Source organism: Macaca fascicularis, chromosome 10, assembly GCF_037993035.2.
Source record: "Macaca fascicularis isolate 582-1 chromosome 10, T2T-MFA8v1.1".
Classification (NCBI taxonomy): Eukaryota; Metazoa; Chordata; class Mammalia; order Primates; family Cercopithecidae; genus Macaca; species Macaca fascicularis.
This window is the reverse complement of record NC_088384.1, coordinates 94,004,718-94,075,560: the sequence shown is the minus strand read 5'-3', so window position 1 is coordinate 94,075,560 and position 70,843 is coordinate 94,004,718. Positions and strand designations below refer to the sequence as shown.

General features: G+C 52.4%; 1 protein-coding gene across 2 annotated transcripts; it reads right to left on the bottom strand.

Moving 5' to 3' along the window:
• Positions 1-13,465: 13,465 nt before the first annotated feature.
• On the bottom strand, positions 13,466-55,394 carry VSTM2L (V-set and transmembrane domain containing 2 like). Of its 2 annotated transcripts, XM_005568972.3 has the most exons (4): positions 55,051-55,394; positions 26,253-26,422; positions 24,452-24,502; positions 13,466-13,923 (listed from the first exon to the last, which is right to left on the bottom strand). In XM_005568972.3, exons 1-4 carry the CDS (start codon positions 55,169-55,171, stop codon positions 13,651-13,653), a joined length of 615 nt encoding a protein of 204 aa, XP_005569029.1. In that variant the 5' UTR covers positions 55,172-55,394; the 3' UTR covers positions 13,466-13,650. The 2 variants fall into 2 exon arrangements, with proteins under 2 accessions (XP_005569029.1, XP_073861400.1); XM_074005299.1 differs by lacking the exons at positions 24,452-24,502; positions 26,253-26,422.
• Positions 55,395-70,843: the final 15,449 nt, after the last annotated feature.

Here is a 70,843-nt window from a genome sequence, read left to right as displayed (position 1 = left end):
CTAGCAGCTGGTCTAACAACTATCATTTGAAGCAGCAACGAGTGTAAACAGTGTGGTGAGATACCTGCAACAAATGTTTTGTGATATGAAAAAATATTTCACTTCTTTTGGTGACAAAGTCACAAGTACTGCTATTGCAGCTATGATTTGTTCCTTACATTCATAAGAGAAGCAAATGCTAAATTTCAGTTAAATGTTAGTGAAAATAAAGGTGTAGCTTCTTTTCCTTTTCCCCCATCCAAGTTTGTAAATCTCGTGCATTCCATCCACAGACTCCTTGGTTGAGGTAGTCTGTGGACTGCATGTTAAGAGCCCCTGGCTTAGACCAATCAAGATACACACGCTGAGACTAGGCAAGTCTTTTCTGAGACAAGTGGTCTGAAAAGAGTGGGGAAAAAAACCTAAACTAATGGGACTAAATCAAGCAAGCAAAAAGGAAGAGGAGAAGGAAAAAAGGAAGTAGGACTGGGGAGAGGGTGGGAGAGGCTGGAGGCAAAGTAGGACATAGCTCCAGGGTCTGCCCTAGGTAGGGTCAGTAAGGGCTTTTTTCAGAAGGAAAATGCATCTCGTCCCTGGGGGGAGAGACATTGTCAAAGGGACTCAGACACCAGATGGTGCACATACTAGGATTCCTGCCAACCTTGGCATTCTTTCATTTCCCCCATTTTATTTACTTTTGTTTCCCGATTGGTTCTCTTTAAATATTTATAGATGTTTCAAGTTACAGATGTAATCCTTGCCCTTTACAAATAGTCAGCCTCCTAGGATGTATGTATCTCTTCTATCCCACTTCTCAGAAATGACCACAGCGCTCAGCATGGAGTCTGTCTTTTCCAATGACTTGTTATGCACAGGTGATTTCCAATACCTCACAAACTTTAGCATGAAGGAAACTTACCATTAATGGCCAGGCACGGTGGCTCACGCCTGTAATCCCAGAACTTTGGGAGGCTGAGGCGGGAGGATCACATGAGGTCAGGAGTTTGAGACCAGCCTGACCAACATGGTGAAACCCTATCTCTACTAAAAAATACAAAAATTAGCCAGGTGTGGTGGTGCGCACCTATAATCCCAGCTACTTGGGAGGCTGAGGCAGGAGAATTGCTTGAAACTGGGAAGCAGAGGTTGCAGTGAGCTGAGATTGCGCCATTGCACTCCAGCCTGGGCAACAAGAGTGGGACTCCATCTCAAAATAAATTAATTAATTAAAAAAATGAAACTTATCATTAATGCAGATCCCCCAGGCCCTGCTCATCCGACTCCCCATGCTGGTAAATGAGAGCAGCCTCACTGTGCTAGATGCTGACCTCAGTGTCCCCCTCAAATTCTCCAAGGAAACCAAGATTCAAATGGGAGGAAGTGGACCAAATGCCGTATACCTCAAAGGTGGCAGAGCTGGGATTCAAACCCATGTCTATCAGACCCCAAAGCCCCTGTTCTAAATGTTATACCTGATGGCTTCCAGGGCTGCACCTGAAGGTAACTAAGGCAAAGTACTGAGTGTCATTCCAAAAATGTTTTCCTTTTGTCTAGGAGGTGGTGGTGGGGTGAGGTTGAGGTGGGGAGTACGGACATATTCCTAGAACCTGGCTGAAATGGTGCCAACTTGAAATGAACATTCATACTGAAGTGTTTGTGTGCCTCATCAATCAGGTTTCAGTCTCCTAAAACATTCACAAGAGACTCCAGAAGTATATTCAATGTCAGCATTAGAAACAAAAGAAGCATTCTCATTAACGTTAAAAGCAAGACAAAGATGTTCTAAAGCAGTTCTATCATTTAACATTGTCTTGGAGATACTGGCCAGTTCAATTAGACCAAATAAAGATATAAAAAGTATATAGATTTGGAAAGAAATGAGGGAGATCATCTCGCTTGCAGTTATCAGGTATCCGGTGGGGGAGGGAAGAATCAAGTGAAAACCAGTGCAAGCAATACAGATTCAATAAAGTGGCCAATACATACGCAAAAATACAGAAGCCAATAGCCTTCACAGTTATACAAAGAACAACTAGTTAGACCACAGACTGGTACCAGTTTGTGACCTGTTAGGAACCGGGCCCTATAGCAGGAGGGTGAGCGGCAGCAAGCGAGCATTATCGCCTGAGCTCCACCTCCTGTCAGATCAGCAGGGGCATTAGATTCTCATAGGAGGTGAACCCTATTGTGAACTGCGCATGTAAGGGATCTGGGTTTGCATGCTCCTTATGAGAATTGAATGCCTGATGATCTCAGCTGGAAGAGTTTTATCTCCAAACCAAATCCCACTCCGTGCCCCACCACCGGGTCCATGGAAAAATTATTTTCCATGAAACCGGTCGCTGGTGCCAAAAAGGTTGGGAACTGCTGAGTTAGAAGACATAATAAGGCCAGGCGCGGTGGCTCAAGCCTGTAATCCCAGCACTTTGGGAGGCCGAGATGGGCGGATCACGAGGTCAGGAGATCGAGACCATCCTGGCTAACACAGTGAAACCCCATCTCCACTAAAAAAAATACAAAAAACTAGCCGGGCGTGGTGGCGGGCACCTGTAGTCCCAGCTACTCGGGAGGCCGAGGCGGGAGAATGGCATAAACCAGCGAGGTGGAGCTTGCAGTGAGCTGAGATCCAGCCACTGCACTCCAGCCTGGGCGACACAGCGAGACTCTGTCTCAAAAAAAAAAAAAAGAAGACATAATAGAAGAAAACAATTATAATTGTAACAACAAAAAGTATTTGGGAATTAATTCAACAAAAATATGCAAGGTGTCACCCACAAGACCACCAGGATGGCTAAATAGGAAGGAAAGCTTTATTGGTGATACCAGTTTGCATACCAGGAAGAGAAAGTCTCTAGCACAGGCAAAAGGTGCCCTGTCTTTAAAGAGGAGAAGTACAGGTTGGGTTTTACAACTCACAGTACTGGTATCATACATATATTCAGCAGGTCTAGGGGAGAAGCTGTATGTATTTATGAGGGGAGCCGAGTGCATGCATAATGGGTAAGCATACATAAAACATACATCCCATGTTCACTTTAGGGTGGGTTGGTTGGTTGGTTGTTTGAGATGGAATCTCACTCTGTTGCCCAGGATGGAATGTAGTGGCATGATCTTAGCTCACTGCAACCTCTGCCTCCCAGGTTCAGGCAATTCTCCTGCATCAGCCTCCCGAGTAGCTGGGATTACAGGCACCTGCCACCACACTGGCTAATTTTTGTATTTTTAGTAGGACAGGGTTTCACCATGCTGGCCAGGCTGGTCTTGAACTCCTGACCTCAAGTGATCTGACCACCTTAGCCTCTCAAAGTGCTGGGATTACAGGTGTGAGCCATCACACCCGGCTAGGGTGGGTTTTAGCATGAAAAGGAAGTGGAATATGGCTCTCTTTATCAAAAGATAAAGTATAGGACACAAAGATAGTATGTTTCTGTGTGGTTCTGTTTTGTTTTGTTTTGTTTTGTTTTTGAGACAGAGTCTTTCTCTGTCGCCAGGCTGTAGTACAGTGGTGCGATCTCGGCTCACTGCTACCTCTGCCTCCCGGGTTCAAACAATTCTCCTGCCTCAGCCTCCCGAGAAGCTGGGACTACAGGTGCCTGCCACCATGCCCGGCTAATTTTTGTATTTTTAGTAAACGGGGTTTCACCATGTTGGCCAGGATGGTCTCGATCTCCTGACCTCGTGATCCACCCGCCTCGGCCTCCCAAAGTGCTGGGATTACAGGCGTGAGCCACTGTGCCCTGCCTTTTTCTGTATTTTAACGTATGTGTCCAGCCACTGCATTGAATTTGTATTGCTTGTACTGGTTTTTCACCTGATTCCTCCCTCCCCCACCAGGTGCATGGTATCTGCAGCCTCTATAAACTGCTGAAAGTGGTTTAAGGTCTGCAGTTGCTTATCAGAAGATAATGATTGTAGGCTGGGTGCTATGGCTCACGCCTGTAATCCCAGCACTTTGGGAGGCCAAGACGGGCAGATCACTTGAGCTCAGGAGTTTGAGACCAGCCTGGCCAACATGGTGAAACCCCATCTCTACTAAAAATACAAAACTTAACCAGGCTTGGTGGCATGGGCCTGTAATCCCAGCTAACTCGGGAGGCTGAGGCAGGAGAATCACTTGAACCCGGGAGGTGGAAGTTGCAGTAAGCTGAGATTGTGCCACTGCACTCCAGCCTGGGTGACAGAGTGAGACCCTGTCTCAAAAAAAATAAAATAAAATAAAATAAAAGAATGATTGTAAAGCAGATCCTCTGCAGTCAGAGTTGCAGTGGTCTGGGTTGTAAATCAGAACCGATAGCTCCATCAGTTAGGGAGTTTAGCCATAGGAATTTAAAAATTTGCCAGGCCAGCCAGACCCTGAACCCTCAACCCATAAGTAACTGTTTCCTTAACCTTTGGGGAGATCTTAGTTGAAGAAGGGGCGCGTCGCAAAGGGCGATAGGAAGAAAACTTCTAAATGCGCTCTCCTCTGCATCATCTTATAAAAAATTTTAAACATACATAAAAGTTGAAATAATTTGGTAGAATATTCTTATACTCATCATTTTGATTCTAAAATTAACATTTTCTGTATTCTGCACATACTATTATCAATGCATAGCTCTATCACATATCTATGCATATCTACTGCCCTCAAGTCATGTAAACATTTATCTTATTTTTAAAATACGCTTTGGAGAAGCACAAAAATTAAGTCTTTTTTTTTTTTTTTTTTTTTTTTGAGAGGGGGTCTTGCTCTGTCGCACAGAGTGCAATGGCATAATCTCGGCTCGCTGCAACCTCTGCCTCCCAGGTTCAAGCCATTCTTCCATCTCAGCCTCCCGAGTAGCTGGGATTACAGGCACCTGCCATCATGCCCAGCTAATTTTTGTATTTTTATAGAGACTGGATTTCACTATGTTGGCCAGGCTGGTCTTGAACTCCTGACCTCAGGTGATCCACCTGCCTTGGCCTCCCAAAGTGCTGGGATTATAGGCATGAGCCACTATGCCCAGTCAAGAAGTCTTAAAATAAGAGGGAGTACCAAGGAGGAGAATGTTGAGACAACATAGAAAGACATTGCTATAGGCCAGGCATGGTGGCTAACACTTATAATCCCAGCACTTTGGGAGGCTGAGGCAGGCAGATCACTTGAGCTCAGGAGTTTGAGACCAGCCTGGCCAACATGGTGAAACGCCAGGTGTGGTGGCAGGCACCTGTAATCCCAGCCACTCAGGAGGCTGAGGCAGGAGAATGGCTTGAATCTGGGAGGTGGAAGTTGCAGTGAGCCAAGATCATGCCACTGCACTCCAGTCTAGGTGACAGGGTGACACTCTGTCTCAAAAAAAAAAAAAAAAAAAAAAAAGGACACTGTCATAAATATGTAAGTTTTTCCTGTGTTAATTTATGAATTTAACATGATCCCAACTAAAATGACAATTTTTTTAAAGTGGATAAGATTGGGCCGGGCGCGGTGGCTCATGCCTGTAATCCCAGCTCTTCTGGAGGCCAGGGCGGGCAGATCATGAGGTCAGGAGATCGAGACCATCCTGGCTAACATGGTGAAACCCCGTCTCTACGAAAAATACAAAAAATTAGCCGGGCGTGGTGGTGAGTGCCTGTAGTCCCAGCTACTCCAGAGGCTGAGGCAGGAGAATGGCGTGAACCCGGGAGGCGGAGCTTGCAGTGAGCCGAGATTGCGCCACTGCACTCCAGCCTGGGTGACAGAGCGAGACTCAGTCTCAAAAAAAAAAAAAAAAAAAAGTGGATAAGATTATTCTAGTTCACATGGAAAAGCAAAGATGAATCCAGGCAAGTTGTGGAAATAAAATTAAACAGAAAGTGAAGTCAAAAACAGCCTTAAAATGTATTAAAATAAGTTATAGGGCCGGGCGCGGTGGCTCAAGCCTATAATCCCAGCACTTTGGGAGGCCGAGACTGGCGGATCACGAGGTCAGGAAATCGAGACCATCCTGGCTAACACGGTGAAACCCCGTCTCTACTAAAAGATACAAAAATATAGCCGGGTGAGGTGGCAGGCGCCTGTAGTCCCAGCTACTCGGGAGGCTGAGGCAGGAGAATGGCGTGAACCCAGGAGGCGGAGCTTGCAGTGAGCTGAGATCGGGCCACTGCACTCCAGCCTGGGTGACAGAGCGAGGCTCAAAAATAAATAAAATAAAATAAAAAAATAAAATAAAATAAAATAAGTTATAAAACTATAATAATTTAAACAGTGTGGTACTGAACTATGAATGAGATCAAAGGAGTAGGAAAGAAAGTTAAGAAGTAGTCCATATATATGTGGGAGCTTGGAATATAATAATGGTAGCATTTCAAATCAGTGGGGGAAAAAATAAATCGTGCCAAGATGAGATAGAAAAAGTTTAAAATCTAGAAAACAAAATTGGGTCCCCCCTCATACCTTAAAGCAATTTCAATTCCTGAAGGATCAAATTTACATTTATATAAATGAAAGGACACACAGAAATGATAAAATGAAAGATTAATATGTACAAACTACTTAATGATTAAAAATATTTACTTGACAAATACAAAAAGACCCTGTAAACAAAGCCAAAAGATTTAAAAAAAAGAAAAAAGTTTGCAATTCATCTCAGAAGGAACTCCTACAAATCAATAAGATGGCAATCAACAAGCCAGTGAAAAAGATTATGAGGTATCAGTTCACAGAAAATGGAGCACATGTGGTTTGGTTTTTAAACAAGCAAAAAAAATGGCCAATCTCACTCATAGGAGAAATGTAAATTGAAACCACTGTAAGATTCCATTTTAGGCTGGGCGCAGTGGCTCACGCCTGCAATCCCAGCACTTTGGGAGGCTGAGGTGGGCGGACCAACATGGAGAAACCCCATTTCTACTAAAAATACAAAATCAGCCAGGCGTGGTGGCGCATGCCTGTAATCCTAGCTACTTGAAAGGCTGAGGCAGGAGAATCGCTTCAACCAGGGAGGCACAGGTTGAGGGGAACTGAGATTGTGCCATTGCACTCCAGCCTAGGCAACAAGAGCGAAACTCCGTCTCAAAAAAAAAAGATTCCATTTTAACCAATAGAGAACTGCACCAACATGTTTGATTCTAGGGTTGAAGAGACTGGGGGAGTCAGGGATTAGGTGCACATTCTCACATATATCTTGTAGGAGTGTAAATTGGCCCTACATCTGTAGAGAGTAATTTGGCAATATTGACCAAGATTTAAAATGCACAAGTCAGCCGGGTGCAGTGGTTCAAGCTCATAACAAGTTATTCTCATAACAAGAGTAATATTGTCCAGTTATTCTTGGTCGATATTGCCAAATTGCCAAAGACCAGCCTGGGCAACATAGTAAAACCGCTTCTCTACAAAAAATCAAAAAATTAGCTGGGATGGTGACACATGCCTATGGTCCCAGCTACTCAGGAGGCTGGGGTGGGAGGACTGCTTGAGCCCAGGAAGTTGAGGTTGCAGTGAGCTGAGATTACACTGCTGCACTGTAGCCTGGGTGACAGAGCAAGACCCTGTCTCCCCAAAAAATTAAACATTAAAAATGAAATGCACGACTCTTTGACCCAGCAATATAACTTCTAGATATTTATACCACAAACATATTTGCATATGTATGAACAGATTTATCATCTAGGAAATTCACTGCAACATTGTTTATAATAGGGCAAGATTGGAAACAAGCTGAATGTTCCTTATTTGGGGACTGGCTAAATGGATCATCATTCATCTATATAATGGGTGATATTAGTTTGGATGTTTGGCCCCTCCAAATCTCATGTCGAAATATCATCCCCAATGTGGGAGGTGGGGCCTGGTGGGAGGTGTTTGGGTCATGGGGGCAGATCTCTTATGAATGGTTTGGTGCTGTCCTTGCAATGGTGAGTTCCTGTGAAATCTGGGTGTTTAGAAATGTGTGGCACCTCCCCACTCGCTCTCTCGATCCTGCTCTTGCCACGTGACGTGCCAGCTTCTGCTTCACCTTTCACGGTGATTGGAAGCTTCCTGAGCCCCTCACGAGAAACCAAGATGATGTTGGTGCTATGCTTATAAACCCTGCAAAACCGTGAGCCAATTAAACCTCTTGTTTTTTTTTATAAATCATCCAGTCTCGAGTATTTCTTTATGGCAATGCAAGATCAGCCTAATAAAATGGAATATTCTATAGCAATTAAAAAGTCCACGTGGAACCATCACCAAGACGTATTGTCATCTTGGGGGTCACTAGTTGACTACAGGTGCTGGCAGGTGAGAGTCTGAAGGCCAAGACAGGGTCTGGACATCTGAACTTAAAACAAGCACCCCAGGCCCCGTGCTATTCTTATGCTGGGCACAAAAGGGAAAGTAGCCCACAGCTCCTCTGGAGGTGCACTGAGATTTTCCTAAGCCTTCTGAGTAGGGCCTGGGGACTCCCTTTAAGAAATTCTCTCCCCGCAGCCGGGCACATTGGCTCACACCTGTAATCCCAGCACATTGGGAAGCCAAGGTGGGTGGATCACTTGAGGTCAGGAGTTCGAGACCACCCTGGCCAATATAGTGAAACCCTGGCTCTACTAAAAATACAAAAATTAGCTGGTTGTGGTGGTGCATGCCGGTAATCCCAGCTACTCGGGAGGCTGAGGCAGGAGAATCGCTTGAAACCGGGAAGTGGAAGTTGCTGTGAGCCAAGATTACACCATTCCACTGTAGCCTGGGTGTCACAGCAAGACTCCGTCTCAAAAACAAAAAAACAAAAAAAAAGAAATTCCCTCCCCCAGCCTCATGTTTCTCTACTGCTCCCATCTCCACCCCTGACCAGACTAGAGGACAAGCAAACTTTGCTCTGGCATCACATAAAAATCACAGCAATATTAATAGGAGCCAGAATTTCCTAAGCGTCTCCCCACACCTGATGTGGGCACTGTGGTCAAGAGCGTCTTGTTTCATTTAACAACTTTATTTGGATATCATTCACATCCCACACAGTTCACCCATTTAGAGTGTGCATTCAATGGCTTTTTGTATATTCACACAGTTGTGCAACCATCACCACAATCAATTTTAGAACGTTTCCATCACCCCCAAAAGAAACTCATACCCATTAGCAGTCACTTCCCACTTTCCTGTCCCCTACTCCCAGGCAATTACCAATCTGATTTCTGTCTCTGTGGATTTGCCTATTCTGGGCATTTCATATAAATGGAATCACACAATATGCGGCCTTTTGTGTCTGGCTGCTTTCGCTTAGCACAGTGTTTTCAAGGCTCAGCCACAGTGTAGCATGTAGTGTCAGAATGTCACTCCTTTTTATTGCCGGATAATATTTCATTGTCTGGATATACCACTTTTTTTTTTTTTTTTTTTTTTTTTTTTTTTTTTTTTTTTTTTGAGACAGAGTCTCGCTCTGTCGCTAGGCTGGAGTGCAGTGGGGCAATCTCAGCTCACCGCAACCTCCAACTCCCTGGTTCATGCGATTCTCCTGCCTCAGCCTTCCTCTCCTTCCTCAGCCTCAGCAATTCTTCTCCTTCTGAGTAGCTGGGATTACAAGCATGCACCACCACATCAGGCTAATTTTTGTATTTTTAGTAGAGATGGGGTTTCACCATGTTGGCCAGGATAGTCTCGATCTCCTAACCTCATGATCCGCCCACCTCGGCCTCCCAAAGTGCTGGCATTACAGGCCTGAGCCACCACACCCAGGCTGATATACCACATTTTATTTAGCCATCCATTATTTGATAGACATGGGGGTTGTTTCCACTTCTTGGCGATTATGGATATTGCTGCTGTAAACATTCAGGCATGAGTTTTTATGTGGTCGTGTGTTTTCAGTCCTCCTGGGCTGATACCTAGGAGCGGAATTGCTCAGCCATTTGGTAACTCTCTGACTAACCTTGGGAGGAGCACCAGACTGTTTTCCAAAGCAGCTACATCCTTTTACATTCCCACCCACAGTGCATGAGGGTTCTAATGTCTCCACATCCTCGCCAGTACGTGTTAGTGTCTGTCTTTTTTATTCCAGCTGTCCTCGTGTGTGTGAAGTGGTAACACATTGTGGTTTTGATTTGCACTTCCCCAGGAGCATCCCCGTGGTACAGAACAGGGAACTGAGGCTCAGAGAGGTGAAAAGCCCTGCCTGCGGCCATGGGGCAAAGATGGGCAGAAGCAGGATTCTAACCCAGACACCTCCCTCTTCCTTTGCTGTCTTCCCAGTGGAACAAGAAAAATCCCTCTAAGGAGGTTGGGGGGACCCCGCTATGGGAGTAAAATGGCCAGGGATGGGACATAGACCCTTGGGAGGGTTGGATGAAACCCTGTGGAATATCAGAACTTCCTGTGGAAAGCCCTTGACTAGTGCCTGGTGCGTAGGAGGTGCTCAGAGCTGGTGAGTATTGTTATCACTCTAGCATGACATAGATCCTCCCATACCCTCCTAGAGGGACCTGGGCCTTCCAGAGCCAGCCTTGTATTCTGGAAGAGACCATATTCATTGAGTACAGGCTAGCCAGTGGCCTGAGAGGACCACAGGTCATGGACCATCTATCCCTGGCATACCTGGATTCTGCTGCAGGTGCAGAGTCCCGCCTGCTTCATAGCCTGGTTATTATTCATGTCCTCATCCATCCATCATCCATCTATCCATCCATCCTCCAGCCCACCCTTCTCTGAACCTCATTGTCCTCATCTGAAGACAGAAGATGCAAGGCCTGCTTCAGGGCTACTGTGGTGATCAGCACAGGGCTGGGATACGGGGCCCAGGGCCAATGTCAGTCATCATTTCCACAGTTCCCAGTCCCCAAGGGGTGCCTGTGGTTTCTGCAGTTGCAGAGCAAGGACCAGATGGCCACTCTGGCTATGAGGGCTTGACCTGAGAGCCCCAGGTGGACACATCCTCAGGCAGATTCTCAGCAGGACCATGGTGAGTGGGACCCTCAGCTGGAATAAGCCAAGGGGAATCAAGAGTCCAGGGTGTAGTATGGGATGGCAGGGACCGGGGAGCTGGTCCAGACCTGGCAGAAACAAGACAAACAGACTAAGGCTAAGGGAGGTCTGAGTTCAACAACTCTGTGACTTTGGGCAAGCTACTTAACCTCTCTGAGCCTGTTTCCTCAACTGTAATAAGGGGTTGTTGATACCTTATAAGAGAAAATGAGATCCCAAAGTAAAGTGCCTAAGCCTCTGACTCGATAAATCCACTAGGAGAATCTCAGGCTCGTGTGCACCAGGAGATCCGGACCAGTGTGCTCGTAGCAGTGTTGTTGGTAAGTCATAGTACCCAGTCAGGAACACACTCCAATTCTTGTCAGCAATACAATGGATAAATAAGTTGATAGATGGTGAGATAGTCATACAGTGAAATATTGTACAGCAATAAAAGTGAACAAATTACAGACACATGCAGCAACATAGATGAATCTCACAAATTGAGATGCGAGAAATACAGTATGATTCTGTGCATATGCAGGTCAGACAATGGAGGAAACTCACATACATTGTTTAAAATGACATAGGCAGGGGAGAGCGGGGGAGGGGGAGAACAGCGGGAAAATAGCTAATGCATGCCAAGCTTAATACCCAGCTGATGGGTTGATAGGCGCAGCAAGCCACCATGGCACACATTCACCTGTGAAACACACCTGCACATCCTACACATGCACCCCGGAACTTCAAAAATAAAATGACATACACCTAGGTAGTAAGACTACAAAAAGAACATTAAGAATGGGATTACCGGCTGGGCACAGTGGCTCACACCTGTAATCCCAGCACTTTGGGAGGCTGAGGCGGGTGAATCATTTGAGGTCAGGAGTTTGAGACGAGCCTGACCAACATGGCGAAACCCCAGTTCTACTAAAAATACAAAAAAAACAAAAACAAAAACAAAAAAAAACTGCCAGGCACAGTGGCTCACGCTTGTAATCCCAGCACTTTGGGAGGCTGAGGCGGGCAGATCACGAGGTCAGGAGCTCGAGATCATCCTGGCTAACATGGCGAAACCCCAGCTCTAATAAAAATACAAAAAAATTAGCCAGGTGTGGTGGCACATGCCTATAGTCCCAGCTACTCGGGAGGCTGAGGCAGGAGAATCACTGGAACCTGGGAGATGGAGGTTGCAGTGAACCGAGATTGCACCACTGCACTCCAGCTTGGGTGGCAGAGTGAAACTCCGTCTCAAAAAAAAAAAAAACCTTAAACGTCGGGACAGTGGCTGCCTCTAACAGGGAGAAGGGATGGATGGAGGTGACACATGAGGCTTGGGGAGGTTCTCTTTTGGGGTGCTGTGTTTGGTAGGTATGACTACACAAGTATTTGCTTTACATTATTTACAAAACTGTGTAAACATGTTTTATGCAGTCTTCTCTGTGGGTGATTATCTCAGAGGCAAAGAGTAATTCGAGTGCCTGGTAACAGGATTGGAGCCGAACAAAAGCTGGTTGTCTCCCACCCTCTCCCTCTGCCCCCACCGGTCCTGTGCTCTGCACTGCAAAGCCAGGCGCTGCTTGGGGTGCAAAGCAGGAGAAAGATGCTGAGTGAGGCGTCGGTGTGAGCTAGCCACCTGCTTTCCCGCCTCCACCCCACACACCGCCCCCAGGCACAAATGCCCCAGAAAGACACTGCCCAGAGGTTTTTTTAAAACCGCTTTATTCAGGTTGGCTGGTAATCACAGACTGGATCATGTATACAGGGCACTCCACCCCTAGGCAAAGCCCTCGGCCTCTCCCACCTCCCCCACATCATCACTGAGCGGCAGCCAGAAGTGCGAGCCAATTCCAAGGGGAATTGGATCCAATAGAAATATTTACAAATAACCAGGGGGCAGGTGTCCCCCTGATAGGGAATCGTAAGGGAATTGAGTACCAGGGGGCCCTTGGCTCCCAACAGCCCCAGGCCCTGGGGTGGACTTGGCACAGAGGGGGCTGGGGCATTGGGGGCCGGCAGAGGGGGACTCCTGGGAGAGCCTTGAAGACCCTCAAAGGGGTCCTGCTGGTGTAAAACTCTGCCTGGGGCCGTGGGTCCGAGGGGAAGACCCCTCCCTTCTGACTTGCCTTGTGACAGGGCAGAGAATCCTGGATCCCCTGCATCCCTGGAGGGTCGCACAGGGAGCTGAACAGGAAGGAGCCGCCAGGAGGTGGTGGGGCGTCTCGCTGTTCCCGCAGGCCTCCGTGAGTGACCCTGCAGAGCCACTGCCCCAGAAGGGCCCTCCTGGGAACTCTGTTCCCTGGGTCTTCACCAGGGGAGAGGCCCTAGTTCTGCTCAGAAGACTCAAGTTCATATTCAGGGAGGGGTCACTGTCCACACCCCCAGGTCCAAGTGAGGGATGGTAGGAGGAGGGAGGTGAGGCTGGGGGCCCCGGCTCAGGACAGGATGGGAACAAGCAAGCAAAGCAAAACACTGGACTCCACAGAAGCTGGTGACAGGAAGGGGGTGGCCCCGGGCCCCAGCATGGTCCCCGCCCCAGTGTTCAGGGCGGACGGCCCCTTGGTGCCCAGGGCCACCTTCTCCGAGCCAGGTCACCACAGGGGTCTGAAAGGGCAGGGGTGGGTGGGGCTTACATGCTGAGCAAGGGGTGGTGGAAAGAGGGCCGACATGGTGGCCACAGGCGGCCTCAGGGATAGGGCGCGGCTGGACGCAGGCAGTCCGTCCCCAGTGGTCCGGCGGCTCCTCATGCACTCTGTACAGCGTGGGGGCGGGTGGGCAGGGGCAGGGGCATCAGTCTAGAGGCTGCAGGCCTCCTGGTCCACTGAGCGCTTCCTCAGCTCCTTGCCTGGCTTGGGGGGCGGCGGGGCGGGCGCGGCGGGAGGGGCTTCGGGCAGGTGCAGGACGGAGTTCTCCCCGGGCTGCACCCGCAGGTAGGCCTTGACCTTGTGGTGCCGGGCCTTGCCGTCGCTGAAGTCGATGACGCGGCACTCGTAGGTGCCTTCGTCCGTGGGCTTCACCCGAGACAGGCGCAGCTTGTGGGAGATGTTGCTGCCCACCACCTTGACCACCTGGGGGTGACAGAGAGACCGTGACCTGTCTATCCCGTGACAGTGGGGGAGAAGAAGAGTACGGGGGTCCCAGGATCCTAGGACTAGAGCCCCCAGAAACACTCCCACAAGGGCCCACCGAGGTTTGCACAAGAGTGAGTTAAACAGCAAAAAAGTAAAAGCAACTGCCATGTCCATCCACAGACTGCATAACTAAGCAGTGGTCTGTTCCCTGCATGAAGCACTGCAGAGTGGTCTGAAAGACGGAGCTAGAACTAGGCACATGAGCTCAGTGGCAAACAGCAGAGGGAAAGCTCTCACTGCTGCCTGCCCCCAGGGGATGCCATTTATGTAAATTAACACAGAAACCTACTCTATACTGGTTTTGGGGTCTTCCGGGTGTGGAAGTTTAAAATAGGAGGGAACACCAGGACCTCCTCACAGTGGTGGACTCTGGGGCAGAACACAGGGGAGGAAGTGGACCTGGTATAGACTACAAAGCAAAGTCTTCATTTAGTCTGAAAGTGTACATTTCCTAAAAAAAAAAATAATAGAGGTGCCTGCAGTCCCAGCTACTACTCAGGAGGCTGAGGTGCGAGGACTGTTTGAGCCCAGGAGTTTGAGGCTTGCAGTGAGCCATGATCACACCACTGCACTCCAGCTTAGGTGACAGAGTGAGACCGATCTTTTTTTTTTTTTTTTTTTTTTTTGAGACGGAGTCTCACGCTGTTGCCCAGGCTGGAGTGCAGTGGCGCGATCTCGGCTCACTGCAAGCTCCGCCTCCCGGGTTCCCGCCATTCTCCTGCCTCAGCCTCCTGAGTAGCTGGGACTACAGACGCCCGCCACCGCGCCCGGCTAATTTTTTGTATTTTTAGTAGAGACGGGGTTTCACTGTGGTCTCGATCTCCTGACCTTGTGATCCGCCCGCCTCGGCCTCCCAAAGTGCTGGGATTACAGGCTTGAGCCACCGCGCCCGGCCTGAGACCGATCTTTTAAAAACCAAACCAGGCCAAGTATGGTGGCTCATGCCTGGAATCCCAGCACTTTGGGAGGCCAAGGCAGGCGGATCACTTGAAGTCAGGAGTTTGAGACCTGGGCATGTTGCCTGGGCAACATGGGGAAACCCTGTCTCTCCTAAAAATACAAATACTAGCCGGGGTGTGGTGGTGCGTGCCTGTAATCCCAGCTACTCGTGAGGCTGAGGCATGAAAATCACTTGAACAACCTGGGAGGCGGAGGTTGCAGTGAGCCGAGACTGCACCACTGCACTCCAGCCTGGGTGACAGTGCGAGACTCTGTCTCAAAAAAATAAATAAATAAAATAAAATAACACAATAAAAAACAAAACAAAACAATATAAAGGCTGATGACAAATATATCGGAATGCTGAAAACTATTTACTCTACTTGGGGGGAGCAAGGATGTTTGTTATATTCGCCTTTGTACTTTGACTTTTTATTTGTTTGGGTTTTTACATTTCTGTTTTAAAATGGGAGTGTCACTTATACAGAGTAAAGTGCACACAGCCCGAGGAAATGTTTCCTGTGTAACCACCATCCAGAGCAAAGCATGGGACATTCGTGACCCCCTAGAGCACACCCTTCACTCAGCAATACTTCCCCCGCTGGGGTCCCCCGCTTTCTGACTGACTTCTGTCACCATAGATAGTTTTTTTCTGCTTTGGAACTCTTGTATGTGTGGCTTCTTTCCTGTGCCTGGCTTTTTCAACACACTCTGTTATCGGTGAGATGTCTCCATGTTGCTGCCTGCATCTATTTGTTGGTTTGTTTGAGACAGAGTCTCCGTTGCCAAGCCTGGAGTGCAGTGGCGTGATCTCAGCTCACTGCAACCTCTACCTCCCAGTTCAAGCAGGTGTCATGCCTCAGCCTACCCAGTAGCTGGAATTACAGGCACCCGCCACCATGTCCAGCTAATTTTTGTATTTTTAGTAGAGATGGGGTTTCACCATGTTGGCCAGGCTGGTCCCGAACTCCTGGCCTCAATTGAGCAACCCACCTCAGCTTCCCGAAGTGCCAGGATTATAGGTGTGAGCCACCATGCCGGCCATCCATTTGTTCTTTTTCATTGCCGTGTAGTATTCCATCACATGCATACTGCACAATTGGTTTATGTGATCACCCATCAATGGACATTTGTGTGATTTCCAGATTAAAGCTCTTATGAATAAATCTGCCCTAAATATAAAGTAGCCGTGGGTGTTTTTTCAATTAAAAAAGAAAAAGCAGACGGACAGTTATATAAGATACACCACTGGGGAAGCTGGCTGACAGGTACAGGGGACTTAATGACCTATTTTTGAAACTTTTCCTGAGCCTATGACTCAAAATAAAAAGATTTTTAATTTTTTTTTTAAAAAGAAGAAGAAGAAGAAGGGGTTGGGCCTATGGAGAGGGGTAATGGTGGTGAGAGGGGGCTTCTCTCCTTCCCTGGCCCCTTCTTCTTAGAGAAAAAAACAAAACAAAACAAAACAAAAAAACCCACCTGCAGTCCCTCTCCTGCCTGGACAGAACAGTGGAGGTCAGTTCTCAGCTGCCAGTCGCTGATCCCCTGCCCAGACAGCTTTGTAGGCTCAGGTGAGCGGGCCTCAGATCTGTGGCCTACTGGTCTCTCTCTTCTGGAAGGACAACGAACTGGCTTGTTGCCGCCAAGCCCCAGCTCCTAGAGAGGGAAGCCCAGCTTCTGGCTCCAGGTGGGATGCCCCCGCTGGTCACCCCTGCGGTGAGGGGGCCGGGATGAGAAAGCACGGCCTCTGCATGCAGCCTGCAGATGTCTCTGAGCCTGGGCTGGGCACTCACACGCGTGACTTCTCATCATCTCACCAATCTGCCCTGGGGAGGTGATGAACACCCTCCCCAGTGGGAAACTCTGGCTGACCTCGCGGCCTTTGCATGTGCTGGGCCCTCTGCCTGGGTGGGGTTCCCTGTTCCTCTTCACCTGCTTGGTTCCCATTCATCCTAAATGTCACCTCCTCCAAGAAATTGACCCCTGTCCCCACTCCCTCCTATTTCCTGCATAGCAGTCTTCTCATTTTGAATTGTGTATTTGTCTGTTGACTTGATTTTGGGTTCTCTCCCTGGCTAAACCATACCCGCCATGAGAGCAGGGACAATGTTTATTTTGTCCATGTGAGTGATTATCACAGAGCCCAGCACTCCATAAATAATCATCAACATTTTTGCAATGAACGGACCCACCCCATGACCTTCTTTCTCCCACTGAAGTGGTACTCAGATGTCATGCTTTCTAATTTTAAGCCACATGCACACGATGATATGGTTTGGCTCTGTGTCCCCATCCAAATCTCATCTCGAATTGTAATCCCCACGTGTTGAGGGTGGGGCCTCGTAGGAGGTGACTGGATCACAGGGACAGTTTTCTCCATGCTGGTCTCATGATAGTGAGTGAGTTCTCACAAGATCTGATGGTTTAAAAGTAGCAGTTTCCCCTTCGTTTCCTCTTCTCCTGCCACCACATAAGACATGCCTTGCTTCCCTTTAGCCTTATGCCATTGTTGTAAGTTTTCTGAGGCCTCCCCAGCCATGCAGAACGTTGAGTCAATGTAACCTCTTTTTCTTTGTGAATTACCCAGTCTCCGGTAGTTCTTTATGGCAGTGTGAATACGCATAATGATACCCACTTTGCAGATAGTGAAACTGAGGCTCCAAAAGAAGTGACTCGCCCAGAGGCACGGAGTCAGTGAGTGGCGGAACTGGGAACAGGCTCCATGCGCTCTCACCCTCCCAGTAGTATGACAGGCTCACGGAGGGCCACCAGTGCTGGCAGGGCCACAGGGAAGAGGAGAGTGTCCAGCAGCGGGGAGCCTGGCCTTCCTCCCTCATGCTGAGCCTTTCCGGCTGCCCATCATCCCCTATATGGAGGGAAAGCCTTCAGCAGAGGCACGGAGGTGGGACCCAGGCAGGACTTCCCCATGGCAAGCAGTGGGAAACCCTCCCAGGTGCCCCTCTGGATGTGGGGGCACCCCCTCCCTAGTGCCAGGCCCTGCTGGAGCCCACCCTGTCCCTCTGACTCCATCACCTCCGCCCTGCGGTCCTGCGTGCTCTCTCCGGCGAGTTAGGAGATGCTGCTGCAAATGCGCAGCGGGAACGAATTACCTCAACATCTGCTTCCCTCACGGATATTAATTATCCTTCATTTGTCAACCCTACAAGGCGCTAATGGAGTAATAATGCAAAGCGCTGGGAGCACTCGCTCCTAGGGAGGGAGCACCAAGCGAGGCCCAGCCCTCAGCCCACCCGCTCCCATCCCCCAGATGGGGCCACGAAGGCCTGGGCGGCTCCCCAGGCAGCCAGCTCCCTCCTCCCTGTCACCCCCTCTGCCAACAGACAGATGTGGCCTTCAGAAGCACGAGCTCTTCCTCTCTCAGAGAGGAGGAGGGCAGGGAGCACTGCAGGGAGTGATGGGAGGCCAGGCGCTGACCCTGACAAGTCACCAGCACTCTGGCCTTGGTTTTCTTGGGCTAAATTTGTCCATTCATTCAACAAGCATTTAGCAAGTGCCTACCACAATGAGCCAGCCAGATCCTGGTAATACTGGCATGAGCTGACAGTCTAACGGAGAACCTAGACCCCTAACCCACAACCAAGCAACTAAGCGAGTGAACTTCCAACAGGACGAAGGGTGAGGACACACGTCAGACACCTCTCCCTCCCAGTCCCTGTGGTCCACACCTCTAAGCACAATCTGGAGAAGGCAAATACCATATTTTTAACAAAAATAATAACAGCAACAGTAGTGCCAGTGGCTAATGTTTATGCAGCACCTGATCACTGTGAGATGATGTGATAAGTTTCACCAATCTTTCTTTTTTTTTTTTTTCTTGAGACAGGGTCTTGTTCTGTCACCTTAGGCTGGAGTGCAGTGGCGTGACCATGGCTCACTGCAGCCTCAACCTCCTGGCCTCAAGCAATCCTCCCGCTTCAGCACCCCGCCGACCTCCTGAGTAGCTGGGGCCACAAGTGCGCACCACCACTCCTGGCCAATTTTTGTACCTTTTTGTGGAGACAGGGGTCTCACTATATTGCCAAGGCTGGTCTCGAACTCCTGGGCTCCAGCAATCCTCCCTGCCTTGGCCTCCCAAAGTGCTGGGATTCTAGATGTGAGCCACCGCGCCCAGCCAAGCTTCATCAATCTTATTTAAACCTCACAATAACCCTGTGATGCAGGTGAAGACACTGAGACTCAGAGAGCTGAAGTGATTTTCTCAAGGCCACCCAGCTGGTGACAGAGTCCACACCCTACCCACCCCTCTGGGAGCCTTCTGAACAGTAAACTATAGGTCAGTCTTCTCATGTCTTTCCGAGGCCCCTCACCCTCCATGTCTTGGGGAAACCCAGCCCCAAACCTCATCAGAGGCCTCTCCCACAGGAGGGGGCCCAATATCCCATTCCAGGAGCAGCGTGTTGGATTTCATCCACCGCACACTATGCAGAAAGCCCTTCAGCCCAGCCCTCCGGGCGACTGGAGAGCCCACGAAGAAAGGAGACCCCCGCATGGCGACTCAGCTGTAAATCATAATCACCTCCACACAGGCATCAACAGGCCTGAGCTGTGCAATTAAGCACCTAATTACGCTGAAAGAGACAAGGCCGAACCCTGACCAGGGCCAAGTTCAGCCTCCTCCCTGCTCGCCCCACAGCCCAGGCTTTTCCGGGCACTGCAGGGATACCCCGAGGCCAGCTCACACCGGGCAGGCTGGGATCTTCTTCCAGCCATGCCAGAAGAATGGATTTGTACTCGTGATGCCAACCCTTGCCTTCACGTGGCCTCCTGGGAAGAGGGGGAGGCCCCAGGGAAGGTGCTGCGGTGAGGAATAGGGGTCAGATGGCTCCTGCCCCAGGCCGGGCCCTGTAATCAACCTCTATCAGGTCCACCCGGCACTTCACTGGCCCCTCAGCATGTACAGAACCCAACTCAGGGTCTCCCCATACCTGGGCCCCAGAAGGTCTTACTGCTGTAGCCAAACTCTGCAATGGCCGTTTCTGTTTTCTTTCCACGCTCTGCACACTCCACCCCTGAGCCCACTGACCTCCTCTAAACACCATCGGACCCCTTCCCCTTCTCTCCAGAATCCACATCCCCCAGCACTGGCGAAAGCAAGGTCCAGGGCTTCTCCCATCTGAGCCATCACCCCAGCCTCCTCCCAGGTCTACACAACCTTCCAGCCTCTTCTTCCATGACAGCCAGACCAATTTTTTCAAAATGCCCCCAACCTAAACTCTTCGATGGCCCCCACGGTGGCTGACAAGGCCCTTTGAGGTCTCCTCCCGGCCTGCCCCTCAGCCTCATTGGCCACTAGCAATTCCTCCAGCGCCCACATCCAGCCAAGTTCCCCACTCCTTGTCAAATCCTCCACACCTCAGTGCTCACCTCAAACATCACCTCCTCCAGGAAGCCCTCCTGGCCCCCCAGGCTAGATCAGATCCCCCATTATAGCAGCTCTACTCATTTTGGTCACAGTTGTAATTCTATTTTTTTTATCATGCATGATTACTGGATTAACACCCATCTCCCACACTGGACTGGGAGCACCCTGAGGGCAGGGAGGGTGTGTGTGTGAGCCCGTGGTCTTTCCAGAGTCATCTTTGTTTAACTCAGCTTCCAACCACCAGCCATTTGCAGTGATGAAGTCCCCCAGGAAGGAGGGTATGTGTGGAGAATTTCACCTCGTCTTAAAATTAGGAAGTTGTGGACGACCTCTGCTTGCAAAACTGGTTAAGCGGAAAATTAACCTCAATTCTAGCACAAAGGACTTCAGTTAGATCGAAAGAAAAACTTCCGGAACTTGAAAATAGCCAATAAGCAGAAATGTTTGCCTGAGCCACAGAAATGATTCCACCTAATGGTGGAATCCTTAGCAGATGCAAGCTACTAAGGGAGACATTTTTAAGCCAGGGCCCTTCCCTGGGCCCAAGTTAAATGAGATAATTCATGTAAAGTGCTCGTTATGGCTCCTAACATATGGCAAGCACTCAATAAATGCTAGCTGCTATATTATTATTATCATTATTATTTTCTCACAGATGCCTGTCCTCCCACATAAATGATGTCCTTACGGGAGCAGGGGTGCGATCTCGGCTCACTGAAGCCTCCGCCTCCTGGGTTCAAGCGATTCTCCCACCTCAGTCTCCCAAGTATCTGGGACTGCAAGTGCGCACCACCACACCTGGCTAATTTTTATATATTTAGTAGAGACGGGGTTTCACCGTGTTGGCCAGGCTGGTCTCCAACTCCTGACCTCAGATGACCCGCCCACCTTGGCTTCCCAAAGTGCTGGGATTACAGGTGTGCACTCAGTCCAGCATCTGATTTTTTTTTTTTAATTCCCTTGCCCAAGTCCTGCTGTCTTGCTAGGAATAAGAGTTTTATGAGTCACAAATTCACGTTAACAAGTTTCCACCGAAGGAACCACTGTCATTCACATAGCCTAATCCATGGCACTTTACAGTTTCCAAAGTGTTTCATATGTGCCTTCAACAACAGCTAACTGAGGAAAAGTGAGAATCGAGGAGGTGGCAGAGCTGGAACCAGGACTCAGCTCCTGGGACGCTAAGTGCTGGCCCCACTGTGTCCTCACAGTCCCCGCCTGGCAGTCAGCACAGCCGACTCTCACAGTCTGAATCTTCACAAGGCCAACAGGGCCACCCTGGCAGGTTCACGAAGCCCTCCCCCCACCAAGCCCCTCGAAGCTGACAGCATTTTCTTACCCTCAACCTTAGACCATTATTATTTGATCACAGATGCCTGTCCTCCCACGTAAATGATCTCCCTATGAGATTCTGGGATTCCACCAGCCTGTAGACTACACTCTTTAGCTTAGACAGTGTTTTTCAAAAGATCTAATTAGGTCTCAATAGTTAAAACTCAGGAGATACTCCACTAAAATCGGGATTTTTAGAAGTCACGGGAATATGGGGCCTAGGTCCCTGCCTGGCTCAGCTGTTCCCTATAGACACAGGGTCTGGGCTTCCCGGCCCCCCGCCAGGAGCTCTTTCACTGGTTCACGTCATGTCACCGGTATGCATATGTGAACAGACATGGGATCCACACTGTGGTGGCAAGTCCACGTACAAACATCTGGCCAGGCACGGTGCCTCCTGCCTGTAATCCCAACACTTTGGGATGCTGAGGCAGGAGGATCACCTGAGGTCAGGAGTTCGAGACCAGCCTGGTCAACACGGTGAAACCCCGTCTCTACTAAAAATACAAAAAAAAAAAAAAAAAAGCCAGGCATGGCAGCATGCTCCTGTGGTCCCAGCTACTGGGGAAGCTGAAGCAGGAGAATTTCTCGAACTCAGGAGGCGGAGGTTGCAGTGAGCCGACATCGCGCCACTGCACTCCAGCCTGGGTGACAAAAGTGAAACTCCATCTCAAAAAATAAAATAAAATAAAATAAATATGTGTATGGTTCACACACACATTGGCTTGGGCGTATGTCTGTGTGTGTGATAGTTATTCAACAAATATTTATTGGGTACCTACTACACCATATCAGGCTCTGTGCTAGACTCTGGAAATGCAACAGTGAGTCAAGTAGGCTCAGTCCCAGTGCCCCCCATCTCTGGGAGAGACAGTCATGAAGCCAAAACTCACACAAGTGGATAATGACAACCAGAAATACAGCCAGCAGGGAAATAGGAGGGGCGCCAGCTGGGTCACAAGTTCAAAGGACGCTTCCCGAGCTGAGCTCTGTGGGAAGAGAGAGAGAAACAGCTTTGCAGGCAGGGGGACCAGCCTGTGCAAAGGCCAAGAGGTGGGAAGGAATGGGAAGGTGGAAAGGCTGCCAGGGTCGGGAGGGGAAGGGGAGTGAGGTCAGGCAAGAGGAGGTGAGGCTGGAGGGTGGGCAGAGCAATCGTGCAGAGTTCTGAAGGCCACGGAGGAAAGTTTGGGCTGCCTCCTCAGACTGCAGGGATCCAGGGAGAGTACCCGCGTATTAGGAATGGTTGTTCCCATGGCGCTGTCTGCACAAGGAGCTTGGCCCATGCCTGTTTGTGTGCTTCCTAACCAGACCCTCGGAGCCCCAGCTGGTGCAGGCATTGCGGGGGCTGGAGGGGGGTGGGTAGGGGTAATTGCACATTCATGCTGAGCACATTTATTTTATTTAACTAATTAACGTCGTCGCATTCCCCTCATGTGGGACCCAGCAGCCTGGAATTCTAATCCTCTAAGTCAATTAGATTATTCTCTCCTTTGCCAGAGCTGCTCCTTAAACCCCAAGCAAAATTATAGGAGAAAGGGCTGTGATGAACAGGGTATTAATATGCACACAGATCTACCTGCCTGGGCTTAACGGATGGGTATTTGGGCCAGAAACGGGGCATTCGATATGGATGCGCCCTTGGCAGAGGGTGGGGGTGAAGGCGCTGCAGGAGCCTCCTGCCTGGCCTCTCTGCCTCCATGATGCCACCTCTGATGCCCGACATGGCACCCCAATGATCCCTGTGCCCAGTCTCCACATGGTGACCTCGGTTTGGGGGTGCGGCTCCTCTGTTGATCCCTGTTGAATTGGACTTGGGGACCTGAGCTCCCCTACAAGTCCTTGAAAAGTTGTGGAAGAATCAAGCAAAAAAGGGTGAATTTCGAAAGGCTTCCCCACCATGCGCATGCCGCACACACAAGCATTCATACCCCACGGGCACCTGCCTTTTCTGAGTGTGGTGCTGGCAGATGTCTAGCCTCCTACCAGGCTGACCTCACACCCCATGCACAAATCTTGCCTCATTGCATGGCCACATGTGTCCCCGGGTGGGTCCCCTCCACTCTGTGTTCTCTCCCCCGTTCACCTCCTTTCTCCCTCCTGTCTGCCTCTCCCAGGACTGGCTTTGGGTGCCCCCTCCTTCACAAAAGTTGTCACCCCCTGAACTCCCTGGGCCCCAGCTGCACTGGCCTGCAGCCGGTGACAAAGAGCTTGAGCCCTGAAGCCAGGTAGCTCAGCAACACCAGTCACCCTTGGCGTGACTCGGGCAAGTCCTTGACCTCCTGAGCCTCAGCTGCCCCACCTGCAAAATGGGTGAATGCTTGGCCCTTCTTATAGAGGGTGGCTACTCACAAATGAGTCAATAAATAAGAAGGCCTGCCCAGTCCTGAAATCCTTTGGCTAGAGTGCCCCCACCCCGTCCCCAGGGCCAGATCACCGAGTGACCCCGAGATGGCGTAACACTCAGTAATGATAGGCCAAAAAAACCTGGCTCAGGCTCATTAAACCTCGTTGGTTCCCCAAATAAAAAATGCTGCTGAGACAAGCCTGAAGGCACCAGGACGCACACAGCCTTGGCCCCGACAGGAGAAAATGCATCTTCTCTCCCCTGTCATTTTTTGTGCCTATCATTGAACGAACTTGAAAAATCTCCGGCTTTTAAAAAACAGAGCAGGGCCATTTTTTTTCCCTTCTCTTTTTCTTCTCTTCCATCTTCTTGCCCAAGCTCCCTGCTGAACTGGACCCCAATTTTTTTTTAAGTCACAGCTGTGCCCTCCATTAGAGCCCTTTCGAGAAGTCATTATCAAAACTCACACTTATTTTGGTTGCCTCCTTCCCTGCGTCTTCCTGCTGAGATGCTTTTAGCTGTTGGGAGCGGGGAGGGGTGGAGAGAGCAGAGACAAGGTGTTAGCACAGGATGGGGGTGGGGTGGCAGTGTGGGGAGACACATTATAGGGATACAGACAACAGCTAAGATTCTCATGACAGCAGATGAGGCTCGGGGGCCATGGAGTCTGGAGTTGGGGTCCTTCAGCTTTCTGTATCCACTCAGGGGACAGAGGGGATGTCAGAGCAAAAGAAGATAATGGAGGTATGTAGAAAATGACCACATTTGTGCATTTAGACACACAAGGGTACTTTGGTATACACTGGAGGGAGTGTGAACATGCAGAAATCTAAGCATCGGCTTGGTACGTTGCTAGGAGCGTGTTTGTACTCTTGATCACTCTATCTGAGAGTGTGTTTGTACTTTCAGGTGTGCCACCCATGTGAACGTGTGTGCAGATACTGTGGGAACCCTACCCACATTCCCCACCTTTGCAAGCTGACCCTGGAGGCTTCCAACTGCAGACACCTGCAACGGTTTGCCTAAGGGCTTTCTCTGGCCACTGGAGTCCTCTAAGCCTGCATGTGGCAGGGCTGGAAGTGTTGGGGAGCTGACACCTCCAGGAGCAACACAGAGTTTGCTATGCCTTTGGGCACATGTGAGACACTCTTTCATGAACATGGGGAGTGTATGAGCGAGCCAATGCGTGTTTGTGAATGTGTGCAGATACATGTGGTCGTATATGAATGGGTGGGCAGATCTCTATGTGTTTGCGTGTTCATTAGTGTATACACATGTGTAAGGATGCAGATGATTCAGATGGAGTTCCTCCAAGAGCTGACCTTGAGACAAAGGTCAAGTAGTTTATTTGGGGGGTGATCCCAGGAAGCACAAGTAAGGGGAGAAGGTGAGTGAATCCAAAAGGGGAAGAAAGTTAATAATGGGAGGTATGTTGTCGGTTAGTTACCACTGTAGGCAATTGGAGCTTCATCCCACTGGGCACTCGGGGAGACAGTGAAGAACATGCTTCTGTCATCCCAGCTGAGGGCGAGGGAACTGGGGCATTCATCCTCCAACTTTGCAGGTCACTGGTGGGGGCTGCTTCTGCCTATTGAGTCCCCTGCTCCTCCTGCTTGCCTCGCTGGCTGGCAGGCTCTGGTGTCCAGAGAAAACCCTCAAGCAGAGCCAGAGGAGCTGGCAGTTGGCAGTGGGCTGGTCCCAGGCATGCTGCACACCGGGCATGGGGCAGAGCCCCCACAGCATCTGCTCTACAGGTGTGTACACACGAGCATGCACGTGTAGAGGGGCGAGCACATGTGCAGCCAAGGGTGTGCTGGGAGCCTGGTGCACACCTGCGTGTGTGCCTGTGAATGAACTCAGCATTTGCAGAGCTCTTTACAAAAAGGCTGCCCGTGTGGCCTGGAGAAGTGGTGGGAAGCGAGTCACAAGACCTAGCTTGCTCCATAACCTGAAGCCAGCTTGTCCCTCTGGCCTCAGTTTCCTCACCTGTACCCTGAAGGGAGGCCCTCTGTGCTCTGGAAGGCCCTTCTTGCTGTGGCCATTTCAAGTGTTCAGCCTAGCTCTGCCTCCTGCCCGTTCCCCCAGATAAGCCTCCATGATCACCTAAAACCCCCACCCCAGGAGGAAGAAGGGAGGGAGACAGCTGTGTGGTGTGGAGAACAGTGCTGGAGCCCACATCCCTCAGAGGAGAAGAGGGGCAGAGAGATACCCCTACCCCAGGGACCAGGACTTCCCCAGCCACGCTTGGCATCTCCCCAGGGGCATTACCTGGTTCGAGGCCCAGGCCTGCTTGTCGGTCCAGTCCCGGTGGCTCCGCACATACCACCACTGGATCTCCAGCGAGTAGGACGGGGAGCCGCTGCCGCGGAAGGAGCAGGCCATCTCCACATCCTCGCCCGTCCGTGCTGTCATGTCATGGGGTGTCTCTGTGAACAGGGCTGTGCAAGAAACAGGGGGAAGAGTGGCGGGGCTCAGGAAACCACAGAGCTGATGGTAAGGGAGGTGGAGAATGTAGGAGCAGTACAGTGAGGGATGGGTGGAGGGGGTGGGGGTACCCACAAGCCCGCTGGTGGGAGTGGTCTGGCTTCAGGTGGGCACCCGAGAAGCTCAGCAAGGCGGGCCAAGGGTGTGTGCAGCAGCCAACGTGAGATGGGGATGAGGGAGTAGGTGTCGGCCCTGGAGGCCACACCAGCAGCTGGGCGCCGTGGGAGAGCATGCCAGGGATCAGAGAAGGCCTGGGCTGGATGTGGACGGCAAGAAGGCCCGGGAGGAGCTGCCACTTTCATCAGCTCTTCCAGGTTCTTCCAGTCACCCAGCTCGGTTCCCCTCCTGAGTTACTCCAGTGTCCAAGCACAGCAGCCAGCGCCATCTTTGCAAAACCAAATCAGATGTGGCCTCTCCGCTGCTTAGAACCCTCCCCTGGGGCCCCAGGTATGGGGATCGGCACCCGTTCCCCTGGTTTCCTCCCTGTCCTGTGGACACACCTCCCTTTCCAGCCTCACTCTTGCTCTGGCTGTTCTCCTTCTGGAATGCCCTTCCCTCCGCCCCTCTTTGCCCGGCTGGCTCCTTCAGATCTGGCAAAGCTCAGCTCAAATATCACCCCCAGAAAGGTCCTCCTTGAGGATCCCAAGAAGGTCCCCCACCTCCTGCCTTGCCCTGGTGCCTGTGGCAGCTCCAGGAGGACAGGGACATAGAGCTCCTGCAGCTGGCAGTTGCTGGTGCAGAGTGGCTGCTCGGTGGATAGAATGGGTGCAGAATTCTCCACCCTCTCAGGGCACCCAGGGTGAGGTGGGAGCCACTCCTGCCTCCTGCCCCGTGCAGGGCCCAGCTCTCCACCACAGCCCAGGGCAGATGGCTTCCCTGGCCCAGCAGGAGCCCTGCTCCATCCGCCATCCTCCATCCCACCAGGTAAATGAGAAAACACATCCCCACTTCATGTGGCCCAGCGCCCCTCCCCACCATATGCTCTGTCTCCTGTCTCCCCAAACAAATATTGTCCTGAGATGTAATTAGAATTCTTTCCTCTTCTCAGGAGAGATTATCTCGCCCTGGAAAGACGCCTGGCAACGTGCAGGTCACCCAGGAAACTTGTGGCTGTCAATCCCCCAGCCCCCACCCTGTCCCTCCTGGTGCTGCAGCCTAACAGGGTCCCCTGGCCCAGAGGGGCAGATTCCCAGCCCCTGGAGTCCTCACCACCCCAGCTCCGCTTAGGGCAGGAGGAAGAGGGAGTCCTGGGCTAGGAGGTGAAATCCTAGATTCAGGCCCCTGCTCTGGGGCCACCTCTCTCCTCCCCCTGTCCCCAGGATACTGAAGGTGATGTGAATTGACAAAGGACTCCATCTGGAAGCTTCTGCCGTTTCTCCTCGTGCAGCTCTACTTGAGCAGTGGGTTTCTGGGCTGAGAGCAAATTTGAGATGCCCCTAATCCTCAAGGTCAAGGGTTCAGAAAGCAGCTCATGGAGGTTCCCCACTTGCTGAGGCTTGGAAGTCCCAGCCGCTGTTCTGTAAACAAGGCCTGGTTGGTTAATAGGAATAAATGTCTGGGTTCCTGAACATGTGCGAGGGGTGGTGTGGGGCGCCATCACACGCAGCCTGCCTCAAAGCTGTGACCCTTCTTATCCCCAATAAGGAAGAGTCAATGCGGGCGCCTAGAGGGAAGGTCCCTCCCCCACATCACTGTGAGGGCCACCCCATCCTTCCAGGGGAGCAACCCAGAAACTAGTCACCCTGGGCTCCCTCCCTCCTCTCTGCCCTCCCACAGTCAATCTTCAAGGAACCCTGTGGGTCCTGCCTCCCAACACCTCCAGAATCTGGCTCCTTCTCCCCTCCTCCGCTGCCTTCCCCAGGCCAAGCTGCCATTCTCTCTCACCTGCAACAGTGGGGAAAGCTCAGTGGCCTCCCGCTTCCACTCTTCCTCCCCGACAAGCTATTTTCACACAGCAGCCAGACACACCTTGGCAAAACATAAATCAGTCCCTGTCCCTGCTCTACTCACCACTCTCCCAGGGCGTCCTCCTACCCACCGTAGCAGCAGCAGTCCTCACTGCCTCTGCCTCCCAAAGTGCTGGGATTACAGGTATGAGCCACCATGCCCAGCCAAGAGGATTGCTCGTGCCCAGGAGGTCAAGGCTGCAGCGAGCCTCGAACGCACCACTGCACTCCAGATGGCTGACAGGGCCCTCCATGGGAGGCCATTCCCCTCCGGTGTTGGCCTCTGCCTGACTCCCTGCTCCTATTCGTACCACAGCAGCCTCCTTTCAGCTCCTTACCTGGGCATCCCAGTTGAGATTCCACCTCAAGACCTTTGCACCTGCCGATTCCTCTGCCTGGAACACCCTCTCCTCAGACTCCCCTGGAACAGCCATCCCTCCCATGGCTCCCTCCCTCCCCTGCCGCAGGATCCTGCTCAAAGCCTTCTTCCTTCGGGAGGCCTTCCCTGACTACCTCATTTAACGCCATCAGCACTGGCCAACAGGACTTTCTGCTGTGAGGAGGGTGTTCTGTACCTGAGCTGGTGCAGTAGCCAGCAGTCGTCTGTGTCTGCTGAGCACGTGACATGTGACTAAGGACCTGAATTTTACATTTTATTTAATTTTACTTCATTTACTTCATTTAAACATAAATGTTAATAGCCACTTGCAGGTAATGGCTACTGTGTTGGACAGCACAGCTAATATGCCTATTTTACGTATGTTTACTGTCAGCCTTCCCTCCCAGCTCCTAGAGCAGCGCCTGGCACATAGCAGATGCTCAATAAATACATTTTATTTGGACACAGGGTCTTGCTCTGTTTTCTAGGCTGGAGTGCAGTGTGCATTCAAGGCTTGCGGCAGCCTTGACCTCCGGGGCACAAACAATCGTCTCACCTCAGCCCCCTGAGTAGCTGGAACTACAGGCGCGAGCCACCATGCTCAACTAGTTTTTTGAATTTCTTGTAGAGACATGGTCTTGCTTTTTACCTAGGCTGGACTTGAACCCCTGGGCTCAAGCAATCTCCCTGTCTTGGCCTCCCAAAGTGCTGAGATTACAGGTAAGGTATAAGCTACCACACCCAGCCAGTAAGTGCTTTTTGAATGAATGAATAAACAGCCTTAGCTGGGCAGTGGTGGAGAAGGGTCCAGAGCTCGGGGGACCCTGCCCTGAGAGTCCTGGGCCAGGTCTCGCCCTCGGAGTCTTCCCTGACACCCACTTGGCACCTCGAGCGGAACACGAGGAGATCGTGAGGAGCCTGCACGGGAAGGGCATAAGAGGTGATTCTAGTGGGTTGCCGGTCCCTCGCCCAAGATGGTGGATTCGGCCTGGATTCATGTCCCTCCTGCCCAACACCAGGGCACCAGGGGACTTTGCAAACAGGAGGAGAGGGGTGAGGACCCTGGGTGGATCTGGTATGACCACCAGTGTGACCTTGGCTGGTCAAAAGACAGTGGAGGGACACAGCTGTGGCCTCTCCAGGTGCCACTGCCTGAGCCACGGAAATCAGAGAGTGCCTCCACTTCCCCTCTTCCAGTGGGGAAATGGCTCCAGAGAGTTCAGCTATCTTGCTCAATGCAGAACACAGAGCAAGAAAGGCTGAAGCCAGCCTTCGGACCCGGCCGGTGTGACTCAGCCGCTGCATGCCGCCTCCTTCCAGACACAGGGGAGGTGGGAACCATGTGCGGTGGGCGGGGGCACGGGAGACAATGTGCGTGGTCTCATGAGTGGGAGGAGGACAGAGAGGGCCGCCCTTGGGTGGAGGCTCCACTGGGGTCTCCTTGGGAAGGGCCAGGCCTCCAATTCACCCCCACTCGGTTTCCCCCTGCCCACAGCAGAAAACCCTGACTCTGGCCCACCAGCTCTTCCTACTCATGCAGAAGGTAAGGCTCAGAGAGGGCAGGGGCTAGTCTGGGGTAACTCAGCAGCCCGGGTTCAGCCAGGAGAGACCCTCTCGCCCCCCAAACAGACACCTCCTGGGCCCTGGCATGTTGTGGCAGCCTGGGGTGGGCAGGAGCACAGGGGAGGACCCCACCACATGGCCACCTCTCCAACGGGACCCCAGTAGTGGCCGTCTAGGGCCTTGCTGTCCAACAGAAACAGACTGCAAGCCACACTGCAAGGCACGCATGGAATATTCCATCTCCTGGGAGCCATGTGAAAAAAAAAACCTGAAATTAATTTTAATAATGTATTTTATTTAAGCCAAGATATCAAAAAAATTATTTGAACATGTAATGAAAATTATTAATGAGGCCGGGCACAGTGGCTCATGCCTGTAATCCCAGCACTTCGGGGGGCCGAGGCAGGCAGATCACCTAAGGTCAGGAGTTTGAGACCAGCCTGGCCAACGTGGCAAAACCCCATCTCCACTAAAAATACAAAAATTAGCCAGGTGTGGTGGCACGTGCCTGTAGTCCCAGCTACTTGGGAGGCTGAGGCAGGAGAATTGCTTGAACCCGGGAGGAGGAGGCCGCAGTATGCTGAGATCGTGTCACTGCACTCCAGCCTGGGCAACGGCAAGACTCCGTCTTGGAAAAAAGAAAGAAAGAAAATTACCAATGAGACATGTTCCATTCTTTGTTGTGTTAAGTCATGAAACACTGAAGTGCATTTTACGTGTTCATGGCACCTTTCAGTCCTGACATTCCTAGGGCTCAGTGGCCACATGTGTTTGACGTCTTAGCAGGTGGTGAGCTCTGCCAGCTTCAGGTCCCCCCATCACATGTCCACATGGCTCAGACCAGGCAGCCAAGGCCCAGTGCCAGGGAGTAACCCTTCCACGGCCACATAGTAGAGTCTGGATTTGAAACCAGGCCTCTGTGACGCCCAAGTCCATGCTCTTCCCAGAGTATTCAAATGCCTTGTGCTGGTAGTGCTATAGGTTACTGCAAAAGTAATTATGGTTTTGCCATGAAAACTAATGGCCAAAACTGCAATTACTTTTGCGCCAACCTAAATATTTCTTTCTTTCTTTTTTTAGACGGAGTCTCGCTCTTTCGCCAGGCTAGAATGCTGGCACGATCTCAGCTCACTGCAACCTCTGCCTCCAGGGTTCAAGCGATTCTCCTGCTTCAGCCTCCCAAGTAGCTAGGATTACAGGTGCCCGCCACTACACCCAGCTAATTTTTGTATTTTAGTAGAGACAGGGTTTTACCATGTTGGCCAGGATGGTTTCGATCTCTTGACCTCATGATCCACCTGCCTTGGTCTCCCAAAGTGTTGGGATTACAGGCGTGAGCCACCGCTCCCGGCCCTAAATATTTCTTTAAAAGGCCCAGTCCTGCGGCTGGGCACAGTGACTCAAGCCTGTAATCCCAGCACTTTGGGAGGCAGAGGCAGGAGGATCACTTGAGGTCAGGAGTTCGAGACCAGCCTGACCAACAGAGTGAAACTTCGTCTCTACTAAAAATACAAAAATTAGCCGGGCATGGTGCTGGGCGCCTGTAATCTCAGCTACTTGTTAGGCTGAGGCAGGAAAGTTGCTTGAATCTGGGAGGCGGAGGTTGCGGTGAGCTGAGATTGCGCCATTGCACTCTAGCCTGGGCAACAAAAGCGAAATTCTATTTCAAAAAAAAAAAAAAAGGCTCAATCTCAAATGGCCAACCTTGCAGAGTCCTGTGGGGTAGGATGGGGAGTCTGTTTCATTCTGAGTGAAAAGGCCTGGGCAGGCACAGCAGAGGCATTTCACCCAGCTGGAGGCAATTGGGGAAGGCTTCCTGGAGGAGGTGTTGCCCTCACCTTAGCCCCAGTGGGCTAGGTAGTGAAGCTGGGAGCAGGGAGGGGCTTCAGGTGGGAGGACAGGGAGAGAAGCAGGTTTAAGGCCTTGTGGGAGACAACTGAGTTAGCTGCGGGTACGGCCACCAGCTCTCCCACCCCACAGCGAGGCTGTGGTCCCAGAGCCTCTCTGATCCCCAGAGCTGGCCAGGAGCTGTCTACAAAGCGTGGGTTGGGGGAGGCCCCCTCAGGGACCCTTTGACTCAGACCTCGGTAGTGAAGAAGGCAATGTGTCCACAGGACAAGTGTGAAACCCAAGGCTCTGGGCATCTGATGACGAATCTGGGCCTCCCTCTTCACAGTCAGCAGCACCAAGGCCTGTCCCGGTCCCCGCCCCAAGCTGCCCTAGAGGGAGAAGCCCGCTGTGAACGTAGGTAAGTGCCGGGAACATTGGACTGGGAGCCAAGGATGGAGGATGGAACCTGTTTCTGCCAACAGACTTGCTGTGTGACCTCCAGAGACTCTCTCCCCTCTCTGAACCTCTGTTTGCTCCTCTGTACAATTCAGGTTAATCCTGATGGTCCTGAGAGCCCCACCAGCTCAGATCATCAGAAGAGGAAAGTAACAGATGTCCTAAGGGCAGAGCTTTGGGCATTGGGAAAGGGAAGGGTCACTTCCATGTGGGGGAGGAGGGGAATCTGGGAAGGCTTCAGAGAGGAGGTGGCACCTAAGCCAGGCCTTGAAGGATGGGTGGATATTGACAAGCAGAGGCAGGCCTGAAAGTGTCAGGTAGCAGGAACCCTGTGAGCAAAGGTAGGGACGCAGGAAAGAAAGCTTTGTTTAAAAAAGAAATCCATTTCCTTTCTTAAGCAGCTATTGTGTGCCCAACACCACGCAGACATTGTCTCTAACACTCTTGCCCACTCCCACTTGACAGATGAGGAAAGTGAGGCTCAGAAAGGTAAAATGACTTGCCCAAGATTCACACAGAGCTGGATTTTAAACATGGGTCTGACTGGCAGTTGTGACCAAGATCCATGGGTCTGCCCCAGCCCCTATCAGGATTTGGTCAGAGTTATCAGGTAAAATTTAGCCACTAGGCTCCATACTTCGGCATCCCACTTGTACACCTCCAGAGATGGGGAGCTCAGTTCCTCGCAACCCCACTGAAAGCAGGCAGCTCAATCAGCAACAGGGTCTTCCTCCCTCTCCTAACTCTGTGAGTGAGGGTACTGCACCAGCACCAGAAACTGGAAGGTGACTGATGCGTATTTTGATGCTGATGCTGCTGCTGCTGCTGCTGCTGCTGATGATGATGATGTAATGATGAAGTAATGACAGACTACTTGTTTTGTGCCAGGCACTGTCCCAAGCTCTTTGTTTTGTTTGTTTATTTATTATTTTGTTTTGTTTTTTTGAGACGGAGTCTCGCTCTTGTTGCCCAGGCTGGAGTGCAGTGGTGTGATCTCGGCTCACTGAAACCTCTGCCTCCCAGGTTCAAGCGATTTTCCTGCCTCAGCCTCTCAAGTAGCTGGGATTACAGGCTCACATCACCACGCCCAGCTGATTATCGTATTTTCAGCAGAGACAGAGTTTCACCTTGTTGGCCAGGCTAGTCTCGAGCTCCCGATCTTCAGTGATCGGCCCACCTCGGCCTCCCAGAGTGCTGGGATTACAGGCACGAGCCACTGCACCTGGCCATGTTTATTTATTTTTTGAGACAGGGTCTCATTCTGTTATCCAGGCTGGAGTGGAGTGGCACGAGCACGGCAGTGAGCCGAACACAGCTCATCGCAGCCATGGACTCCTGGGCTCAAGTGATCCTCCTGCTTCTGCCTCCCAAGTAGCAGGGACTACGGGTGCATGCCACTACAAGCTAATTTTAAAAATTCTTTTAGAGAAAGGGTCTCGCTATATTGCCCAGGCTTGTTTCAAACTCCTGGACTCAAGCAATCCTTCTGCCTCAGCCTCCCAAAGCACTGGAATGACAGGCGTGAGCCACCATACCCAGGTGCAAGCTCTTTACATACATTTTCTCACGCTCCCACCATGATGCTGTGGAGTGGGTATGCTCATTATCATCTCCGTTTTCAGATGGGGAGGCTGAAGCTCAGAGAGGGTCAGTGGCTTGCCCAAGGCCACGGACTGAGTAAGTGGTGAAACTGAACCCAGTTCTAGAGGGCTCTAAGTGGAAGCCTGTAACCCGGCCTCCTACCCTTACTCTTTCCCTCCAGCTACCCACACCCTGATCCCCACGTCAGCATCACTGCTGAGTCTGGGACATAGGATCCATCTCTCCTCTTTGACTTACCCTGCCCCTGAGCCCCTCTCCCTACTCAGGTAACTCCTCGCAGCCAGTCCCCAGGGAGGCTGGTATAGTTATAGATTTTTGAGAAGGATGCAATTGTCTTCTCCAGCCTCAGGGCCTGCGCTGGGCTGGGCTCACTGGGAAGACAATTAAAACCGGTGTCCACAAATTAGGATTCTGCAGGAGAAGGAGAACGGGACTTGATTGAATGCAACATCTTCTTTCTTTCTGCTTTTAATTGGGGGTGCGGTGTATTAATTAACCCCAGGCCTGGTTATCAGTGCATCAGCTGCAGGAAATGGCTCTGTGGCTCTGGCCAGAGTCACTGGGTTTGGCTTCTGGGAAAGGCAGGAGATGACCTGGGGGACCTGGCCTGCCCTTTGAGACTAGGGCCCTTACCTTAACCTCCCAGGCCCTGGTTCAGCATGAACCGCTTAAAGCTTTGCCTTCAGGCCTAGGTTCAAACTCTATTTCCCCTACTCCCTAGCTGTGCGACCTGGGCAAACCACTTTGCTTCTCAGAGCCTCAGTTCCTTTATCTAGAAAAAGGGAAGAATGAGAGGGCTGATGAGAGGATTACACAAGACAACATGTGCCTCATGCCTGGCACATAGTAGGTGCTCAATAAACAGCACTCCTTTCTTTCACCTCCTAGTTCAAACACCCTATCATCTCCAGAAAGATGGCTAAAGATGCTTCCCTGTCGCCTCATGGGATTATGCATTGGGCGCATCTGTATTTTACTCACCCGTGGGCCCTGCAGCCCCTCACCCACCAGTCCTCTAGCTCTTCTCTGTGCTCATTTCCTCTGGTGCTCCTATGGTCCCTGGCAGCCAGTGGGACTCATGCAAGCCACAGGGGCTCATCCAGCACAGGCAGCCCTCAGCTCCCTCCATCTCTGAGCCCAGATTCCCCATCCCAAACCCTCTGGTCCAGCCCTGAATCTCCTGTCTCCCTCTGCACAGCCCTTCCTGCCCTTTCAACCTTCAAATCTCTGGTTGGGAGGCTACCTCCTCCAGGAAGCCTGCAGAGATTGGTCCTCAGCACACCCATCAGAATGAAAGCAGGACTCCCCTTGGGGACTGATGGCAGGGGCAGCTCTATTCAGGAAAACCAAGGCAGAGTTGAGGCTAGAGAGAGGCACAGTGAGAACCATTGTGGCCCCACTGACCCCTTGGTCACCCCTCAGCCTGGCCCCATTTCTCACTAGATCACACTGTGATGCTCCCTACTCGGAAACCTCCAGTGATGAATGGAGAAACAAAATCTAGTCCATGCAATGCAGTAGTATTCAGCCTTAAAAAGGAAGGAAATTCTGACACACGCCGCAACATAGATGAACTTTGAGGACATTATGCTGAGTGAAACAGGCCAGTCACAGAAAGACAAATATGGTGTGATTGAAACTCACAGAGACAGAAAGCAGAATGGGGGTTGCCAGGGGCTGGCGGCAGGGGAGGGGAGTTGCTGCTATTGAACAGGCACAGAGTTTCTGTTTCGGACGATGAACAATTTCTGGACTGGATGGTGGTGATGGCTGCACAGCAGCCTGAATATTCGTGATGCGGTTGAACCATATACTTACAAATGGGGAAAATGGGAAACTTTATGTTATGTATATTTTACCAGAATTTTGTTAAAGCCTCTACTGGCTTCCCTGGGCTGACTGCAGCAGTGGATTCACAATAAAAATCTCCTAGAGTGGGAGGGTCGCTGGGGCCCAGGAGTCCAAGGCTGCAGTGAGCTATGATCATGCCACTGCACCCCAGCCAGGCGACAGAGCAAGACTCCGTCTCAAAATAAAAAAAAAGAAAGAAAGAAAGAAAGAGAGAAAGAAAACAAAAATCCCCTAGACTTGTTCCAGAATATCCCTCCCCGCATCTTCAACTCCTTCAAACCTCGGCTCCAATGTCACCTCCTCAGTGAGGCCCTCCCTGCCCCCCCAACCCTCTCTCGGTTCCCTTTTCCTTACCTCATATTTCTCCTTACCACTCATCACTCCTCTATTATATGTTTGCTCATTTTATTTCTATGTATAATCTGTACTCCAACTAGAATTGAAGATGGAGATTCTAGTTAAAGGCAGGAGATTCTAGTCTGTTCACTGCTATGTCCCAGCAGCCAGAGCAATGCCGCGCATAGTAGATGCTCAGGGAACACTCTGCTGTAGCAGCTCTGGTGGCGGGCAGGGGGAGGATCCCATTTTCCCTGCTCCGGGCTGCCTGGGGCCTTCAGGAAGCTCCTGTACTTGGGCCCCGTTGAGAAACTACCAGCCCCCAGGGTCAAGATCAGGCTCCCAGGCTCGGTATCCAAAGTCTGCAAGCTCTGGCTCTGCCCACGCCCCAACGGCAGCCCCTCTCGGCCACTTACATGTGTTCCCCTAAGGATGCAGCCTGCACACTGTCCCTGGAATCCTGACTCACAGGTAGTCCTCTGCCTGAAGGTGTCCTCCCTCCTCAGGCTAGGGTGGAAGCCCTGCTTGGTGCCCCCAGAGGTCTCTGAGGCTGCCTCTCCCTGCCCCGGAGTGTGTTATATGACAGATACTGAGGCGTCTGGGTCTCCTGCAAGCTGGGAGCTTTCCCAGGTCAGGCACCCTGCACTGCCCAGCCCAGATCAGGCACACAGAAGGTGGTTAGGCGTGTGCTAAACCCATGAGTGAATGAATGAATGAATCAATCAATCAATCAATCAAGTGAGAAACGAAGGTCGGACAAAAGCCCAGAGGACTGAAGTTCTAAGGAAATAAACCAAGAAGCATAGAGATCATTCATTCATTCATCCTGTTCATTCATTCACTCAACATTTATTGGGTACCTGCTATGTGCCAGATTGGAATTTCTGGGGGGACTGTGCCCACAGGAGCAGGGATAGGGACAGACATGTGGACACTATGGACATGCACAACCAGGGAGGTCCTAAGTGGGGCTCAGCAGGCCGGCCCCCTCCCCACTACCCCTCCTCCTGGCCCTTGTGGCCACTGGCTGCCCAAGGCCAGCCTGGCCCACCTGGCCCAGCTGAGGGGCCACCTAGCCAGACTGACAGGCAGGCTGGAGGCTCCCCTGAGATGGCCCATAAAGTCATCTTGTGAAACTCAACCAAGAAAGAAACAGGGCAATAAATAAAGGCTGACAGTGCCAGGAGGGGAGTGCTGCTTTGCCAGTGGCTCCCCAACCCTTGCTGGCTACGGGCCAGCCTAGCAACCCCATGGCACCACCTTTCTGATTGGAGCCCACAACGCAACAGGAAGGTGATGTGCCTGATCCCATATGATGCTCGCAGTGATCCTGCTGGGCAGGGATCATTGTCCCTTTATTACAGGCAGGGACGCTGAGGCTCAGAGACTGTGTAACACTGCAAGTCAGGAGCAGGAGCTGGGATTGGAACTCAGATCTTGGGACTCTAGAATTCAAACACTTGCCTGTTTCTGCTGGCCCCATTGTTGCAGTGATGACGACAGAGTAAGGGACATCCACAGCCTCTGCAGCCACTGCCCACTTCCATACCAGGCCCTTTTCCAGCAGCGTGAGAAAACCAAAGCTCAGAGAACCTGGGGGCCACTGGAGCCAGTCCCCTGCCCCGGGGTTGAAGGAAGGAAGTCCTTCCTCTATGCCAGACACTGTATACAGGACCCCTTTCATCCTTTCACACTTGATGAGATGGTACTATTATCAGTACCATTTCGCAGAGGGAGTGCCAAGGCTCAGAGAGGGAGAGTCGGTGCCTGAGATCACACAGCATCAAGGGACAAGTTAGATTTCAGCCTGACTTCAAGCTGGCTGCAAAATTTCCCCCACTGAAGCCTAAATCTTATGTAAGCCCCAACCTTTTCAGCTAGAAAAAGTGTGATTCTCTGGGACCATTTCCAGGAAGCCTGCTCTATGCCCAGCTCAGCTGGGTGGCCGGGCCACAAGGGTGTGTGTGCTCCAGGTTCAGGAAGGCCTGTGGCCACCTTGCCTCCCCGCTGGGAAGCAGAGTAAGAGCTCTCCCGGGCTGGAGAGGGAGGATTTAATGAGGTCCCAGCCCGACCGCCTGTAAATCTCAGCTGGCTTCTAAAATCAGGAGACATAAAACCCCCATAAGAGGAAAACCCAGATAAACAGGATGGAAAAGCCCTCCAGAAACAGAGAAGCCTGGCTGTGTCCAGGGCCCCATCCAGGGCCCTCTCCTCCCCAGGGAGGCACCCGAGCGTTCTCTTTGTTTCTTTCTGGGCAGCCCTTGGCCCCTGACAGGTGCCTGCGGCAGGAGGAATGGAGGTGTGAGTTGATGAAGGTTGTTTCACCTTGGAACAGGCAAGCAAACGCAGACGGGCTTTCTTCCTAAGAAGCCAAGAAGAAGGCATTTTGTAAGAAAGTTTAGGGAGCTGCAGCATGCCTCGGTGGGAGGTGTCTGCCTCGGCATGCAGTAGGAGCTTAAGTCCTCCCTCAAAAGGAATGGAAGAGATCAACTCTGATGGACCCCCTGCCCTAAGCCAGGCCCTGTGCCAGGCTTCCCAGGATGCCACAAATCAGGCACCTGACCACAGGGAGCCTGCAGTCCCCAGGAGAGACACACATGCCAGAGACTGCTATAGGAACAATGGCTGGGATTGAACCTGGACCGCCATGTACAGTTGTTCAGAATGTGCACTGTTCATATGGCCATGAATCACAGTGCTGCCCAGGGTTATGCAGGGCAAACTACATGTTGGAGCTATGGAAGGAGGTGCAGGTTCTAGAAGATCCTGGGGGAAAGATAAGCTCATGTCTGCCTGGAGAGTCAGGGAAGGTTACCAGTAGGAGGGGACATGCTTGAACCTGAAGGCTGACTGAAGTCTGCACAGTCAGGGGGGACTCAGAACAGGAAAGGGCATACCTGAGAGGGGTCTCCCAAGCCCAGCCTTTTAGCCGCCATCACCATTTTTACAGGGTCCCTGTACCACATGCACCATTATTTACTTAACATCTATTTTCAAAGCATCTTTCCCTTTTTACTTAAATAAATTCAGGTTAAAAGAAGACTTTTATTACCGCCATAAATGAAAAATCAGCATCACTTGCCATAAATAGAGGGTAACTGTAAAAATAAACGCTATGAAAACCAAACAGCATTCGTAAATTCTAGCCAAAGAAGCTTGCCTGCTGAAGGCTATGAGCCTCAATCTCCGTTTTTTTCTCCTTAACAAGGGAGACTGGCGAGGGTTAGGTGTTAAAGTCGCAGCAGCACCAAGCAGAGACTTTCTTTTTCATCACAAGGGGCTTGGGACGCAGGTCCTGCTCAAGCGTGGACACCAGCGGGCACCCAGCACCGTCACCAGCCCTGGCTTCCGATGCCCATGGCCCAATCTCACAACCCATCACTACTTCCCACCTCCAAGCCTTGCTCCTGCTGGGCCACATACCTGGAGAGCTTCCCTTCCACTTCCCTATCCCAGTCCTGCTGATTCTTCCAGTATGGCTCTCGGGACAGCATATTGCCGGCAGTGAGAATTAACACCCACTTAAGGAATGAAGAGACCTGAATGCATACTTGGAGAATGAATGAACAAAGAAATAAATGGATGATTCCTTTATGGTCTGCGCCGCTCAAACCAGGAAAGCAACTTCCTGAGGCATTGACTTCACTCCAGAAACATGGGACAAGAACGTTATTTTTGTATTAAAACAAACATGAATATATTATGGGATAGAATATAGAAGTCATAAATTTTGAATGAAATAGGAGACATCAAAGAAATGTTGCCCCTGGTGGGAGCTGTTTACTCTCCTGCGTGGGCCACACACCGTCACGGGCCTCGTGTCCCATCCAGTCCACAGCCTCCTTCTTCTCTGCAACCCCAGGCTCCGCAGAGCTCAGACTGTGCTCTGCCCACAGGAAGGGCTGGTGTGGTGGCTAACAGGGGAAGGGGCCAGGGGGCGGTCGGGCACTAGGGCGAGGGGGAGCCCAGGATTTACGGTGAGGATGCGAGCCATGGTTCTCCCTGACGTGCTGGGTGGCATTGTGCAAGCTGCTTCACTATTTTCAGATCTGGTTTCCCACTGTCATTGATCACAGGCTTATTTTGAGGATTAAATGCACAAATGCAAGTGAAGAGCCTGTTTCAGTGTGTAGCACCCACAAGGTCCACAATAACCGCTGTTCCCTGGTAGACCCACTCCTTGCTGAGTCTTAGACACACATAAGCACATTCACCCAGGTGGGTCCTTGCCTGTCTCTGGCTGCTGGAGGAGGGGGCACTCTGCCTAGTAAAAATTTAAATAGCTAACATTTTTTTTCCTTTTCTTTTCTTTTTTTGTGAGACAGAGTCTCACACCGTCACCCGGGTTGGAGTGCAGTGGTGTTATCTTGGCTCACTGCAACCTCTGCCTCCCAGGTTCAAGCAATTCCCCTTGCCTCAGCCTCCTAAGAAGCTGGGATTACAGGTGGCCACCACCACGCCCGGCTAATTTTTTTGTATTTTTTTTAGTAGAGACAAGGTTTAACTATGTTAGCCAGGCTGGTCTCGAACTCCTGACCTCGTGATCCGCCCGTCTCGGCCTCCCGAAGTGTTGGGATTACAGGTGTGAGCCACCGCGCCCGGCCAAAATTAACCACTTTAAAGTGGACAATTGAGTAGCATTTAGTGCATTCACAATGCGGTGCAACTAGTCCCAAAATGCTCTCTTCCCCCCAGAAGGAAACTCCTCACTCCCCACTCGCCCCTAACCCCTGGCAACCTCAAATCTGCATTCTCACATTTGCCTATTCTGGATATTTCATATAAACTGCATCATATAATATGTGGTCTTTTGTGACTGACTTCCTTCATTTAGCATAGGGTTTTTGAGGTTCATCTACCATTGTCGCACATATCAGTAATTCATTACTTTTTATAGAGGTGTTTCTTTAATACAATAAAATATCTTACCTAATCCCCAAAATAACCTGGGAAGTGGCCACTATCGTTGTCTTCTTACAGATGGGGAAACTGAGGCACAGAGAAGGTGGGGACTTGCCTAAGTTCCCTGCCAGGCCCCCCAACATAGCCGGGCAGGAAGTGCTGGAGCCGGCAAGCTAGAAGCAGGGCGCCTCCCAAGGCCACCAGCACATATTGAGGGAGACAGCAGTGGAATTACACATCTAGGGAGATTTAAGGAGAACTAAAATATTCTGGCACTTGCAGGATTGTGAGAGTTGAGCAGGTTTCCCCAGTGGAATTCCCGCCTCCTCTTCCCATGTCTGGGCCACAAGGAGTGAGAGTGGGTGGGAGGGAGAGAGGCAAGCGTGGGAGTCCTCAGGGAGCCAGAGATAGGGCAGGGGCAGGGGCAGGGAGCCAAGAGCCAGGAGCAGACACAGAGGCCTCCCGACGTCTCTACCGATACCGTTTATTTTCATCCTCCCCAGTACATCCTGCAAAGCTAGTGGGGTGAGCCCATTGCACTGATGCATAACGAGGCTCAGAGAGCCTGGAGTGGGGCAGGATTTCAGCCTCAGTGTCAGATTCCAAAGCGGAGGCGCATAGCCGTCCCCTGCTGCCAGGAGGGGCTGAAAGGGAGGAAGTGGGGGCAACAAAGGAGGCTGCATCAACCACAGGGATGGGGTTGCTCCGGAACCCCAGAAAGGAGCAGCCTCAGAGCCCCTGAGGAGAAAGAAGAGTGAGGACGGTGGGTGGCGCTGAGGGTGGAGGCAGGAGGGCCAGGGACATGAAGAACGGGGCAAAAGGGGAGGCAGAGACCAACGGACGGGTACAGATGGAGGCAGACACTCGGGACGTTCCAGAACAGAGGTTCTGAGGGTGCCCAGTGGGTAGGGTGGTGTGGCCCCACCCTGACCAGAACCTGGCCTGGCTCAAACCTGACCCCCGACCCAGGACGTAGTAGATGCCCCAGCCCCAGCCCCTGCCACCCCTGCCCAATCGTGTCTGAGAAATGCAAGGATGCAGCAGTAAATATGTGGGCTCTGGAGTCAGGCTGCCCTGGATTTCAACCCAACTGCACCTTCTCAAGGTAGGTGAATCTAATCTCTGAGCTTCTAGCCCGGTTTCCTCATCTGTAAAATGGGTACTGTGGGCAGTGCTGCAGTGAGACCACGCAGGCACACAGTGGGCTCCCAGTCAGGATCAGGCTGCTCTCCTGTCCCCTCCCCACGTAGTCTGGCTCTAGCTCCTCCTTCTTCAAGGATCCTGGCCCCTTGGACTTATCAAACCCTAGGGCTATTCTAGAACCAGAGAATTTCTGGCTGAAGGGGTTGGGCCCCACCCCAGGACCTTGGCACTTACTGTTCCCACGGCCTGGGAGGGAATTTCACAGGCCAAGAGCACAGAGCAAGAAAGCAGCAGCGCGGGTGGGGCCCGGGGCTTCCCGCACTAGCTGGAGGGTGTCTAAGGGCCGCGGAGAGAGGAGCTGGTGGATCTGGGCCCTGTCCCAGGGGCCGTCAGCCGCTGTCTGCCGCCCCTCCCTCTCCTCCACTGCCTGCCGGGAGACCATTAGTGAAGCTTTGTTTTGAGCACTATTTCCACTACCCTGCGCTCTGGCCGCCGGGCCTCCATTAGGGACCCTTTCCCGGACCGATGACAGGCGGCAAACAGCTCCCCAGCGAGCAGGCCCTAATTGCCGCCGCCTTCAACGCCGGAAATGATTTTTTTAAAACCTCACAAAGCGAAACAGACAGCCCGCCGTCAGCTCTCCGCCTTCCCCACCTCGGGCCCCAGCCTGGGGGCTCTGAGGAAGGAGGGGTCAGTCAAGACCCCACCCCCATCCCAAGAGACACCCTTAAAATGCCGGGTTGGGGGAAAATAGGGTTGGGCTCTGCACCCTTGCTTTGAACTAGGTGTGGCACCCCAGCTCACCACGCCTCTCTAAGCCTCAGTTTTCCCCTCTGCAAGGTGGGCGTGTTGAATGGGAGCCCCATGTCTGCTGCGGGCCGTGCGATGCGGCTCTGACAGATTATGGGCTTCTGGCTTCTCTAAGGGGTCCGTGGAGCGCCGGGGGAGCCAGGAGCCAGGGAGGCGGGAACACAGCATGAGGAGCAGAGGGAACAGCCAGGGAGAGAAAAGGTCTGGAGGAGGGAAGGAACTTGGTGTGTGCAAGGACTAGAAAGGAGGCCAGTGTACACACACACACACAACACACGCATCTCACACACACACGCATTACACACACACAAAATACACACACACTACACACGCATTACACACAACACACACACAATACACACACACATACACATATACACACACATACACATATACACACCCACACACATGCACACACACACGCACACATACACATACACATATGCACACACCCACTTCCCCACATATACAAACCCACATACACATACACACCCAAATACTCCCCCCACACACGTACACACACCCACACCCCCACACACATATACACACACATACACAGATACACCCACGTACACATGCACACACACATATACACACATATACATACATACACACACGTACATATATACACACACTCCCCACACACACATACACACACCCACATATACACCCACACAAACACCCAAACATCCCACACGCACATGCACACATACACATACACCCACACCCCACACACATATACACACAGATGCACACACCCACACATCACACACAGACACCACACATACACAGATATACACACACATAGACATATACATGCACACCACACAATACACACATATACATACACATACATGCACACACACCATACACATACACACAGACATGCACACACACATGTGCACACACCCCCCAACAATTCCCTCTTTTTCTGAGCCCACGTTCCCACCCTCCCTGGATACCTGGCCAGCCCTAGCATCCCATGAACCACAAACTCAGCAAGGCTCACACCAAACTCAGCACCTTCCCGGGAGCAGCCTCTCCTGTCCGTGCACACCCTCTCCAGCCTCAAGTCCTGCTTCGGCTCCCCATCTCCACTCACCACAGCCAACCCACCCCAATGCCAACCTGGCTGTGCGCTCTCCCCACTCAGAAGGCTCCCGGGGCTACCCCCTTCTCCAGGGGTAGGACCAAACTCCAGAGCCGATTCTTGGAGGTTCCAGCTGCAGCCTGCTTTTCTAAATACATGCACATGGTTCTCCACATGAAGCTTCTACCAGACCCAGGCAGCCAGGCGCAGCTCCAGGCTGGCCTCTGGAGTCCCCTCTCAGCCCCATCGGTCCCTGGATACAGACCCAGAAGGAGCCTGCCTCCCCCAGGAAGTCTTCTCTGACTGCACTAGGACACAGTGACCTCCCTCTAGAGACCTCCCTCACTTGGCCCACCTGCTTATGCACTGTTCCCTGGGCTCCTGTCTGTTTTACAGTCCCCCATTATTTCTTCCCGACCCCAACTCTCCGAGTATGCTCACCAAGGACTTAGGAAAAGTGAATGAAGTTTGTTCCCACCCAGCTCGCATGAGAGGGCTGCAGGGAGAGAGAAAGGACTCCAGGATCCAAGCCCAGCCCTGCCACAGACTTGTCCCATGTCCCAAAGCCAGCCCTGACTGCCGTCTGGGCCTCTCCCGTGAAATGAAGGCTGCTTCTGCTTGGGGCCATAGACAAGCTTTGGGGGCCTCAAAAAACCCTTTGAAGCTTGTGGATAAAACTCCGTGGCATTTTTTGAGGAAACGATCCACAGTTTCCATGAGCCTCTCAAGAGGAGTGTGACTTCCAAAAAAATTAGGAAACACCAGTGTAGACAAGCGTCGGTGTCCCCTCCAGCTTCGTCATTTGGTCACTCATTCATTCATTCAGCTGACATTTACTGAGTGCCTGCTCTGTGTGGGTGTCACCATGATATACGGAATATATGTATGTGTAATCCTGAGATGTCATCGAAGACAGCGGTGTGCGTACCGGAGAGAAAGGAAGGAACGGGTAGGGGTGGTGAGAAGAGAGGGGATGATGGATCCAACAGACACAAAGGAACAAAGAGAGAGGAAAGAGATCGAAAGACAGAGATAGAGAGGAAAAGAGACAGAGAAAGATCAGAGAGACCCAGACAGAGGGAGAGAGAAAGAAAGACCCAGAGAGCAGTAGGGCAGGGAGAGAGAGAGAGCCAGAGGGTGAGGGGCCGCTGCAGAGCACTTCCCAGGCACAGGTGGACACTGCTGCCCGCGCTCGCTGGTAGCTGGCTGGAGCAAGGCCCCCTCCCCCGGCTCTGACTCCTGCTCTAACCTTCCAGACGCTCCCATAGCCTCTGCGTCTCACCTTCAAGGGCACCAGTGTGCAGGTGGCAGGGAAGGCTGGTACTGAGGCAAACGGGCACAGGGCAGAGGGCACCAGCCCACACCTGAGCTACCCCCAGCCTCCCTCTCAGCCTGCACTGTCCCTCCAACCACACAGTCACCCCCCAGACACAGCCCCCACCTACACAGTCAGAGAGAAACACCACTCCCTCCACTAGAAACTCCAGGCAGGAACACACAGGGTCCCACACATGCCCCCAGGGCCCCACCATTCCCACTAACAGTGCTGGACTCAGATGCAGGCGCCTAGACTTTTGGAGCCATGTGCTTGTAGCCAGAACAGGGCATTCTCAGCATTTTGGCAGCACTGACCCCTGTGAGAATCCGAGCAAGCCAGGAGCGCTGCTCCGGAACAAAGCACCTGCCCACACACGCAGCTTGGCAGCCCGGAGCAGGACAGATGCGCAGGCTATGAACTCTGGCTCTGTCGTCCCATAAGCTGGGCTCAAGCCCGGCTTTGCTGTTCAGCATCTGTGTGTCCTCAGGCAAGTCGCACCACGCCCCTCAGTGTCCTCCTCTGTAAAATGGGAGTGCCAGCCTCCTAGCGTGGTGACGAGTAGATGAGAGGAGGCAGGGGAAGCGATGGAAACACAGAGTGCTTGATGAATGCTGGTTGCTGTTTGGTCCACAGATGCCTGCAGGCCACTGAGAGTTAAGGTGCTGATGGAATCCTACCACTCCCACCAGCTCCATCTCGCCTGCACAGATACACACATGCACACACACACACACACATACACACATGCACACACACACACATACACACATACACATATGCGCACACACACACACACACATACACATACGCACATACATGCTGGCTGCAGGACAAAAGATGGGTTTCGAAGTATACAGATGGAAGAATTCTACAGGCTTGGAGCTCAGGTAAACTCACCATTGTTCAGTGGGGAAACTGAGGCCCAGAGAGGGGCAGGGACATGGCAAGTCACACAGCAAGGCAAACACAGGGTGTGGGAGAGGGGAGCATGGTAGACAAAAAACAGCATCCCCCAGCCCCTCTCCCCATCCTGGCACTTTAAGAGCTAAAGTGAAGTCACCGAGGAGCCACTGTCCCCACGTCACAACACAGGGGACAGAGAAGGCCCCATCCCTGCCATGATCCCTGGGTGGGGCCAGGGCATCCTCGGCATTGGGAGCTCCACCCACCTGGGCCCTTGTGCCAGCACCATCACTAAGTTGCTGTGTGACAGATCTTTATTAGCCGCCCATTGTGTTCTGGCTGCTCTGCCTACTTCAACAGTCTTTGCTCCTTTGGGAAATAAGGCAGAAATCTCCTCACTAATATCCCCAGCTAGTAACGGGTAGGGCTCAGCTTGCACACCTCCTGTGACAGGGAGCTCACTACTGGGTACCCTCACTGCCCCACAGGTGGGTGTCCTTCTCTGTGTTTCTGTGTTTAATATTATCCCAGCTTTTTTTTTTCTTTTTCTTTTTTGAGACGGAGTCTCGCTTGGCTCACTGCAATCTCCGCTTCCCAGATTCAAGCAATTCTCTGCCTCAGCCTCCCAAGTAGCTGGGATTACAGGTGCCTGCCACTACGCCCAGCTAATTTTTGTATTTTTAGTAGAGAAGGGGTTTCACCATCTTGGCCAGGCTGGTCTTGAACTCCTGACCTTGTGATCCACCCACCTCAGCCTCCCAAAGTGCTGGGATTACAGGTGTGAGCCACCACGCCTGGCCCCAACTTCTTAAATGTTATCACAATACATATATATTCTTCTTCTTCTTCTTCTTTTTTTTTTTTTTTTTTAGGAGACAGGGTCTCACTCTGTCACCCAGGCCGGAGGGCAGTGGTGCAATCACAGCTCACTGCAGCCTTGAACTGTTGGGCTCAAGTCATCTTCCCACCCTAGCCTCCCAGGTCGCTGGGACTACAGGCATAAACTACACCTGGCTAATTTTGTATTTTTTTGTTTTAGAGACAGGGTCTCACTATGTTGTCCAGGCTGGTCTCAATCTCCTGGGTTCCAGTGACCCTCCAGCCCCAGCCTCCTGAGTCACTGGGATTACAGGTGTGAGCCACTGCACCCAGCTCTATACTTATATATTCTTTATGGGTTCAGTTTTCTGTCTCCCCCACTAGACTGAGAACTGTAAGAGAGTAAGAACCTTAGCTGTCTTCTTCACTGATAAGTCCCCAGTGTCTAAAACAGCCTGGAACATGACAGGTGCCCAGTTGATATTTGTTGAATGAATAAAAGAATGAATGAATGACCAAGCTTCCCAAACATGGCAGCAGCCCCATTAGGCCAGTAGCTCCCAGTATGAAGAGTATGGAGCATGCAGTGTGACCGGGCAGCCCGTCGGATGCCCCCAGGTCCCCAAGTCATGTCCGCACCGTGGATCCCCACGCACTTGCCCATGCGCCGCCTGCTCTATTATGTCCTTAATGTTTTTCTATAAACTAACCCACCATTTTTTAATACCCCCGTTAGTCTCATCCTAAGCAATCATATCTGTGAAATCACAGTTTTGATGTGCTGGTTATATTTTTTCAGTACACATTAAAATAAATGCGTAACTATTAAAATGTAAGAGGTTTCTCTAGGTTCTGCCTAAAATCATCTCTCAGGTAGGACCCAATCTTGTTGCGGGCCCTGGGGGGTTTTGAAGAGGGTTGAAACTGAGGGTGGGGGGTGGAGCTGAGTCCCAGGGACTCCCTGATGGCTTCAAGGAAGGGAAGGGAGGCCTGGCTGTGAGAAGGGGACCTGGAGGAGCAGCAGCCCCTCTCTGCCTCCCCACCCCCACCTCACTTCTCCGGAGCAGTGGGAACCAGGCGGAGCCAGCTGGGTAGGCTCTGGACCCCGGGACCAGCAGGAAGGAGAGGAGCAGATTTCTTCCCCAGCTGGACCACTGCCGCTTTTTCTGATGCAAGTGTCTCATCGAGGTCAGGGGAGGAGGGCGCGACCCTTGGACTCCCCCATCCTCATGACTGCAGCATCGCATATGCACCCCAAGGTCAGAGCCCGGGACCACCCACTGCAAGGTGCCACCAGCCTTGCCCACTCCAGGATGTCCTCTCTCTGCTCAGCAGGGATGAGGAAGGGGCTCCAATTTTGTGATTTTTCCCCCTTTAAACATAGATTCCTTATGAAATTAAAATCATTTGAATGTTTAAAAATATACTGACTTGGAATGAGCAAAGCTTTAAGAATTCAGACCTCATCCCCTGCTTTGTCCTCCTTGTCATCCATTCATTCATTCCCTGCCACCTTCCTGGGCCGGGCATTGTCCTGGGTCCCAGGACACAAGGAAATCTGACCCCAGTGTGCCCAGCGGGCCCCAAACTCCTTTCAGGACTGAGAGGGTCTTCCCACAACCCCATCAGCAGCTGGTTTGGTCCCCAAAGTCCAAGGTGATGGCCAAACACTCTCACGTGGGCACCCGTGCTGCTGTTCACACCATGCACTCTCCCCACGCTTTCGAAAATCGAGAGAAGTTGGAGGGTCGCTGGGACAGCATTCTGTTCCCACTGCTGCTCGCTCTCCTGGGTGTGGAATGCAGAGGCCACTGCACTCCTTCCACCCCGGAGCCAAGCCTCAAGGCCCAGCCCTGCTCTTCCCCACTGTGTGAAGTGGGCCTCTTCCTCCTCTTTCCTTGGCCTCCCAGCCCTGGAGCCAGATTCTTCAGTTCAAGTCCAGCCTCCGACATTTGGTAGGTGTGTGACCTTGGGTAAGCCACTTAACCTCCCCAAGTCTCATTTTCTTCATCTAAACAGTGGGCCTGAGACGGTGCTTCCTTTTGGAGTTTTTGTTAGAATTGAATGAGATGACACCATTTAAGGCCCTGGCATGGCACTCAACACACATTTGCTTCCATATGTTTATCTCTCCTGTTTTTATTTTTATTGATTTATTTTTGAGACAGGGTCTCACTTTGTCACCCAGGCTGGAGAGCAGTGGCGCAATCTCAGTTCACTGCAACCTCTGTCTCCTGGGCTCACATGATCCTCCCGCCTCAGTCTACTGAGAAGGTAGGACAACAGGTGTGTACCCATGCCTGGCTATTTTTTTTTTGTAGAGACGAGGCCTCACTATGTTGTCCAGGCTGGTCTCAAACTCCTAGGCTCAAGTCATCCACTCACCTCGGCCTCCCAAAGTGCTGGGATTACATGAGCCGCCGCACCCAGCCAATCTCTCCATTTGTACAGAGTTGGATGAGGTAATCCCAAAATCCAAGAGGTACCCTCCAGGGCAATTCTGGGCAAATTCCCCCTTGCCCCTGGGTCTCCGTCTTCTCATCTGTAAGAGGGAGGCTTGGGGACGATGATCCCAAAGGGCCTCGATGATTCATTCCAAAAGCTCCATCTCCTGCCCCCACAGCTGGTGGATCAGAAGGGACCACTTACATGACTCCCCTCACCCTGCCCACTTGTTTGCCACAGGAGACTTTGCCCACCACCCTTGCTGTCACCACGGCAAGGACCCGAATTCCCTGCGTCCTGCTGGCCGCCTGCGGCTCCTCTTGTTTGGGGAAAAGGCTGCGGGAGCCGCTGATGGGCAAGGTGTCAAAACCAATTGGTATGAAGGACTTGGGGAAAAGCGCTTGTGAGGGCCAATTCCCCACAGGAGGCCGGAAAACCCTCAGCCCAAGGCAGAGTGTTTACAGGCGTAATTGATAGAATAATCACCAACGCCTGAGACAAAGACGAACACATTTTTAACATCATAACCTTCGGAAGACAGGACTCAATTTTCTTCATCTTCCAGCCACCAAACTAGCCAGCTTATTGATGGTGAGATACCAACAGTTCAGTAAGGAACGCAAGAAAACCAGAGTCATTTTTCAGTGCACAGGCTGCTTGCCAAATGGCCCCGTGCCCCCTCCCTCCCCCAGCGCCCTGCTGGTCCCTCCTGGCAACAGAGAGAATCTCAGGACAGTGAATCACTCAATGGACAAAGCCCCCGGCCAAGCCAGGATCTTTGTCTGCACTGGGGTATATGAATAATTGAAGGTGCTTGCCTAGGGCTGTGTGTGTGTGCGTGTGTGTGTGTGTGTGTGCGCGTGTGTGTGTGTGTGTGCGTGTGTGTGTGTGTGTGGGTGTGTAGGGGTGTTTGTAGGGGTGTGTGTGTAGGGGCGTGTGTGTGTAGGGGTGTGTGTGTAGGGGCGTGTGTGTGTAGGGGTGTGTGTAGGGGCGTGTGTGTGTAGGGGTGTGTGTGGGGGGCAGAGTGGGGGCGGGAGGGGTGTTGTCTGCTGCAGTGTGAGGCTTCTTGGGGCTCCTCTCAGGGACCATCCACCTGCCCCCGTCTGGACCTCTCCCTCCCCTGTGAAACCAAACCAAGCCAGCCCCTAGCATCAGACATTTCCTGTCCCTACATCTCCCATCAGGTATGGGTAAATACTTAGGCAGTGGCTTCCAAACCCCAGGCTGCATGAGAATCCTCTGGGAAACTTATTACAATGCAGATTCCACCTGATGCGGTGGCTCACGCCTGTAATCCCAGCACTTTGGAAGGCCGAGGAGGGAGGATGGCTTGAGCCCAGGAGTTCAAGACCAGCCTAGGCAATATAGTGAGATCTCATCTCTACAAAAAATTTAGAAATTAGCTGAGGGTGGTAGCGCACGCCTGTACTGCCAGCTACTCAGAGGCTGAGATGAAAGAATCGCTTGAACCCAGGAGGCAGAGGTTGCAGTAAGCTGAGATTGTGCCACTGTACTTGAGCCTGGTCAATAGAGCAAGACCTTGTCTCAAGAGAAATTTAAAAAATAATAATAAGATGCACATTCCAAGGTCCCATCAAATAAGCATTCTGGCAGTGGGTTTGGGGGGATCCGCATTGTAACAAATTCCCTGGGGGACTCTGCCATGTGAGGCTCGCTGGGTCCTCTGCAAGCTGTAGGGGTCTACAGAGATCTTCACAAAGACCCTGCCTTCCGGATCCCTCCCCTGGACAAGATCTGGAAAGATCCTGGGGTCCAGTCCAGCTGCCTGTTTCTAACCTACAGGTATCCTCAGATACCTGCCACCTTTCTGAGTGGCTGGTTCCTCTTGGTGGAACCCACTGCTTTACTGGTTCCCTGAGGAGCTAGAAGGGAGCAAGCTTGGGTTACGGCTACACGAAGGAAGATGCCATGGCCAAGCCTGCCTCAAGGCTGTCCTGGAGGAGGCAGTCCCAGAACCACCAAATGTACCTTCATCCTAAACACAGCTTTCCAGCTCTCTGTACAGACTCAGCACCTCTGGGTAAATCATTGGCCCTCTCCAAGCCTCGGTTTCCTCTTATCTCCAACACCAGCCTTGCATGAATGGTCAGCCTGAGGGAGTTAACACTGGCAAGGGCTTGGCAGCACAGGGCACACAGTAGGCATTTCGTCAATGTTTGCACCTTTTCCTCCCATCCCTGCTGTGCGCATGGGAATGAGTTAACATTTTTCTGATAAGAAAAAATCAAAATCGCTCCTGTTTATTGAGCACCTACTAGGTGCAGACACGGACCATCACCACCCCACCTGCCAGTGCCTGATGCCCCCTTGAGATACATGCTCCCCATTCGTTCCTCACACCTCGAAAAAGCCCTCTTCCAAGTGCATTGCGTGGAGTTGGGAGGGAGATGGGAAGCAAAACAGATGTCCCTTTTGACCCATCTGACCGTAGGCTCTCCCTGTGACAAGCTCCAGGGCAGGCAGGTGGAAAGCAGGAGCCCGGCGGCCAGGTTGGGCTCAGATGGAGCTGGAGGGGTGAGCAGCCACCAAGCACTTGGGGTCAATGTGCCCCTCCCCAGGAGTCCCTGCTTCCAGCCCCCACCCCCCACCCCCAGACATAGAGACACCTTCCCGACTGGGCCACATTTCCTGAATCAGCTGAGGACACACGGAGCCCAGGAATAATGAAACGATCAGGCTCCAATCTGCTAAACAGCAATTTCTGAGCTTTTTCAGCACACACAGCTTTTATCAAATTGGTATTCTCCTCCTGAACACAAATGGCTTATTAGACATGACCCACTTATTCGCCGCGTCTCACTATCATTAATAACAGTTTCTTTTTGTGATTAAGTGAGTGGTTCCAAACCCTTCCTGTGGTGGCGGGTGCTTGGCCCGGCAGAGGGGCAGCTGTGGGGGCTCCTTGGCAGTCACTACTTGGTGACTTTGAACCTAGCAATGTCGGGGGAAGGCAGCCTGGCCCCTGCAGAGCAGCCTGGCCTCCTTGTTTCTTTAGGGACACAGGGAGACCCAGAGGGGTGGCTCAGTTGCCCAGAGCCACACGAGGGGTTCAGGAGAGAAGCCAGTTTCCCCAGCAACTAGGGGTGCCTCCTTCTCATCTAGCCCCTGCCCTGGGCCTTAGCTTGACCCTCCAGGGTGCAGAGGGGAGATTACAGCTGGTTGGGCAGAGCTGTGCCCCCTCAGCTTACCTGGCACCAGGGGGCAGGTAAAGACTGTCACACAAAGGGCAGACAGACCCTGCTTCTCCATGGGGGGAGACACTTTGGGGCCTCAGGAATGACAGAGTGGCACCCAAGTCCCTGGGGTCTGGTGCTCTAGGGACAGAACGACCATAAGCCTCAGAGTCCCATTCCTTGTACCCCTTGGGACTGCAAACTCAGGGAAGCCCTTCCATGAAAACCCCTCCTACTGAAAGTTCCAACTGTGCCAAGGAACTGAACAGAGCGAGGAGAGGAGGGGTGGAGAGGGAGGAATTCCGTTTCCCTAGAATGGGAGGGAATCTGACAAGGAGATGAATGTCCTGGAAAAAAAGCGCTGTCTTGGCCCGACAGACCCTGGGGCCTGTCCTGGCTCAGTCACTCTCTTACTGTGTGACCTTGGGCAACTTCCTTCATCTCTCTGAGCCTTGGTGTCCCTATCTGTAAGTTGAGGATCAAAAGAACCCTTTCCTTATTTACCACCGCTCTAGCCAGGTCAGTAGAAATCAGGTGAGGGGTACGAAGGGTACATAAATGATGCACACAGCGGTTACTACCAAACATGGTGAGGCAGAAGGGGGTGGGGAGTCATGGTTCCCCAAAAGCAGAGACCCTGAGGATGGCTTTGAAGCCCCCCTCTCCACTGGAGAAATCCCACTCATGTGTCACACCCCAGCAAAGCCTTCCCTGATTATCTACCCCCCCACACCCCTCACTCACTCCCATCAGAATAAATCATCCAATTATCTGGCCTTTGTGCAAACCTCCCCGCAGCCCTGGGCCCACAGTGCCCAGCACTGGGGCTGCAGCCTCCCCCACAGGGCTGGGAGTCTGTCTAGTGAAGGGCTGCATGGAAGAAAGGTCTCCTTTGGTTTCATATATGCTCAAGCTCCCATCCCAGAGCCAGGCTCACAGGGGCCAGGGGGAGCCCCCACAGCTGCCAGGCTCATACAGTCCAACTCTGCTGCCAACTTGGGCTCCTTTGGGGCTAGCAGGAGCTTCTGACAGTCAGCCAGCCAGTGCAGGGAATGCTTGTCTGCTCCACGGCTCCCACAGCGGCTGGAGTTGTGACTTCCCACATTTCAGTCCTCTAGGGCCGAGGATGAGGATGGGGGGACCCTATGGAAGGATGGCAGCGGCTTCCTGCCCACCCCCAGAGGCAGACAAAAGCACCCGGCATTCCACGTCCACTCCCACTCCCACTCCCATGCCTCTGGCTGCAAGCAGCAACCTCAACTACTCCGGTGGCTCTGAGGGGCTTCCACCAGGTGCCACCCGCCCAACAGGGAGGCTGTGGCCTCAGGTGACAGTTCTCAAGAAACAGGGTCTTCTGCTCCCAAGGACCTTTCCAGTGGTATAAGGGGAGGGTGCGGAGAGGGAGAGGACAAGGGCCTCTGTGCAGTTAAACCCACGAAGAGTAAAGGCAGATGAGCGGGGAGGAGTGGGCGAGCAAATTGTGTTCATGTGTGTATGTGTGTGTCTGTGTGGGTGCGCGCGCGCACCAGTGTGTCTGCAGGTGGGCAGGCAAGAGTTGTGGCGAAGCGTGTGCGCCAGCTGGCAGAGTGAGTCCACCGGCGCAGTGCCCGATGTGCGTGCGTAGTGGGCATAAGTGTAAGGGCTTGCAGTGAGGAGGGGGACCTGAGGTGTGTGGAGATGTGCAGGGTAGGAGTTGTGAGTGTGAGAAAGCAGCGACTGTGGGTCTGAGTGTGTCCGCGGCTGTGCATATCGGTGTGGCCATAGAGGTGTGCGTATCCGCGCGAGTGTGGGGGGAGGAGGTTCGGGGGTGCGCCCCGGGTGCCCCCTCCTCCACAGGGTCGGGGTGCCAGGGCGGGTCCACTGCGCCGGCAGGGGGCGCCCCGGGATTCCCGCCACGACTGCCGCCAGTTCGAGCCCCGGGGCGGCCAAGTTGGAGTGGCGCGGCCCGGGGTGGGGTTTGGTAGGGACGCCCGCGGTGGCGGCGACCGAACTCACCGTGGCCGGAGACGTGGTTGTCCCAGGGCGCGTGGCCGGCGGGCCGCGTGGCGCCGCCGAGTTGCAGGAAAAGTGCCAGGTAGTGGAGGGCGCCCAGCGCTACGGCGAGCGGGGCCCCCATGGTGCGCGCTCGGGCCGGGGGCGCCGCCGCCTCACATCGGGGCCCCGGAGACCGCAGACCCCGCACCCGCCGTCCCCTGACCTGCGCGGCCTGGCTGCCCGGCTCCGGCAGCTGCCCCTCGCCCGCTGTCCCCGGCCCGGCCGGGCTCCCAGCCCTCGCCTGGCTCCGGCCCAGCCCCGGCTGCGGGGAGCGAGCGCACGCCCAGCCGTCCGCCTCTGACTGCGGGACTCTTCCCTTCCGCGGAAGGCCACGCCGCGCTGCCGCGGCACCCTCCTCCCTCCTCCCGCCTCCCTCCTCCGCTCCCTCCTCCCCTCCCTCCTCCCGCCCGGAGCAGGCGGCGGAGGGATCTACCGCTTGATTTATCATCAAAGTTTTGCCCAGGCTGGGATTTTTAAAGCGGTACCGGCAACTTTCCCCCGCCCGAGTGCGGGGGCGGGGCCGGGATGGGGCGGAGAGAGCCACCCCAGGGACTGGGTTCCCGCAGTTCCAGCAAAGCACGACCCAACGGGCTTCAGCCACAGAAATACCGTCCAGCAGGGAGAGGGAGAAAAGCCAGGGCACCCGCTGCCAGGCCAGCGCGCTCAGAGGCTCCTAACTTTACCGGCAGGGCGGGGCCTGGGTCTGGGGGTGAGGGCGAGGTAGGGTGGGAGCCTGGGCTGAGACACAGGGAACCTGGTGATAGCTCTGCCGCCGACCTCGGCTCGCTGTGTGATCGCGTCCAGGTGTCTACCCCTCTCTGAACCTCGAAGTCTTCATCTGAGAAATGGGGGTAATAGCTGTCTGCGGGGGTCCTGGTGAGGATTTGCGAAATCGTGCATGCAAAGCGCCTAGCATAATGCCGCTCACGTGGCAGGAGCTCAGTGGTTATTACTGTCGGTGTTCCCCTCTCTGGGACTCAGTTTTCCAGTCTTTGTAATGGGAGAGAGGCAGGCCAGTTGTTGCGGCTCCTGGCTCTTGAAGATACTGGACCTTATGTGGTGGATGGGATCGCCCCCTTCTGGACTGTAGGCTCCTTCCCTAGACCAATGAGCCTCGATGGTGTGTGTGTGCGTGTGTGCGCGCGCTTGTGCGCGCGCGTGTGCGTGGGTGTATGTGTGTGTGAGTGTGGCAGGGGAGGGGGTAGGGCACCATTCCCAAGAGCAGGAATCCAACAAGGTCCTCCAATTCCTTCCCAAACCGTGTTACTGGGGCTGATGGGACAGACCCTCGGTACAGACAGGAGGGCGGACCTGTGGTCCCATTTAAAAGATAAGAAAGCACCTGAAATCAGGTAATTAGCTTCTCTGAGGTCCCACGGCGAGCCGGGCGGGGCCCCTGACTCCCGAGCGGGGTCCCTCCTGCTCTCATCCCTTGCCCTTCCCCAGGCCTCGCTGCTCACACAGCCTGGTCCTCCCAGTTTCAGCACCATGGAGGAGGACAGCGCCGGTCCCCAGGTCCCATCCTTTGGGCACCGTGGACAGCGTTTCAACTGACCTTTTGATGCTGGGGTTCACACCGTGAACAGACCCTCAGACTTTCTCCCCCGTTCCCGCCGAACAGGGTCAACCCCTCCGACAGCCCACCACCCACTCCAGAACACAGGTGAACCCCGCGTCCAGCCCTGTGGACAGCGCCCAAGTTTGAGAATGAGGTTAGAGCCCAAGGAACATAGCCCCTCGCCGTCTTCCCTCTGTCTCAGCACACCCCTTCCGGTATTATGGGGAGTAGCACACCGGAAGGGGCCCGTGGTAGCCAGCAACAGTCCAGCTTCTTCCAAACTAAGGACACCTCCTCCACGATGTCCCGCACTTACAAGCACTGTGTTCCAGCCCCATCCACAGCCCCGCACTCCGTTCAGCACCGAGTACAGGTCCCAGGTGTCGACCCCCGCACCTTCTGGACCACATGCCCTGGAGGAAGGGGCCGTGTTTGCCTGTTTCTGTCACTTCTGACTTTCTTCCCACATAGTGATGGTGTTTAGGTTATCCTGGGCTGGCCAGGCGTCTTGGACTCTATGCACGTGTTTTCTCATTCATTAACTCCCTTGAATCTCGCTCCCAGTGAAACGGACTACTGCTTTCGTCATAAAGATGTGGAAACTGAAAATCCTCCAGATCACATAGCAGCCACCATGTTAGCCAGACTAAAACCCAGGACTCCTTCGACCCCAGCCTGAGGCCTTCCCAGGAGACTGTGGTGACAGAACTGGGACTCAAACCCGTGCTTTCTCCTCTTAAACCACAGATTGGAGGGAGCAGTCACAGGCAAGGGGACAGGGAGGGAGAGGAGATTAAAAGAGGAGTAAGCGAGAGTTTGCTCAGGGCTGCAGAGGAAGGGGGTCTGGCGGGATGGCAGCACATTGCTGCTGCTGTGCCCCTAGCCCACTGGCTGACCTTCAGAAATCTTTTCTCTTTGAAGCCTGGAGCAAGGTCAAGGTTCCTTCAAGGACAGACATCCAAGGATTGTACGCCTTTGAAAATGCTCATGATGGGCTGGGTGTGGTGGCTCATGCCTGTAATCTCAGCACTTTGAGAGGCTGAGGTGGGCAAATCATAAGGTCAGGAGTTCAAGACCAGACTGACCAACATGGTGAAACCCCATCTCTACTAAAAATACAAAAATTAACCGGGCGTGGTGGTGGGCACCTGTAATCCCAGCTCTTTACTCAGGAGGCTGAGGCAGGAGAATCACTTGAACCCAGCAGGCAGAGGTTTCAGTGAACCAGGATCACACCATTGCACTCCAGCCTGGGTGACAGAGCGAGACTTCGTCTAAAAAAAAAAAAAGAAAAACAAAAAAAAAAAAAAAAAAAGAAGAAGAAAATGCTCATGATGTAATGGTTCTGCTCAAAACCCTCTGACAGCCTGTTTATGTGAGAAATCCTGACTTCTCTAGTTTGCATTCAGGATCCCAGCCTCACCTCCTGCACATATCCTGTGCTATCTTGGGCATGCCTTGGCCTCATTACATCCTTACCCTTCCCAGTACTTCCCCTGTGCTTGTATGCCTTCCCCTCTATCTAGCTGAGTCCCCAGTTGGGCACGGTCCAGTCTGAGTCCCCATGGGAAGGAATGCCTGCTGCCTTCTTCCAGTCCCCAAACCTCTGTTGGCTCATCACTGTATGCCCAGCATGGCCCTAAGAACTTTCATTATTCCACTTAATCCTCAGAACCACCAGGCCGTGTAGGGTAGGATGGTATGGTTAGAAGTGTGGGCTCTTAGAGCCATATTCTGTGTTTTGAATCCTGCCATTTGGTAGCTATGTAACCTTAGACAAGCTGCTTAGCCTCCCTGTGCCTCAATTTTCTCATCTGTAAAATAAGGGTAATAATACATCCTTCACAACAGGGTGGTGGGGATTAAATGAGTTGCTACATGGAAAGCACTTAGAACAATGCCAAGCACATACCGAATACATGATGCATGTTGACTAGTGTTCTTGTTATCTACAGATGAAGACATAGGTTCAGAAAGGTTAGGTGTTTTGCCCAAAGTGACACAGCAAGGCCATGATGTGTTTGTTTCCAGAGCCAATCAAACATTTCATATGTTTGATTCCAACCTACCCTCTTGGCACCTTCAGAAACTAAGACCCAGAGAAAGTAATTCACTGTCTCAGAGTCACACAGCCACTCATGACAGAACTGGATCCAGGTCCTCTGTCTCCCAGCTCAGGGACCTCCCACTATACTGTACTGCCCCACTTGTATTTCCTGCAGCACCTAAACTGTACTTTACAGTTTACAAATCACATTCACACCCATGATCTCCTATAATTCATGCAACAACCCCTGAGGTCGCTATTATTCCCTTCCTTCCTTTATGGATGGAGAAATGAAGCTCAGAAAGCTGCACAAAGTTGCACAGTAAGGTAGGGTAGAGGCTGGATGTGAAAGGACACATCCTAGCCCCTCCTCCTCCCCTGTGGAATTGTGCCTCTTGTCTGCTTCCCAATGCAAGTGTAATCTCTGGGCACTGTGGAGAGCCTAGTGGAGGCAGAAGGTAAGCAAAGACTAGCCCAGGAAACGGTCTCTAGGAATTCACTGGGGTGGGTGGCGCCTGTCACTCATTTCATTCTGGGAATGCTGCAGGAGATGGAAAGCCTCCCATCCCTGGAGGCAACTAAACAAGCCTCTAGTGGTCATGTGTGTGGATGCCATGAGGCAAATATCACCGCTATTTCCATGACACAAATGAGGCTCAGAGGTGAGCATCATGTCAAGTATTTCAATTGGGAAAGATGATATTTTTAAACTTCCCTCTAAGCATGGGATCTTGCACTGCCCCTTACCGCTGAGCCAAGCTCCCTGGAGAGTCTCCACACCCTCCCCTGGACTCAGAGAGGCCACCCTCCCTCCCCTCCTTGAGAGGTGTCACTTGAGCACTGTGGCTCTGTCAGTGGTAACAGCCGTAAGATTTGTCCTTTTAATCCAGAATCAATAAGAAATTTCATTTAAAAATAAATTAAACCAGGCATTGGAAATCATTCACCACGTGGGCTGGGGCCCTATATAGCACCATCTAAATGGCTTCCTTTCGCTCATCTATCAATGCCAAGAGAGGGAAATACCTAGGCTGCCTGATTCATGGAGAAACTACTTAAATGTATCAGCCCCTAACAATGAGCAATGTAAGCCTAGAGTTGCACCTTTTAACACACCAATAACATGTGGAGCAAGGCTTCATGAGAGCTTATCAGAGCCCCTATGGTCACTGGCTTTGAGAGAACCCATTTATAAGCGGGAACAATGGCTTTAGTATGTAGCCGCCTAATTTCCAGAATGCATTACTGAGCTCCGAGGAGCAATGGAATTCTATTAAAGTCTTATCTGCCGCGGGAGGGTATGAAACCGGTGGGGAAATCCAGGCTTGGCATAGACATGCCCAGAAAGCAGCAGGGCTGACCCTAGGAGGTGGGTGAACAAGCCCAGAGGGAGAGGGGGGAGTAGGAGGGGCCCCGGATGTGTGAAAATATGTGTGTTAATAAGAGCTCCGGTTTCCAGCGATTACGTTTACATCAGCGAATAAAACTTGGCAATAAAACATCGGAGCTGCGTCTCAGACAGCATTTCCTTTTACAGCCCGGTGTATTTCACTCATTATAACAGGAGGCAGGGAGCGCGAGGTGTCCCCATTTCTCCCCCTTTAATTAAATTTTCTAAATTACTGCCCAAGATTTGGATAAAGCGAAAGACTTACGGCTCCACTAATCGCCATCGAGGCTCCCGCCCCACCACTGTGGTGGCCCTGACTGTACCAGTTTCCAACATTATTAAAGTGAAATACTGTGGGCATTGCCTGCCTGGGCTCTGGTTTTTAAAAAGAGATGCAGCGTCAGGAGGAAAGTGGCCCACGGTCAGGAAAGAGGCCTGGGTTTCAGGACGGGCTTTGCCATCACCTCCTTGTGTGACCTCAGGCAAGTTATTTCTCTTATCTGAGACTCACGACTTCTCCGTTTCCCCAGATGTTCGTCTTGAGGCTCTTAGAATTGATCTGGAGCTGGGGCAGTCCTTGGATCCACACTGGGATGACTGGGGAGCTTTAAAAATATATGGATGCCCAGGGCACACCCCAGAGATTCTGACATAATTGGTCTCAGGTGAGATCTGGGTATCAGGGTTTAAAGAAAAAATCCCCAGGTGATCGCAGTACACAGCTAGGATTGAACACCATTGGCCTAGACACAGAGTTATGAGATATTAGTGGACCTGAGAATCTCTGGGGAGGCTGGCTGTGCCCAGGCCCCACCCTTGGGGGTTCTCTTTCAGACTGGCTTTTCGGGGTGGGTATCTGGGAATCTGCCTGTTCACTAAGCACCCCAGGTGTGTCTTGTGCAGGGATCCAGTGGGTTGCAGTGAGAATTCCAACAGAGGTGGGAGGACAGGGGTTCCTTGAACTGAGCCCAGCCGGCCTCCTGGAATGAGGAAGCCCCTCTGCCCTAGCTCCCCTCTGGAAGGCACAGGGCACAGGAGGCCGATATGTGACCTCCCACCCCGGTCTGGGGAACTTCTCTCCTCCGATGACTGATTTCTTTATCCGTCCCCCTCACTGCTGGGCAGGAGCCTTGACTGGCCTCTACAGTCACATCATGTTCCCATGATAGGAGCCCCAGGTCTGGCCCCTCTGCCCATGTGGTTCACGATGGACACAGACCCAGGTTTTCCACCTGGATGGACTCCGAGCCTTTATCTGCACTCTGCCTCCCGCAGGGCTCCTGAGCCTCCTAGGAAGGCCCTGTCTAGGCTGACAGCCATGCTTGGGCCAAGGGCTAGGAGCCAGGGACAGTGCAGTGGTGGGGAAGGGTGGGCAGCCTGGGGGTGGGAAATTCAGTCATTCTGGCTCCTGACTTTGTCAGAAGTCCTAGGGAGTGTCCCTGACATTTTTCTTCTGGATTCCGGTCTGAGTGGACCACACAGAGTGAAGACATAATCTAAAACCTAAAATTTAAATGTAAAGCACCTTTTTTATTTATTTGTTTAAGACAGGGTCTCACTCTACTGCCCGGGCTGGAGTGCAGTGGTAGGCACTACCATAGTTCACTACAGCCTCAAACTCCTGGGCTCAAGCAGTCCTCCTGCCTCAGCCCCCGAGTAGCTGGGACTACAGGCGTGCACCACCACACCCAGATAATTTGACAAATATTTTGTAGAGATAGGAGTCTCACTATATTGCCCAGGCTGGTCTTCAACTCCCGGCCTCCAGCGATCCTCCCACCGTGGCGTCCTACAGCAAATGGAATTACAGACATAAACCACTGTGCCCAGCCAGCATCTCTAATTTTTAACAGAGAAGGTCATCAAAGATCAACCATTTGTGTAGATGGAGGAATTGAGGTATAGAAAGACATGGAGAGAAGCCTAGGATCTCACAATGAGGGAACGGCAGAACCAGGCCAAGGACACAGGTCTCCTGACTCTAGGCCGAGGTCTTTCTTCCAAGTGACGCTTGCCTGAGGGGGTCATACAGGATCCATCATCACCTGTGCAGCCAAGCAGCTCCTCAAAAAACATCCAACTCTGTGGCTTCCCAAAGAGGGAACTTCTCCGAGGCCCAAAGAACCTTTTGTCTTAGTCTGCTCAGGCTGCTGTAACAAAACACTGCAGACGGGTTACGTAGAAATTAGCAGAGATCTATTTCTCACCGTTCTGGAGGCTAGAAAGTCCAAAATGAAGGTGCCAGCAAGATAGGTTTCACTCTGAGGCCTCTTCTCCTGGCTTGGGGGTGGCTGCTGTCTGGCTGTGTGCTCACAAGACCTCTTCTTTGTATGTGCAGAGGAAGAGGGCGGGAGAGGGAAGAGAGAAGGAGAGCTCTCTGGCGCCTCTTCTTCTTATTTATTTATTTATTTAGAGACAGAGTCTCACACTGTCGCTCAGGCTGGAGTGCAGTGGTGCGATCTCAGCTCACTGCAGCCTCTGCCTCTCAGGTTCAGGCGATTCTCCTGCCTCAGCCTCCTGTGTAGCCAGGATTACAGGCACCTGCCACCATACCCAGTTAATTTTTGTATTTTTAGTAGAGACGGGGTTTTACCATGTTGGCCAGGCTGGTCTTGAACTCCTGACCTCAAATGATCTGCCCGCCTCAGCCTCCCAAAGTGCTGGGATTACAGGCTTGAGCCACTGCTCCCGGCCTATTATCTGGTGTCTCTTCTTAGAAGGATACTAATCCTATCAGATCAGAGCTCCGCCCTTCCAACTTCATTTAACCTTATTTACTTCCTTACCGCAAATACTGTACAGCCACATTGGGAGTTAGGGCTTCCACATATGAATTTGGGGGACACATTCAGCCCATAGTATCCCTCCAGGCTTTTACCCTCAGATTTGAACCTAAACCCATAAACTGCACTCCACCAAGGCCAGTAAGTACACGTGGCACGTATCTGTGTTGTCCCAGCAAGAAGCATAATGACAATCCCCATCAAAGGCGATTAATTGCATCCGGGAGGGGCTCCTAGGGCCCTTCACCCTGCAAACCAAGTGCTTATTAAACAGCGCGGGACAGCAGGGTCTCTGCCAATTACAAGGCCCTGCTTGTAGGAGTGTTTTTAAAATCCTGAACTGACTTTAATGGCGTGGTTAATGCCAGTCTAAATATTCCATGGTTGTGAGTAATTAGCTAGGCCGATGCTGTCCAACAGAAGTAAAAGGCAAGCCACCTGTGTAATTTTAAATTTTCTAGTAGCCACATTTTTAAAACGTAAAAACAATCAGGTGAAATGAACTTTTGTAATCTGTTTTATGTAACCCAATATATCAAAAATATTATCACTTCAACACATAATCAATATAAAGCATTATTAAGGAGATATTTTATGTTCTTTTTTTCCATACCAAGCCATGAGAATCTGGTGTGTGCATTTTATACTTAAGGCACATCTCAATTTTGGACAGCCACATTTTCAGTGCTCAATGGCCCGTGTGGCTCATGACTACCATAGCGGACAGCACAGAGCTAGATGCCTCTAAGGGAGGCCTGGGCCTCGTGTCTCCATGGACCCCACACAGGAGAAGGGGATGAGCATCTATTGAGCACTTACTGTGTGCCAGACACCAGGATTTATCTCACCAAATCCTCGTGACAAGGATGGGACTGTTCATTCCATCTTACAGCTGAAACCACGAAGATTCGGGGAGTGAAGTGGCTGGGCTGAAGTCACACAGTGGCTGGGACCAAGGTCCACTGCCCCCAGCTTCTGCCATCAGAGCCCTCAGGTGGAGGCAGGCAGAGGACAGGGCCTTAGGCTTGGGGAGGACCTGCCGAGGTGGCTGGTAAAGCTGGGCCTGTTCGAGGGAGCCTGCAACCTCAGGGGTTACTCCTCCTTGCTTTCCCCTTGGGTGACAGCGTCTTCCTGAGGTTTCCTGCTGCAGAGCAAAGGGAGCCTCTGAGGGCTGCCCAGCCTCCTCCAGCTTCAGAAAGGAAGCAGGTCCCCAGCGCCAGGGTGGCGGCAGCAGCAGCAATAGTAACAGCCATCATCCCAGTCACTTTTTTTTTTAAGTGATGGGGTCTTGCCAGGCACAGTGGCTCACGCCTGTAATCCTAGCACTTTGGGAGCCCAAGACAGGAGGATCGCTTTAGCCCAGGAGTTTGAGACCCACCTGTACAATATAGTGAGGCCTCGATTTTACAAAAAACAATTTAAAAATTAGTCGAGCATGGTGACATGTGCCTGTATTCCCAGCTACTCAGGAGGCTGAAGTGGGAGGATCACTTGAGCCTAGAAGGAAGAGGTTGCAGTGAGCTGAAATGGAGCTGCTGCACTGCACTCCAGACGGGGGACAACAAGACTGTGAAAGGAGAGGAAAGGAGAGGAGAGGAGAGGAGGGGAGGGGAGGGGAGGGGAGGGGAGGGGAGGGGAGGGGAGGGGAGGGGAAAGGAAGAAAGGAAGGAGAAAGAGAGAAAGAGAGAGAGAAAGAAAGAAGAAAGAAAGAGAGAAAGACAGAGAAAGAGGGAAGGAAGAAGGAAGGAAGGAAGAAAGAAAAGAAAAGAAAAGAAAAAAGAAAAAAAAGAAAAGAAAAGAAAAGAAAAGAAAAGGCTCTTGCTCTGCCACCCAGATCTCACTCTGCCACTCTGCTGCCTTGGAGTGCAGTGGCTCAATCATAGCTCACTGTAACCTTTAACTCCTAGGTTCAAATGATCCTCCCGCCTCTGCTTCCTAGGACCACAGGTACACACCACCACATTCAGCTAATTTTATTTTTTTAAGAGATGGAGTCTTGTTATGTTGCCCAGGCTGGACTCAAACTCCTAGCCTCAAGCAATCCTCCCACCTTGGCCTCCCAAAGTGTTGGGATTACAAACATGCACCACTGCACCTGACCACAATTTTAATCAAATAAGTAGTTGTGCATCTAGCTGTTTAGTGTCTATCGCCCCTACTAGTCCATAAGCTCTACACGGGCAACAACACCACTCTCGTTCTCTGCTGTATCCTCAAGGTTGGATGTGGCTCCTCCTCTGGCCAGCTGCACCCTGCAGGGTGGGGCTCCAAGCAGAGGGAGCCCCAGACCTCCAGAGGCATCTCCTTCCAAGTCTGAAGGGCACTGTCCCTCAGAAAGGGCAGCCCCGGGCCTGGGTTTGAGACCTAGCTCTGCCGTGGACATACCCTGTGGCTTTGGGCAAATCTCCTGAGTCGGCTGAATCTCGATTTCCTCTTTTGTAAAATGGGGGATAGAAGAGCCAATTTCAAGAGGTTCTTGGATTAGAGCAATGGCCATGGGAGATGCTCTGTTTCTTACCACACACACCTTCATTATCATCATTGGGCTGAAATCGATTTCCTCCCTGGGACATCCACATGTCAGGACTTGGTGGACCCTCTGGAGCCAGAGAACAGGGACCAGGCCTCCATGTTACTTGTCTGTGCCTTGGGCATCCCCAGCCCCCTCCCCCACCAGAGAGTACCTTTTCTAGATTTTCTTTGAGTCTCTCCTTCCAAGTGGTCTGGAGTGCCCGCCATGCTGCATGCTGGAGCTGGGCTGCAGGGATCCCGAGGCAGATGGTCGGCTCCCACCCTGGCACCTCCCTTTGCAAAGCTGGTATCCTCACTCAGGCCAAGACCAGGGTGCTCACCACACCTCACAAGACTTGCCGTGACAGTGAGGCCTGTATTCATCACCTCTCCGCCTCCTTGCCTCGCAAATGCTCCAGGACCATCTTATCTAAAATGCAGCCCTCATCCCCCTGAAGCCCCTAACCCTTCTATATTTTCCTCAACACTTACCCTTCTCTGCCACATTACATGTCTGTTTCTTGGCCGTGTCCTCACTACAATGTAAACTCCATGACAACAGGGCTGTGTCTCCTTGTTTCCTAGCAGAGGTCCTGGCGCCAAGCGGGAGCTCCAGAAATAAGTATTGAATGAATACACAAATGTGATTTCTGAAACGTGTTTGTGCTGGTTTCCTCCACTGGACCGAGAGGCTCATGAGGACAGACTGCGTGGATTTTGCTCATCACTTTGCCATGGCAGAGCCGTGAAGCCGGACACTGCACATCCTGGCAGGGGTTATTACTTCCTCTTTGCCATGAGCTGCAGCCATCATTTGCTGAAGGCCTAGAATGTATCAGGCCACGTGCCAAGTGCATGACCTGTTTTTTCATTCAGTGCTCACAGCACTGACAGGTAGGGATTTGAATCTCCATTTTACAGATGAGGAGACTGAGGCCCAGAAATGTGCCCAAGATCTGACAGCCGGCAAATGGCAGATCCGGGACCCAGTTCGGATCTTCCTGTTTCCAAATCATAAACCACGCTTCCTGCATTGGCCGCAGGCTGGTCCCTGAGCTGGGCTCTTGCTCATGTTTCTCCTTGAAGCCTTAGAGTGACCCTGTGAGTGTGCACTGCTAACACCACTCTTTACACATGAGGAGCCCGAGACTCAGAGGTGCAGAGGTGGCCCCAGCCTCCAGTCTGCAGAGCTGGAGCTTTTAACCACAAGGAGGCCCCTTCGGCTCCAAAGCCATTGTTTGGGGCCAAGATCTCAGCTGAGTGGAGGGGAAAGGGTCACGCTGGTCACATTTTTTTTTTTTTTTTTGAGACAGGGTCTCACTCTGTCACCCAGGCTGGAGTGCAGTGGCATGATCATAGCTCACTGCAGCCTCGACCTCCTGGGCCCAAGCTATCCTCCCACCTCAGCCTCTCAAAGTGCTCAGATAACAGGTGTGAGCCAACACGCCCGGACTGACCAACTTCTGATGCTGGAGTTCGGTTTCCTCCATCGTGTGGGCTAGGAACTGGACACACTGAGCCCTAGCCAGTCTCTGCTTCCTCTGCGTTCCAGGTCACCTCTGGCGGCATCCTCTCCGTGCAGCCGCTTCTCCATCTCTAGAATGGGAGGGCGCAGCTTCCTCATCGCCGGGGAGCGTTTCCGGCTCAGTGCACTAAGGTGCAAGAAGAACAGGGGTAGTGACTTGACCAAAGTGTCCAAAGCTTCCAACATGGGTCTTCAGAGACCCAGGTTAATGTTCTCCCCACTGAAGCAAAGGCCCTTTAAACCCAGGGCTGGGGCATTAAGCCAAAGGAATGACATTCTAATGGTGAAAGTTCAGGCAAGGGTAGGGGTTGGAACAGGCTTGACCCACTTGACCCAGATTGCTGGGCCTGGGTGGGGGCCGAGCTGTTTCCTGAGGCTTCAGTGGGCATCCTGGGTCCCCTGTATTCATGATCTTCTGGCAGAATCTGGATGGAGGTGCTGGGTAATTATATTTAAATGGCTGGAACCTGCTCCAGTCTTTCACGGAACTCGCCAAGGCCTGTAAATCACGCCACAGCAGCTCACAGAGGGGATAAATTCCCCTCTAATCCGGGAACATCTCCAGCTGTGATCCCGAATGCATCACAGCGTCAGGGGCTTTCCAAGCCTCTTCACTCGCCCAGGGTACGATGACCTTCCAGGAGCAGAAGTGGGCGAGCAGCTGGTACCGGCCCAGGTGCCTGGAGCTGCAGGCCTCCCACCTACCCTGCCCTCCCACCATGAGAAACCAGGTAGAGGGCCCCAAGGCAGCTTTGGCGGGAAGAGATTTCCCGGGACTGCGTGCACATTTTCATTTTTCTAGCCATCCATTCACCCATCCATCCGTCCATCCGATATTGATAATCTATCTGATATTTGCTCTTTGCTAGTGTGGGGTAGTGGTGACAACTCCCCACTGGGTTCAAATCCCAACCCCGTGTGGCCTTGTGCAGCTCACTTCTCTGAGCCTCAGTTTCCCCATCTGAGAGGTGTGCACCTCCCCTTCTCCAACCCCAGGGCTGTTGCAAAGAGCAGATGAGATAGACTCTTCACACCCATTTGGCAAACAGACATGGTGCCCATGACTTTCTATCATCTCATTTAAACTGCCTGAAGTGGGGGCTGTGACTATCCCCATTTTATTGATGGACACAGTGAGACTGGAGGTGATAAAGAAACTTGGCCAGAGTTGCATGTTTGCTTAGTCTTGCTTCCTTCCACCCACATTCACTGCGCTGTTTCCCCCATGCTCTGGTGCACCCTTTCCCCCCAAACCTTACTCCTCACACACCTTGCAGGGTGCAGCTCTGACTGGGCATACACACAGTCACACATGTGTGCAGTGAGCTGTGGATGGTCTCATCTGAAGCCAGGGAGAGCTGGGCATGAGTTCAGCCTCACTGCATCCCAGCTTCGTGATCCTGAGGATCCTTTCTAAGTGACTGATCCTTTCTAAGCCTCAGTTTCCTCATCTCTAAAGTGAAGATTATGATCCTTATTTTACTACTTCATGAAAATTATTCCTTTTTTTCTTTTTTTCAAACAGTGTCTTGCTCTGTTGTCCAGGCTGGGGCGCAGTTTGCGATCTTGGCTCACTGCAACCTCCACCTCCCGGGTTCAAGCAATTCTCCTGCCTCCGCCTCCTGAGTAGCTGGGATTACAGGCACGCACCACTACACCTGGCTAATTTTTGTATTTTTAGTAGAGACGGGGTTTCACCATGTTGGCCAGGCTGGTCTTGAACTGCTGGCCTCAAGCAATCCACTTGCCCTGGCCTCCCAAATTGCTGGGATTACAGACATGAGCCACAGTGCCTGGCCAGCTGCATAAAAATTAAATGAGATACACATGAGAAGCATGCATTCAGCATCTGGCATAGAGTAGAGGCTCAATAAATGTTCACTGCTGACTTGTTTGTCCTCTCCGTCTCGGATAATCTATAGCTGTGAGGAATCTGGGGATCATCTTGATGTACCACCTTGTTGTATAGGAAGGGTAACTGGGGCCCAGGGAAGGGCAGGGATTTCTGAGGTCACATGTCTCCTAATTTAGGCAGAGACAGGCCTGGATCCTGGGGGCTCCACTCCACTCCATCACAGTCCTCCATCCTGTGCCACTAGCAGCCAAAGGAACTAGAAGCCCAGCGCTGGCCAGGGGAAGAGGCTGGAAAGCCTGTGTCCCCAAGGAGGCCACCTCTGGCCAAAGGTCCAGTGTGCGTCCTCTGAGCCCCGGCTCGGCCCTGGCCTCAGCATGTCCTGCGTCCATTATTCAGTCACCAAACCTGTGCCTCCTTGGTCCCTGGCGTGTCCAGAGCAGGAGCCAGCCGGGCAGTTCCTAAGGTCACCATTTCTTCCTTCTGCGCTCCTGCCTCCTCCACTGGATGAGATGTGTGAGGCCCCACTGGCCCCCGAGCAGGGGGTCTCTCCCACTCCTCACCCCCACCCCAGTGAGGCTGGAAGGGCCCATTTGGTTGTCAAGAAGCAGCTGGAGGACCGCTCTAGTGTATGCAGGTTTGGGTGCCGACTGCCTCGTCCGGCCTGTGTGACCTGGGGCCTCTTCCTTCTCGGAACCTCTATTGCTTCATCTGTAAAATGGGAATAATAACAGTGCTTATTGCAGAGGGTTGTTGGACAAGTTAAATATCATTACTTACTGCAGCACCCGGCTCGGTAAATGGAAGCAGTGACTACCACCAGCCAGGCCCATCAGAACCCGGCTTCCTGTGCCGCAGGCCTGATTTGGTGGACGTTCTCTCGCTGGGCCCCAGCTCAGGGGTGGAGGCGTCTGAGGAGTGAGGATGCTGAGCCTTGGGCCCTGGGGAGGACTCCAGCTCCACTGACAGTGGGAACGAGGCCCCGGGCCAGGACATGTGGACCCTGGCGGTGCTGACAGGAGTGCACAGCCCAGAACAGGGGAGCGGTCTCTTCTGCTCTGCTCCGTTCCGTCTGCCCATTTAAGAGGGACACTGCCACGCTGACCTGGGAAGGTGGCACCAGGCTGGGAGGGGCCCGCAGACCAGGCACGTTCACCTGGGTGAGCGCATCAGCAGCTGGAGCCACAGTGGAACACAAGGCTATGTCTCACTCTTAGCCCTGACCCCTGCACCACCCCGTCTACTGCACATCCTCTCCTGACATGCCCCCAGCCAAATTCCTGACCTTTCCCATCTCATAAGGGGCACCCCCATCCATCACCCACCCACACCCCCAGATCTAATCCCTGCAAGCCCTGCCCATTGAACCCGGAGCTTCTTTCTCATCTGTGCACTTCTTGGTGCGCAGCCCCGTCTCTCAGCAACCGCAGGAACCTCCTGCCTGCCCTCTGCGCAGACACCCACACCCTGTGGTCCGTTCTGCTCCCAAAGCCAGAGGATCTTCTTCCGCAGGTGCGAAACCGACGGCCCTCCCTTGCTACAAGTTCTCAGTGACTCTCTCTCTCATGGCGTAGAGTAAAATCCAAACAACTTCTTCCATGACGATCTGGGCTTCCTTCTGTGACCTCACCTCCCACCAGCTCCCCCTCACCCTCTCTTCCAGCCACTTGGCCTTCTGGCAGTTTCTAGAATGTTACATCCTCCCTCCCACCACAGTTCCCTCTGCCAGGAATACCCTCGCATCTCCTCCAGAGTTGGCTTCAGTGCTGCTTCCTGGAGGGGCTGTCTCTCCCTCTCACGCGTCTCCTAGCCCTTGGCGTCCTCCTTGGCAGGCCTGGCCATCCTGCCTGCCCACCCCTGACTGAGCTGTGAGCACTGCAAGGGATCCTTCTGCTTCTCTCCTTCTGTCCTCTCCAGCCCTAGTGCGCGGTCGGGTCTCAGTAAATCTTGCAGAATGAATGGAGGGAAGTAATGGATGAGCCAATGGAGAGCAGCAACTTCAGCCTGGGGGAGACGTGATGCACAGTGAGGCTGATGCCTGCACTCCAGCCACAGGGAAGGCCCACCCGTCAGTGACACTGGCACGCT

Excerpts from the sequence above, each read along its gene's own strand:
- VSTM2L (XM_005568972.3), bottom strand. The coding sequence starts at position 55,171 with ATGGGGGCCCCGCTCGCCGTAGCGCTGGGCGCCCTCCACTACCTGGCA. Across the intron at positions 24,503-26,252 it reads AGGCCTGGGCCTCGAACCAG|CTAAAAGCATCTCAGCAGGA; the intron begins GTAATGCCCCTG and ends CGCTCCCAACAG. Across the intron at positions 13,924-24,451 it reads AGGAGGCAACCAAAATAAGT|GTGGTCAAGGTGGTGGGCAG; the intron begins GTGAGTTTTGAT and ends TGTCACCCCCAG.